Source organism: Dipodomys merriami, unplaced genomic scaffold (genome assembly GCF_024711535.1).
Source record: "Dipodomys merriami isolate MVZ:Mamm:240054 unplaced genomic scaffold, mDipMer1.0.p SCAF_5, whole genome shotgun sequence".
In the NCBI taxonomy this organism is placed as follows: domain Eukaryota; kingdom Metazoa; phylum Chordata; class Mammalia; order Rodentia; family Heteromyidae; genus Dipodomys; species Dipodomys merriami.
Window position 1 is genome coordinate 39,183,226 of NW_027206068.1, and position 70,593 is coordinate 39,253,818.

General features: G+C 38.3%; 1 protein-coding gene across 5 annotated transcripts; it reads left to right on the forward strand.

The window, feature by feature from the left end:
• Nucleotides 1-35,133: 35,133 nt before the first annotated feature.
• Nucleotides 35,134-47,080, forward strand: Steap1 (STEAP family member 1). Of its 5 annotated transcripts, XM_069997273.1 has the most exons (6): nucleotides 35,430-35,470; nucleotides 40,259-40,373; nucleotides 42,532-43,044; nucleotides 43,881-44,045; nucleotides 46,658-46,749; nucleotides 46,837-47,080. In XM_069997273.1, exons 1-6 carry the CDS (start codon nucleotides 35,457-35,459, stop codon nucleotides 46,913-46,915), a joined length of 978 nt encoding a protein of 325 aa, XP_069853374.1. In that variant the 5' UTR covers nucleotides 35,430-35,456; the 3' UTR covers nucleotides 46,916-47,080. The 5 variants fall into 5 exon arrangements, with proteins under 5 accessions (XP_069853372.1, XP_069853374.1, XP_069853370.1 ...); XM_069997271.1 differs by lacking the exon at nucleotides 35,430-35,470 and adding an exon at nucleotides 35,134-35,212 and having other exon boundaries at nucleotides 46,658-47,080; XM_069997269.1 differs by having other exon boundaries at nucleotides 46,658-47,080.
• Nucleotides 47,081-70,593: the final 23,513 nt, after the last annotated feature.

Here is a 70,593-nt window from a genome sequence, read left to right on the forward strand (position 1 = left end):
GTTTTGCTTACTATAATTTTTTCTAAGTCTTTCCATTTCCTTCTGAATGGTACAATATCATTCTTTCTGATGGATAAGTAGAATTCCATTATATATATATACATATATATATACATATATATATGTATATATATAATTGTCTTGATCCAATCATCCATTGAGGGACATCTGGGTTAATTCCATATCTTGACTATGGTAAATAATGCTGCAATGAACATGGTAGCTTTAGTGTGACCTGGTTTGTGGTCAACTGGCTAAATGTCCAGGAGTTGGATTGCTAGGTGATTGGGAAGCTCTACATTTAGTTTTTAAGGAACCTCCATATTGCCTTCCTTAGTGCTTGAACAAGTGTACATCCCCACTAAGTGTGATAGAGTTCCCTCTTGGCTGCATCCCTCCCAATATCTATTATTGTTAGCCTTCTTGATAATGGCCATTCTAACTGGAGTGAGGTAGAATATCAATGTTGTTTTGATTTGCATTTCTTTTATAGCCAGAGATGTTGAACACTCTGAATTTTAATACTAAATTCTCTACTAGAAACCTGAACTTACTGTTGTATGAGATAGAAATAATAGGTACGCATCCATAAAAATATCCAGCACAGTATCTAAACACTCAGTATATGATGACTATCATTATAAGAAAGGACAAAGGGAGGGAATTAAAATGACATTAATTCAAATTACTGAAGAATACATAAAAGTATGAATTGGTAAAGAGGAATAAAAGGTATGCCTCTAAAATTATTAACTACAGACACTAGAAGAAATTAAATGTAATTTCACTTCCACTTTCTTTTAAAAAATATTGTAATCTCTGGGTGGGGGGGGGGAAGCAAAATCCAAAGGAGAGCAAAAAGAAGTTAAGACATACAAATGAATAAAGGGATCTTATGGATAACCTCTACAAGAATTTTTTCATTCACATTTTTTGTTTTTAATTTCTACTTTTATTATCTGTATGTAGTTGTACAAAGAGTTATCATTAAACATGACAGTTTATAAATACCATGTATCTGGATCAATGTCACAATTTTCATCTTTCTACTCTGTCCGTCTCTATCCAACCCCTATTTTCCCTACACATCTCCATGTATAAAGATACATGTTAAGTTATTAAACATTATATGTATGTATGGTATATGGAAGACTTTTTTCAAATTACTCTCCCACATATTGATGCAATATGGGTCACTATTCTGTACCTGTTGTATAGTCCTATGAATATCCTAAATACATCCTAGTTATTCACATATATTCATATTTGTATTTGTCTATGTGTGTATTCATTTAACTGGGCCAGAAGCCATGTGTGCTTATCCATGTGAGCTCCGAATAATATCCTGAGATTAAGCAATAGAATAAAATGATTTTCAATAATTTTAAAGCAAGATACAAAATTTATATGATTGTTCCTTTGCATTTCCTCAAGTTACTATAAAATAATTATTCTGTTCTGCTTTCAAGAGATGAAACAATGGTATTGAGAAATAATAATCAATTCGACACTAAGCATCAAAGAGAAATTAATTATCTGATAATTAGATTAAAATGTTGGAATATTTTTCAAAGATATCATTTGTTAAAGAACAAAAATTCCCTGAGTAGAAGAAATTGATAATGTTTCAGGTGCTCTTGTTAATTACATTATTTACAACATTGCAAAATGTATGCACATAACTAAACATCTTGTACTTAATACAATTATGACATGGCAATAAAAATTGTTTTAAAAAATTAGTGACTTTTTTCTATACAAATTTTTTTTCAAAAATCTTTTTCACAACTACACTGCCTGACTGTTAAAACCTGCTTTGACATATCTAGAAAGATTTTTTTCTTTACTGAGTGAACATAATTTTATAATACAACCTGGACTGCACTTGAGTACAAATGTGTGTTACTTGTAAGTCAGAACTGGCATTGGCAGGTGTGTGCTGCTTAGGATGAGCAGAAGGACAAAGCGTTATGGTGTGGAGATTCCTCCATGACCTTTCTCCCTATACTTTCCAGTGACCATAATGTCTGGATGCATCTGAGAAGCTGTGTCAGCAGGGAGGCCCAGGAGGAGCAGCTGGGGTTGCCCAGCCTCTCACTTCTGCTTTCCTGGGAGGTTTTTGTTATGACTTGTATCACTGTGAGAGGGTAACTATTATTCTGTTCACAGTAGTAAGTGGCAACATCTTCAGGCTGCAGGCTGTTGATGGTGAGAGTGAACTCTGCCCCAGATTGACTCCCACTGAACCTTGATGGGAACCCAGATTGCAAACCAGTTGCAAAATAAATTAGGAGCTTAGGAACATTCCCTGGTTTCTGCTGGTACCAATGTAAATCATTGCTAGTGCCCTGACTGGCCCTGCAAGTGATGGAGACTCTCTCTCCAAGAGATGCGGACATGGATGGCATCTGGGTCAACTGAACATCACATTTGGCACCTGGGAGCCAGAGCATCAGGAGCCCCAGGAGTTGAGCAGGGTTCCTCATGTCCATGCTGTATGCCGACTGGAACATTCTACTGCACAGTGTGTAAGCAGCCTATCAAGTCCTTGGGCTGTGCTCTGGGGAAGATGCAAATCAGCAGGGACTGGGCCAACTGCAGGGTGTCAGATCTCAGTGACCAAATAGAGACCTAAGGACACCATGTGTCAAATTTGCCTCTATACAGGTTCCTCCCACCAGGAAGAACTGACAAGGAGCAGATATCGTCCTCCTGGTGATCGCAGAGCAGACACGGCCTAGAAATCAAGACTCTGGTGTGAGACATCCTCACTCTTTCTCAGGGAGCAGAGGAGGGAAGGCTACCTCCAACTGAGGCCTTGGAAGAAAACAAGAATTTTAAAGAAAGTGAGAAAAAATTGAAATGTTACTTTAGAACAACATTATATGCAAACTTCCTTCTGAGAAAAATAGGATAAGTAATGAGAAGTGTAGATCTGAACTAAGGACATAGAATGCAGAAGAAGACAATGAGGAGCCTGCAAGCAAAAGGAAGAAAACATAGAAAATTAAACTGACAGTTCTTATGTATGCATTATTCTGCCCATGTAATTGTAGCCCCTCTGTACAATATGTTCTCAAATAAAATAAAATACAATTTAAAAATAAATAAATAAATAAAAAAAAATAAAATAAAATAAAATAAAATAAAATAAAATGAGTAGCCAAGAGGAAATAGTGGTACATATCCTCAAGATTTCAAAGGAGTTTTCAAAATACAAATGAAAACTAAAGTATAAAATGTTAAAGCAGAGATTAATAAAAGGCTTAAATTAGGAAAAAAAAAAACTGACAGTTCTTGCATTTTCTTTAAAAGAGGGAATACGAATTATTAGATCAAATGCAATTTATCAAGACAGATTGAAAAAAGATTTATTGAGCTAGTCCAATCCATACTACCTGGTACACTTTCTGGAAAAAAAAACTGCTCAAGAAGGCATGCCAACCTTATATGGAAAGTAGATCAGCATGAAGTTATCAAGAGAGAACAAAATGAGGATATAAAAAATGGTGATGGATGCACTAAGCCTCCATGAAAGGATTAAACTATAAAATTTACGCATAATACAAAGCCAGAACCTGAACACTGGAGAATGAACAAAAAGCAGACAGAATTTGGTGAAGGGTCAGGTTAAAAGTAGGCAAAGGGAAGTTGTAGGAAGTATTCCTCAGATTAGGAGAGATCTTAGACTAAGTGCAGTTGATACAATACAAAAATCGGTAGCCAAAGCTAGCAAGTGCAGTTGAGACAATACAAAAATTGGTAGCCAACGCTAGCAGAGGAAAAACATACAACCTTTTCAGTTAAGAACACATGTTTTAAGCTAGGCACCAGTGCCTCATGCCTTTAATCCTAGCTACTCAAGAGGCTCAGATCTAGGTATATCAGTTCAAAGCCAGACCAGGAAGGAAAGTCCATGAGACTTTTTATCTCCAATTAACCACCAAAATACCAAAAGTGGAGCTCTGGCTCAAGTGAAACAGCACTAGTCTTGAGCAAAAAAGCTCAGGGACAATGCTCCGGCCCTGAATTCAAGCCCCAGGATTAGCACACACACACACACACACACACACACACACACACACACACACACACACACACACACACACACACACACACACGTTTTAAAAATCATTTCTAAATATATTAATAACTATAATATGTTGATAATTAGGCATATATTACTAAGTATACATAGGTAAATTTGTTTTTAACTTTTCTCAAAGAATATGATTACAATATTTGGGGAGGTAGCTCTACAAAAAAATAATTGAACTTATATCACTTTTTCTTTCTTTATTCTTTTTTTTCCTGTTTTTTTTATTGTGAAAATACTGTACAGAGGGGTTACAATTACATGGGCAAGATAATGAGTACATTTCTTATCAAGCATTGTAGCCTTTGTTTCCCCTTCCCATCCTCCCCCCCCCCCCCACCGCCCTGCACCAAAGTTGTAAAGTTCGTTTTCGGCATAACGACTTGTACATCTCATTCTTGCAATGGGTCCACCTGTATCCCTATTTAAACGATTTGTTTTTCCCCTTCCCCACCACAAATTATACCAACATCAAATACAGTGAAAGCAGGGGTTATACTATGGGGGAGGGACATACAAAGCAACAAAGAAATAATCTTATAAATGTGTTAGAAACAATCACATGAAAGAAAAAAAACATTTGAATACATATCTTAGGGTTCATTTCCCTAACATCACCTTATCTGACCTTTTCTGCTTGACTCAGACATATACTAGATATTGCAAATAAGGGAAATCATGGGACCTATGTTTCTTTGGGCCTGGCTTACTTCACTTAATATAATTTTTTCCAAGTCTTTCCATTTCCTAACAAATGGGGCAATGTCATTCTTTCTCATGGAGGCATAGAATTCCATTGTGTATATATACCACATTTTCTTGATCCATTCATCTACTGAGGGGCATCTGGGTTGGTTCCATATCTTAGCTATAGTAAATTAGGCTGCAATAAACATAGTCGTGCTGGTAGCTTTAGTGTAGTCTTGTTTGTAAGCATTTGGGTAAATGCCCAAAGGTGGGATTGCTGGGTCATAGGGGAGCTCTATGTGGAGTCTTTTGAGGAACCTCCATACTGCTTTCCAAAGTTGAACAAGTTTACACTCCCACCAACAATGAAGTAAGGTTCCCTTCTGTCCACATCCCCTCCAGCAACTGTTGTTATTAGAGTTCTTGATTTTAGCCATTCTAACTGGGGTGAGGTGGTGAAATGCAAATCTTTTTTTATTCTAAGGAAAAAAATTTTTAATTAAGAAATTGTCTCAGCTGGATGCCAGGTGGTTCATACTTGTAATCCTGACATCTCAGGAGGCTGAGGTCCGGGGATTATGGTTCAAAAAACAGCCAAAGAAGGAAAGTCCATGAGACTCTTATCTCCAATTAACCACCAAGAAGCTGGAAGTGGAGCTTTGGCTCAAGTGGTAGAGCACTAGCCTAGCACAAAAGCTCAGAGACAGTGCAAGGTACACAAGAGAAAGAAAGAAAGATGAAAGAAAGAGCAAGAAAGCAAGCAAGGAAGGAAGGAAGGAAGGAAGGAAGGAAGGAAGGAAGGAAGGAAGGAAGGAAAGAAGGAAGGAAGGAAGGAAGGAAGGAAGGAAGGAAGGAAGGAAGGAAGGAAGGAAGGAAAGAAGGAAGGAAGGAAGGAAGGAAGGGAAGGAGGGAGGGAGGGAGGGAGGGAGGGAGGGAGGGAGGAGAGAGAGAAAGAAAGGAAGGAAAGAGAAAGAAAAGAGAGAGAGAAAGAGAAGGAAAGGAAAGGAAGAAAGAAAGGAAGGAAGGAAGGAAGGAAGGAGAGAAAGAAAGAAAGAAAGAAAGAAAGAAAGAAAGAAAGAAGGAAGGAAGGAAGGAAGGAAGGAAGGAAGGAAGGAAGGAAGGAAGGAAAAGTGAAAGAAAATTTTCATGTTAAAGTTTTCTATAATTTTAATGATTTAATAGTCAAAAATATTATTAAATATCTAGTGACCATCCATGCTTAGAGACTCAAACACTGTGTTACAGTTTAAAAAATTGACAACAAAACATTGAATAACCTCCCTGTCCCAGAGAGATTTCTTCTGTATTTGTCATAATGTTTTAGTGTTATGAAGATGTTTTAAGGTACATTTCCTTACTGCTCAAGCAAATAAAAGGAAATGTTTAATATATGAGACATAATTAAATTTCCTAAGATGTTCTATCAGAACTAAGTCAGTGAAAACCTAATTGCTTTTTTAAAAGCATCATAGTACATCCGTTTTATCAGCAACACTTAAAGAAGTAAACCACTCTGTATTGTGACATGCAATAAGAAACATCCTTAAGACTTCATATAAAACCATTTATTTCCCACTTACAATGCTCCATCGCTTTGTATCACTAGATATAAACATTCATCATAAAAACCCACTCAAATTATTTTGTGAACTATTTATTCAAACCACAAAGTGGCATAATGATCTTTTAGGTATATTCACCAACAAAATGAATCTTCTTATGGTCTCCTAGAGATAAAAAGAAAATATTCACACTAGAACATTTTACTTGATTTATTAAAAATAGGAGACTATACAACTCAAAAACCTAGTTTGATAAATCACATATAATTATGAAATGTTGTAAAGGAAAATCACTCAAATTATTTCATGTGTTTGAAGAACTCCATTTTATTGCTTTTTTAACATTTTTATTAACATTACTTAGTTGTACAAGAGGGTTACATTTGAGATGTTCATATATGCATACTATGGGCCTTGACCAGAATCATCCCCTCTTCTTACCTTCTCCTTTTTCCAAACCAAGATCAGCAAGAGTATTGTTCATTTTTACAAATGCATATAAATTAGTTTTTTTTGTCTTTTCTTTTTTGGTACTGGGGATCGAACCCAGGATGTTGCACTTGTTAGGCAAGCGCTTTGCCACTGAGCTACATCCCAGCCCTAAATTAGTTTTTTATAGTCACCTTTCTTTAGCCATTCACACTCCCCACCCTCTCATACTAGCATCCTCATGGTCAGAACCTGTTTTGTTTTCCTGTCCTCCTTATTTTAGCATATATTAATTCTTCAAAGGGGATTCACCATGGTATTTCATACATGCATATACAGTAAATCACCTTGTTTACTTTCACTTCTTCCATCCCACTATTCCCTTTAATTCAATAGTTTTCAGCGCCTTTCATTTTGCTATCTTCATTGACAGATACAGTATATTTTCATATTCTTTGCCCTCTAACAATTTCCTCTTAGTCTCATCTCAAACAGTCCACAATTATAAATATGTTGTGTATGTGTATGTATGTGTGTATATGTGCATGTGTGTGTGTTTAAGTATGTATTTATATTTTGGGTCTAGCTTCTTCATATGAGAGAAAACATATAGCCTTTGTCCTTCTGAACCTGGCTTACCACTCTTAACAGTATGATCTCCAGTTCTACCCACTATTTCAGATGTGTTGGTTTAGTATCATAAGTTGTTTTAACAATTGATTATTATAGAATTTTTTATTTGACCCTCAGTCATAAGTGATAACTTTGCCAGGTAGATTAATCTAGGTTGGTATTCAATTGCTTTCATCCCTTCCAATTCATCATTCCAGGCTCTCCTTGCTTTTAAAGTTTCTAGTGGGAAATCTCCCTGTGTTCTGGTGTGCATACTTTGTGTGTGACAAAGCATCTCTGTTACAGCATTCAATATTCTTTCCTTGTTTTGCAAACTTAAGGTTTTAATTATAGCATGTCTTGAGGCAGTTTTCTCTGGTCTTGTCTGTTTTGATATCCTAACTCACTCCTGTACAATGAATGCCTGATTCTTTTATATAATCAAAACCATTTTTGACATTTTACAGAAGGCAAATATCACCAACATTTGTTATTTTGTCTAATAAACAGGAGATATCATTGATCAACATGGCCTTGGCATTGCCCTCAACTGGACTGAACTTGAAACAGGTTTTTTTTTTACTCTAAAACTCTTAGTGGGACTTTTGTTCAGCAACTAGAATTGTACATCTCTTCTGTGTCTTTGAGCTGCAAACCTTTTCTTTAAACCTGTTGGAACTACAGGACAGCTAAATCAAGGGAGCATCCAGTAAGGCAAACAAGAACATGTCCTGTGACAGGAGGGTTGCTACCCAACTCCATGGCGAAGAAGTTCCTGCATTTAGGAGCCCCAGCCTTCTCCCTATCTGTCTCTTCATGTGGTTATTTGTATACTTGAATATCAGATAGATAGATAGATAGATAGATAGATAGATAGATAGATAGATAGATAGATAGATAGATATCTTTTTTAATGTCATTCTATGTGTTTAATTTTGTCCAGTACAATATGTGCTTTGTCACTAAAAAATAATTAAGTTTTTCTGGTGTGTTCATATGTCTTAACTGGATTCAACACAGAAAAGGCTACATTTGAAGCACTGTCAAAAGATACACACATCCTTCCAAGTGTGAATAGATATAAAATGGTAATTGTACAATGTTGCAGTAATTTTAAGGAAGATCTTATAGATGTGTTAATATTCTCATGGTCCATGTCCTTTTATTTTTTTCTTACTGAATATTTCTGGCACAGGAAAAATATCAAAATCGAACATTTCAAATACAGTTTTCACAAATGTATTAGTCTTGAACTACCACAAAGTCAAAAAACCCTAAGTATACTTATTATTACATGGAGGCTGTCTTTATTACCAAACTCATATTTTATAGGAGGAAACATATTAGTTGCTCAAAAGTGACTGACATGTTAAAAATCTAGGATTCAGGCTAGGTACCATCAACCAATGAATGAATAAAGAAAATTTGACATACATACAGTGTAGACTATTATTCAGCCATAACTAAATGAAATTATGTCAACTGCTGGAAAACAGATGAAACTAGAGGTCATGTTGAGTGAGGACATAAGCCAAGCTCAAAAATCCAAATGCTACATTTTTCACTCATATATACTATCTATAGCTTAAATGATAATAATAATAGTAATAATAATAATAGGCCATGTGCATAAAAGGACAGTCTGGAAAGGATGATCAACAGAGGGGAAAGGCAGAGGGTTCTGGGAATGAATGTGATCAATTCATCACATATATATGAGAATAATAATGAAACCCGCTGAATATTGTTTGAGGAAGGCAAGGTTTCCGTAGAGTATAATAGAGTGAATCTCATCAAAGTATGTTATTATATGCACCTATGAAAATATACAATAAAACTACCTTGTACAGTTAATGTAGGCTAATTTAAAAAAGAAAACAAACCCTCATGATTCAAGTCCAAGTCTCAATGATATTTCACATTAGCAGTTCCTCCCAACCAACCTCTTAATCTGTCTGGATATCCATTTTCTACCCATTATCACATGGCAACCTTAAACAATCCCATTGTTCCTAGAAGCAATATTTTTCCTATGTACAAGCTGTAATTCACCAAGTGATTTCCTTCCCTGCATGTATTAACAAGTGAACTTTTAATTTAAGAAGTCAAGGCAAAAATAATGCAACATAAAACCAAATAAAATATTCAAAGAAAAATCTGCTAAAATAATTAATAGATTATCCAATTAAAACACTTATTTAGCACCCCACCGTGAATGAAGCTCATCTCAAACAGAGTCTTAATGTGAGCTGCCCCACAATAAAAGATATTAATGAGCTCTTTTTTACAAATGATAGGTTGAAGCTCAAGCAAGAGAGAAATTCAAATTAAATGTAGAGTTTATGAGTTAGAGTGCAAGGCTCTAGATTCAGGCACTAGAAAGAAAAGGAGGGAAGAAGGGAGGGAAGAGAAAGAAAGGAAAGAAGGGGGAAGAGGAAGGGAGGAAGGGAGAGTGGGAGGAAGAGAGAAAGAGAGAGAGAAAGAAAGAGAGAGGGGGGAGGGAGAGAGAGAGGGAGAGAGAGAGAAGAAGAATAAAGTTCCATCACTTTTCCTGCCAACAGCAGAAATCCCTTATGGGCAGCAAGGTTAGTTTTTACTAAGCAAAGGGGTTAGAGAGTCAGAGTGGAATATATTTCATTCTTGAAAAACCTTTCTAAAAAGTGTTAGGTCTTCCATTGCCTCCCAGAACCTATTTCCTTAGGCACCTCAGAAACTTGATCTATTCTAAAAGCTACATTGCCCAGAAGATGAATGAACTTTCTACTTGGATTTTAAGAGGGGGACCCTTGACCTTTACTATTTCATGACATTATGAAAAATTGAAGTTAAATAGCCTAATGGAGAAGAGAAATTATTTCATACTTAATAATTAAAGTCATCAAGATGATCAATTGAAACTGCAGTGTATTACATGACAAATGTGAAAATGAAATGTTCTTCCAATTAAAGTGTCATCTTTATTTTAAAGTAAGTATTTTTTTAAAAAAGAACTTTTACAATTCAAATAGAAGCTCTATCATCCCCTCATGGCTACAGAAATGAGAGACTTGTCCTTTTGTTGTGAATAATTTCCAAGTGAAATAGTCACAGTGGGGGAGAGGAAAGCACAGCTCCAAAAGATTTTAACAGAGAAGATTGATTCATCTTTTGACATTTGGTTTCTTGTGTATTTATTAAAAATTATAGCATTTTAGTGGAAGGGGTTTTAACAAATGTCAACAGCAACATTTTCACATTTTTTAAAAACCAATTCCACATGTCTGGTTCCTTATTCAGACTTCCAATCCATATTCAGCCTGAGGAGGGTGACTTACTAGTCACTGGTCCCCATTGAACGTGTGTCAAAGATGATTGAATGTTCCCAGGGCTCAAATTAAACATACCTCTCAGCATTATTCATTTCTATTTTAGATTAGCTTTTTATAATTAAGTTTCTACAATGTTTATTTCTAAAAACACATCATCTACATTTCATAAAGAACCAGAATTGACCACATTTCATTAAAGACCTAAATTAACCACAATTAAGTGAGCCCTTAAACTAACCACAAATGGTAACCAATGTACTCTTCTAATTTTTTTTGTAGGATAGAATAATCTGAAAAAAGGTTTTATTTAATCCAAATGTAAAACTGAACTGTCACGATGTTTCTATCTCTGTTCTTCATATGAACAATGCTTATATTACTATGGTATCCCAAAAGATGTTATATATGTTACAATATTGTAAATATATATTTTCCATTATACCAAGTATACCAAATATATACTCATGAAATAAAGAAGTTAACAATGGCAAAGAGCAGAGAAAGGAGATTTATTACACGGCATGGGCACTTCCATCCATTTTTAACATCCGGGGGGTACAAATATGAGCTTTGGGTTTAAGTAGACAAAGAACTGGGAAGCAGTGAAAGGAATGCATGATTACTAAACAGTCTTACTCACAGGTGTGTTCCCATGCCTTATTTTCTGAGGGACTCCAGAGAAGTTGTTATGGCTATCCTGTTCTGTTATTGCTTTGATGTTCTCTTCCTTTGGAGCAGATGCATTCCTTCTTTCTTCCTAATATTGTTATCAATATGTTCCGTTCTCCCTGGATCCCAAGGTGACAATGGTTAAGGCAAGCATGGATACAGCCTACCATTCTTCCTGTTAATACATAGGCCTAAATAAGGAGTAGATGCTCTTCAGCAAAGCAGTTTAAGTACCTGTTATATAATGATTATAGAATCAAAGATTCCTGGATTCTAAGGGTAACCCGACCTCTCACACAAGTTGAATGACAATCAGAAAAAAAATGCTTAATTTCCAACATATGCATATAGCAAGCCTACAAGCCACTAGAAACTAGTTTTATTATGGCTGGCTGACTGGCTGACTCATATCACCCAGTGACCTGTAGAGATATTCAGCTGACATTGGCAGATAGAAATGTTGTGTCACATTTATTTCCTGTCCATTATAGGTTAAAACTGAAATAAAATAATCTTAGGAGATAATCTCCCATTTAGAAAGAACCATTTTTACATAAGAAGTATTAGACTAACCATATTTCATATCTGAAGGAAAACAGTATAAGAACCAAGAAACAATTTCAATAGTGGTGAATATTTATTTTCATCAGTACCATAAGAATTAGCTTCTTAAAGAGGTGTGCTTCATTTTGAGATGAACATCAATTTGAGCATCATAAATTTCTTAAAATTACAACTTAGTTGAAAATTCCTTAGGCTTGAGAAATCAAAAAGAGAAAGGAATTACAAAAAGGTAAAGAACAAGGTAAGATTGGAGAGGAAAAGAAACAAGAAAAGAACAAAGAGATAAAGGCTGCTAATAAAATGAATGTAGTATTAAAACAAAACAATATTTTCAAAACATTTTCAAATTCTACAGTCAAAAATTCACATTAGAAAGTTAATTTGTTATTCCATCACTGTAAAGCCCTGAAAAATCCTACACTTAATAAATATGTTGGGCTGTGAGTGTGGCTAAAGTGGCATGTGAGAAGTCGTAGGTCCAATCCCCAGTACCAAAACAAAAATCAAAACAAACAAAACCATCTTGTTTTACCCTAAGAGTTCCAAAATCCCTTTAAAATATCGTGATCTTTTTTCTTGGAACACCTCTAGATACTTTGCCAAACTAACGTTCTCGATAAGGTAATTTGGAGATTGTTAAATTACAGTAATTTTGTATACCTGAAAAACCTAAGGGAAGTCTTCAAGCATCATAATTCCTACAAATTATCACACTGAGGCTTTATGGCCATTTTAGTATGGTGACTGCTCAAACAGATTTTATACCCCTGATTGATTACATTAGACATTTGCATACTTGTTTAGACAGTCCCTTCCCTATTAATCAAAATCCAAATCACCCTTAAGACTCAGCTAAAATGCCTTATCTGATCCACTTGAGTAGAATTAGTAATTTCATTTCCTAAGATCACACAGTACTAAAGGATTTTTCAACTATTTTTCATTTCAGAATTAGATATTAATATATGTACTAAATGAAATATTATAGTAATACTGCCTTGTGTCATAATTACATATAATTTGCCTCCAAAAATATGTATCCATTCCTCTCAAACTTTAGATCTTTCATTAAATTTTGTAGAATATCTTACATGGAGTAAACACTCAATTATATTCCCCCATTAAGTGATGATCCAGAATTGAGATATTATTTGAAGCTACTCTAGGAGAAAAAACTCTGTGTCCATTACTATATTCTCTTCATCCTCCATCTAGATCCATACTTACCGAACTAAACTTCTTAAAACAAGAAGCTAAAACAAAATATTGCCAGGTGCCAATGGCTCATGGCTATACTCAGCTACTCAGGAAGTTGAGATCTGAGGGTCACAGTTCAAAGCCAACCCAGGAAGGAAAATCCAAGAGATTCATACCTCCAAATAACCACCAGAAAACCAGAAGTGGCACTATAGCTCCAAGTGGTAGAGCACTAGCCTCTTGACTGACCAAAAAAAAAAAAAAGAAGAAGAAGAAATTATCCTTTGACATAAAGTATCATGAAGAATGATCCATTTGTAGTTTAATAGTTCCTGAGAACTGGGTCAAATGCACCTTATTACCATATAATTTGGATGTTCCTGTGTAGCCAGAGGCAGGACTGTAGCACAGCTAACAAGTGCATTCAAATAAATGCAAAAAAGTCAGTATGCATAAGTCAAACCCAAAATACTTCAAAAGTGGATTTTATTGGCCTGTATCATCAGGAGAATTTCCTCTCCACTTAGTTTATTTTCATTGCCACAGCTTTGGGGAAATTAACCTGCAGATAATGCTTTATTTTAAATTGAGCCATGGAGAGAATCCTACATTTCTTATTTATTACCTTTACTGTCTTAAGTCCTATTTCATAGAAAATATTTCCCAATAAACTGGAGTTAAAACTTTGGCGAGAAGGAATCCAAACAAAATCGTGTGAAATGCGATAGCCTCTGACATACACATAAATACCAGGAACTAGGAACGCTCTCCTAACTACTTAAAGAATATTAACATTTAAGTCCCTTCCATTGTAGACTGCACTGCCAGTCCTCAACAAGTTCTTCCGTCTGTGGGGACTCCCTGATTTCCCTCTCACAGCTTCTAAAATGGGCTTCTTCCAGCGTCCATTTGTCCACGCGATATTGTGGAATTAAGCTACATTTGCCCATCTTGTTGATGCCAATTTTATAGTCCACACTTAAGGTATAACATAAGCCTCTAAACAGCTATCTGTGAGATTTTATTCCTACTTCCTTAAGTTGTATATTGGATTCTTTGCACGGAATTTATTAAGAGTCAAAGGTAATATACATCGATATTGCTATTCTTGGTAATTCTTTCCTCAGTCTCAGGGAAAAGAACCTGCACAAGACACTTGTTGTTAAAGGTAATTAACATTTATCAGACATTGTTGTACACTCTTTAAATGAAGTAGTTCACTTGATAGCCACAACAATTTCATCTCAAAATAGCTAAGAATGATCTATATGATATTTGAATACAAGTAGCCTAGCTCCACAACACATGCTTCTGAGTGGCTGAAATGCTAACTTTGAGAAATGATTCAACTAACATTTTGCTAAATATTTTTCAACAGGTTTAGAAATACCTTCACTCTCAAGACAGCTTCTTCACTCACATATCTGCACTTTCACCTCTCTTCATTTAGTGTTTCACCCTCTAGAATCTTCTTTCAGTCTCTAAAAACAAGTATTTCAAAAGAAAACAGTAGAAGCCATCGTTTGCTTCAGGTTTCAAATTGGAAAATGATAATTATATTGATGTGTTCTGTTGATCACATAACATGGGCTTCACTTGGATCCAGTGTACATCTTCTACATGGCTACCTTTGATAGAAGAAATTTCAAGATGACTATCTTTTAAATATGCCATAGCACATTTAATATAATTGGAGGACCTATTCAATAGGAATTTATACAGCTCATGTATATACCTATTATTAATTTTGTGCAAATGGAAATATGCCAAATCATGCTTTTATGCACTTGTTTTTATCAAACATTTTTGGTTTTGTTTATATTTTGTTGTTGTTGTTGTTGTTGTTGTTTTGCCAGTCCTTAATGCCTGAGAGTGACCCTAATCTTCTTTGTGCACAAGGGTAGGGCTCTACCACTTGAGACATAGCACCATATCCAGCTTTTTCTAAGTATTTTATAAGAGATAAGAGTCTCATGAACTTTGCTGCCCCGTCTGCACAATCTTCATATCTCAGCCTCCTAAGCAGCTAGGATTACATATGCATGAGCCACTAGTGTCAGGCTTAAAAAGACAGTTTATTTTTATTATACATGCTTCCTCCCTCCATTTAATTCTTCTCCTCCCAAACATGCCTCTACCCAGGCAACAAATGTTAACTAACTAGATTTATATAACAATGCTTGGCATACTTACACACACACACACACACACACACACACGCACACACACACACACATGCACACACACACACCATTATCATCATCATCATCATCATCATCATTTTTATTTAGTCATTTGACAATTGACAAGCATTGTCTCCTTGAGCAAACTTCCGTTAGGTTCCTCTAAGTCTTATTTAACCTAGGGTTTATCCCTGGGATCTCAGTATCCAACTTTGTTTGGCCTACTCTAGCAATCCTATTAATTCCTTTTGGAAAAAGTCATCTTTGATATTGGATCCTCCTCGATATCCAATCAAATTCCCCCCTTCCCACATTCCATATCTGATTACCATATTCTGGCCTGCCTTCATTAAGAATCCTATCAAATCAAGTTAGCTGCAATGCTCCCTTAACACTAAGGTTTTCTCTTAGTCATTAACCATCCAATGGCTTACACTCTTCTTTTTATTTTCTTTTGTTGGTTGAAGGGCTTGGGCTCAGGGCTGAGGTACTGTCCCTGAGCTTTTTTGCACAAAGCTAGTGCTCTACCACCTAGAGCCACAATACCACTTCTAGTCTTTTGGTAGTTAATTGGAGATAAGATTCTCATGGACTTTCTTACTTGGGCTGGCTTCAAAGCACAATCCTCAGATCTCAGCCTCCTGAGTAGCTAGGATTACAGGTGTGGGCCATTGGCACTCAGCTTGGCTTACACTCTTCTTAGCTGTAAATCTTCATATGTCCATGTGGAATTAAGTCCAGTTCTATCCTGATGTCCTTTTCCCCTATTGTGGGAATTCCTATAAAGTCCATTTGTATTACTTAACTATGATCCAGGTTGGTTTTTCTTTAACACGGTACATTGGCAATCCCTCTAAATTGCATAATAAATAGCAAAACCTAATTTTTATACAATCATACCCATGTTATTAATATTTCAAAATGCATTTAGTCATACCTTCAAAAACTGCGAAGACAATTATCCAAGTGTTGAGGGGAAAGAGGAGAAGGTGGATAAAATACACGTAATTACTTTGCTCTTTTCTGGTTGCTTACAAAATTACTTATGCGGGACTTTTGTCTACATTACTATTAAAAATTAATTATTGGTGGCTAATTTTTTTTGGTGGCTAATTTTTAAAGCAAAATATCAGACCTGACCCTGAGTTCATCGTGGCAGCCATGAAGTTTGTACACCTGGAAGGTCCCTACACAAACCAAGTTGGCAAATAAGACACCATAAGGGAGCCAACTGGCAAACAGAAAGGTGGACCACAATAAAATGAGGACGTAAGTAAAACCAACACTGATGCCAGAAAAGTACGAACCCAGGAAAGTCTTCCTTCCACCTGAGAACAGAGCACAGTGGAGACAACCAAGGCTTGCTTCTAAAACTCAACCAACCCCAACAGGTTGGAATTACTCAATAGGAAATAATGAAACTGAAGCAACATCTAAAGAGAGTGTACACCCCATAGTACTCTGCCAATGAGGGAAGGGCTTGTGCAGTAGAAGTATAAAATGTTTGCTGTAACTGTTCTGAGTATGTCTTCCCACTATTACCCATCAAAGTCTCACTTTCAACTATACTTTGTGATTTCAAGTCCATTCTTTGATCTTGGGTAGGTGAGTATATCTCATAGGTACAAATTCACAATGACAGAACAAACAAAAGAATGTTCAATAACCACATTTTGAGAACTAGAAAGCAAATGACTATTTTATAAATCACATATCAGACTTGAGAAAGCTAAATCCTGGATCAACATCTAGGTAAAGCTATAACAAAGCCAGGTACACTGCAAAATTCCCATTGTAAAAAGGATCAGAAACATAATTCTGGAAGCACGGGTAGCCCAAGTAGAGAATATTGGTTGAAAATGTATTTAAGTAGCAAACAGATCCTAAATCTCTCCTTCTTTCAGTCCAGACAGAAAACTGTCCTTCTATGTTGGTAGAATCTGAGGTTTTAGTCTCTACAGACTCTAGAGTCTCTACAGAAGATAAAACAAAAGGCAGGCACCAGTACATGTTCACGATTTCAATTTCCTTCTGGGCACACAGCTAACTGACATTTACCAACCTCCCACGCAATGCGGTCAGGTCATGTAACTGAATTCCAGTTGTTGGAGTTCATCAGAGCCTTCTATCTGTCTGCAGATACCTCATTTTTTTTCCTCTTTTGGCCAACTAGATACAAAGGATCCAGCATAACTTCAGTTCATGCCGTTAAGACTGAAAAAACAAAAACAAAAACTGGCTCCCTTAATAACTATGTAGAAAGCTTTCTGTTAAAAGCTTACCCATTAGACTTTGGATAAGCAAGGTATAAACTAAATTGAATTGAGCCATTCTGATTTAAGAATTTGTTTGCTGCTTCTTAATTTACACAGAGCTTATTATTCCTAAGTGGGAATCTACTATAACAAAATGAAACTAAACAAACTATATGAGGTTAATTTGGTGTCCATATAAACATATATATATATATGTAGCGACCGTCTACTCAACCAGCGAGAAAGAACGACCACCACACCAGGAGTCTTCTCAGATCACGCTTTATTGGAGAGCCTTTTAGTTGATGGGAGAGCTTGGGCGCGAGAGAGCGTGCACCCGAAACATAGCCGCTTATATAGAGAAATAGGAACACGGGTCTTTCTATCATTGGTCGTCTGCCTTTCACCGTCACCAGGTGCCACGGGATTGGCTGGGGACCTTACGTGGCTTGTGCATGCACAAAGCCCAGGACCCACCGTCCCGCCAAGCACCGCCTGAAAGGGAGTGGTTACCTCAAAGCTGCAAGGGAGTGGGCGCCATCTTGTAATGGCGTTTACCCTGGCTCCCTACAGTTCCCCTTCTTTGTTTTTTGGCAACAGGTAAGAGTAGAGGTTGGGCCTCTGTCTAAAACATTAGGACCTTGCACTGGCCTCCGCCTGAGGGGCGCGCCTTCCCCAGTGATGACCAGGCCCGTCCGATGCCTTTTTTGCAGAGGTGGGATCTTGGGCATCAACCCACTTGCAACCCAGCATGCTCTTCTTGAGGAGATGGTTCTCCTCAAGTGCAGTGCACTTGCCTTGCACCCTGTCCCAAATTGCAAATTGCATACCTGTCCCGGTGCAATGGGATCCCCTGATCCCTCGGGGTGCTAAGGCTATGCAGAATGGTAAGGCTTAACTGCCTCTTAGGGCCGACAGCCAAATCTGGGGTGGGGATCCACTCTCCAAAGCGGCTAATGCTTGCAAGATAACAACCTTGTCCCTTCTGGTTTGGGCTCGAAGGCGACAGACCAACCATAGGCAGACCACGCATCCTCCCAAGCAGCAGGCTAAAAACATTCCGACTCCCACCCGCTCTTTGGAAAAGGACACCGCAGAGGCAATCCAGTCAGTAAATTGTAACAGCCCACAGCATCATCGGTTTAGCTATCACAGGGATTGCTATTAGCACTGTTGCTAACAGCAGGAAGATCAGTTGTATCAGGAGACGAGTGGATGGCATCTTCAAGATGGGGTTCTTCTGCAGTCTCCACCGGCCTGGTCAGTCTCGTTGGCACCCAGTGAGGTACTTCTTGACTCTGTGGAAAAACACAAACAGCTCCCCTGGATCTCGTTATTACCGGATCCGGTCCATACCATTTATTATTAATAACATCCTTCCACATAACCATGTCTTTAGTATCCATGGAGTCTCTTGTCATATGCCGATCTGCGGCAGACTGATCGTTGTCATTTAGAATTAAAAAATTAAGGGTAAAGAGCGCAAGAGAAAGTCTTTCCCTGGGGGACGCGGACTCAGCAATTCCCCCTTTTTGCTTTTGAAGCATTTCTTTTATGCTTCGATTAGCTCTTTCCACTATACCTTGTCCTTGAGGATTGTAGGGCAATCCGGTGGTGTGGGCAACCTGCATTTGTGCGCAAAAGGCCCGAAAACCATGGGAAGTATAAGCAGGGCCATTATCTGTCTTAAGTCTAAGGGGCTTTCCCCAAGCTGCCCAAGCTTCTAAGCAGTGTATTCTGACGTGAGACACCTTTTCTCCTGCCAGAGGTGTGGCATGAATGACACCAGAAAAGGTGTCCACAGACACATGTAAATATTTCAACTTACCAAATTCCATCAGATGAGTAACATCCATTTGCCATAGGGCATTTGGTCTCAACCCCCTGGGGTTTACCCCCACATGGGGAGGATGAAGAAAGGTAACACAGGATTTACAGGCTTTAACAATATCTCTTGCCACATGCCTGGACAAATTATATCTTTTCCTAAGGGTATTAGCAGGTACATGATACAATTTATGAAAGTCTTTTGCCAATTCTACAGGATCAGCAGCAACCAGAGCCATAGCCCGAGTTGCCTGGTCCACCAAATCATTACACTTTGCCATCGGGCCCGGCAACATAGAGTGGGCACGAATATGTCCAATATAAAAAGGATGTTTTCTGTTTAAGATAAGGGATTGAATCTGTAACAAAACATTAGAAATTGTACTGGCCTGCTTAACTGAAGCAGCAACTTCAAGAGAAGCAATGGCATTTACAACATATAATGAATCAGAAAATAAGTTAAAAGGTTGATCAAATCTTTTAAAAACTTCAAGCACAATTAAACATTCAACAGCCTGTGGGACATTCGGCCGAAAATTAAAGACTACCGGCTGTTTGTGTCCTAGAACAAAAAAGGCACTTTGTCCAGATTTTGATCCATCCGTAAAGATGGTGAGAGCATCAACCAAGGGCTCCTTTGAAGTGACAACAGGAAAATACACTAAATTTTTGTTAACTATGGCAAGCAGAGGATGCTTAGGATAATGATTATCAATTACATTTGGAAATGAGCAAACAAGAATTGCCCACATATCCACTGTGGCTGCTAAAATTTCAACTTGCTCACGGGTGTATGGAATAATTAATTTATCTGGAATTTTTGCAAAGTGCATCAAACAATACTTTATACCCAAAATTGCCTGTTTAGCCACTAATTCAGGAAAATATTGAACAGTTTTTGCTCCCACAGAATTGCCGTGGAGCCACAATAAGGGACCATTTTGCCAAAGAACCCCCGTGGGATAATTTTTTGTTTTTAATATACATAAATCAATAGGTAATTTTAAATCAACCCGTGAAAGTTAAGCCCTAGACAAAGCTGCCTCAACCTTTTGTAGGGAATTTAGTGCTAAAGGTGTCAGGGATCTAGAGGAGGTGACTTCAGGGTCGCCCTCCAAAATAGCAAATAAAGGTAACAACTCTGACCGAGGGAGATTAAGAAACCCCCTTATCCAATTAATATCTCCTGCCAATTGCTGAAAATCATTAAGTGTTTTAAGATGACCAGTTCGAATGGAAAGTTTTTGTGGTTTAATCTCAGTAGGAGAAACAATGGTTCCCAGAAATTGAACAACACTAGTCTGCTGAACCTTCTCAGGGGCAATAATCAGTCCTTTATCAGCTAAGGTCTCCGTTACCCGCCCAAACACCTTATGAAGAGTCTCTACCGAGGGAGCGGCCAACAAGATATCATCCATATAATGGACAATCCATACTTTTGGAAATTTTTCCCTAACAGGGGTTAATGCAGCCCCCATGAACAATTGACAAATTGTTGGGCTATTAGCCATCCCTTGGGGGAGAACTTTCCACTGATAGCGAGCATCCGGGGTTTCATGATTAACCGAGGGCAAAGTAAAGGCAAAGGGCTCCCTATCCTTTTCATAAAGAGGTATGGAAAAAAAGCAATCCTTAATGTCTAAAGCCAAAATAGGCCACTCTCTAGGTAATGCAGAGAGCAGTGGAAGTCCCCTTTGGATGGGTCCCATAATTTGCATCTGGGCATTTACTGCTCTAAGGTCATGTAATAATCTCCATTTTCCGGAGGCCTTTTTGATCACAAAAATTGGGGTATTCCAAGATGACACTGAAGGCTCAACATGCCCCAGCTGCAGCTGTTCCTGGACAAGAGTTTGAGCCGCTTCCAATTTTTCTCGAGAGAGGGGCCACTGAGGAACCCACACCGCCTTTTGCGTTAACCAAGGTATGGGTACCGCACCTTCAGTGGAAGCTTTGTTTTCAGAGGCCCCTAAGAAAAACCCAAACCCTTCCTGTCCTGTTTAGGAAGTGGTTCTATTGGCTCCTTGCGTCCTTGGAGACACCGACCAAGCCCCAAGGCTGGCACAAATCCTTGCTGTTTCATCATATTCTGACTGGCCTCAGAATAATCATTAGTTAAAGTTAGCTTTAGCTGTTGCTGCACATCTCTTCCCCAAAGATTGACAGGGACGTCTACCACAAATGGCTGCATTTTTCCAACTTGGCCTTTGTCTGTTCTCCAAGTCAATTCTTTTGCACTTAACTGTGGGGCATCGGCATAGCCCAGCCCTTGTAAGGTCTGGGAGGATTTCTGAGTTGGCCATTGCTTTGGCCACTCCCCTCTTTGGATGATGCTTCGATCTGCCCCTGTATCCACCAGTCCCTCAAATCTTCTCCCTTCCACTTGGAGAGTTAGCATGGGTCTTTGGTCTAAAGTTATGGATAGGCATGTAAGGTCGACTCCAGTGGAGCCTAGCCCTTTATCTCCTCTCTCTATCTCCTTAGCAGGGAAGTTGCCATGAAGAGAAGGCAAAAGCAGGAGCTGTGCAATTCTATCCCCGGGAGAAATGGACACCACTCCATGGGGGACATGACAGAGGACCTTGATAGTCCCCGTATAGTCAGGGTCAATCACTCCCGGGAAAATTATTAATCCTCTCATTGTGGAGGAGGAGCGTCCTAAAACTATTCCTACAGTGCCTTCATCTAGGGGTCCTGTCATGTCTGTCTCCACAATCTGGACTCCCATCTGCTGTGTTAATACCCGTCCGGAGGTGGCACAGAGGTCCAACCCTGAGGAGCCTGAGGTTGCTCTTTTTGGCTGGGGGGTTGTTGCGGGTGCTGTCCGGGAGCCAGAGTCTGAAATGCCCCATAAACTTTCGGGCCCTGGGGACGAGGGCCCTCCTTCCCGTTTTTTGGCTCTGGTTCCGAATCAGCGTTTGGAGTAATTTGGGGGATAAAATGTCCATTGATGTCTCTAACTGACCTGCACTCATTGACCCAATGCTTTCCCTTTTTACAACGAGGACACACTCCTGGAGTCCTTGGCGGCCTGGGTACGTTTTGCGCAGGACCACCATTTTTTGGGCACTGTTGTCTAAAATGTCCCAACTGACCACACCGGAAACACCCTTTCCTTTACTATCTTTTGCGGCCCCGGCAGCCGACAAGACAGCAGCCGCCAGCCCCGCATTGGTCAGGGGGCCACCTACTTCTCTGCAGGCTTTTAACCAAGCTTCTAGGCTTTGAGTTCTTACTGGGGTAATTGCCCTCTGACATTCCTTGGTGCTTTGTTCAAAAATGATTTGCTGTACAAATGGCATGGCTGTTTCCAGATTTCCTAACACCCGCTCGGCTGTCTCTAGCATACGGCAACAAAATCAGAAAATGGCTCATTAGGGGCCTGCATGATTTTTGTTAGATTGCCAGCCATCTCTCCCTTGTTTGGGAGGGCCCGCCAGGACTTGTAAAAGATCTCGTTTACCTGGCGGTATACTTCAAAGGGATATCCTGTCTGATCTACCATGTAGGGTCCCTGCCCGAGAAGCATGTCCACCGTCCATTCCGGGTACCCATCATGGACATTTTGTCTATATTGGGCTTGAGCTTTATCTTGTACAATTGACCAAAAATCAAGGAACTGCCCGTGATTAAGGCAAGTATGGGCCACTTCAAACCAATCCATAGGTGTCATAGCATTAATAGTTAGCCTTCGAAGCAAGGCAGTGGTATAATTGGCCGTCACCCCATAAGTCCTGACTGCCTCAACTAAATCTTTTAACTGGGAGTAGGAAACCGGCTCAAGAATTCTCTCATTGGTAATGGGATTCTCAAAGACTGGGAAAGCGGCTGCTAATCGCGACCAGGTGCTCCCTTTTATAAAGTGACTCCGCCCCGCCGGCGGGCACGCCCGGGGGGCCGACGGGTGAGGGCCAGCTCCATTTCCTCTTCCTGGCTGCTGCGGTACTCCTACCCCTAGGGGGCGCCACCCCCCATATCTGTCTGCCTCGTGCTCCGCCGCAGCCTCTTCTAAGTCTTCACTATCAGCTGGATCGAGCTGCTCTCCCTCCTCCTCTAACATTTCTTCCTCTGAGTCACTCACAAGATTACTATATTCTTGGTCCCGCCCTTCCACATGTAGGGCTGAGAACTGGTTTGCTTTTAAAGAAGGGCATGGGGGTCTCCTTGAGACCCCCTCCCTAAAACCCTTCTCGTTTTGTGAGGGCTGCAGTCCCTCCTGCTTTAATTCTTTAGGATCCTTTTGTCTTTTTTCCCTTTTTCTTTTAGGCCTATTTTCCTCCCCCTTACTGGATACTGACTCTGATAGACTATCCTGATGCTGCGTTAGTACTTTGCGTCCTTCCTGGATTAAATCAAACCCTCCCTCCTCGAGGCAAGTGCGCACCATCAAAAAGACAAGCCACAAAGGAAGAAGCAATGCAAGCAACCAATAAATATCTAAATCTACAGTGAACAGCATACCGGGGGATATTTACCGACGTCCCCTCTCCGCGTGTTGAGTTCTGGCTCCAGTTCGGCCTCTCGCGCGGGTCCCGTCCCTGGTTCGTTCCCGGGTCTCGGCACCACTTGTAGCGACCATCTACTCGACCAGCGAGAAAGAACGACCACCACACCAGGAGTCTTCTCAGATCACGCTTTATTGGAGAGCCTTTTAGTTGATGGGAGAGCTTGGGCGCGAGAGAGCGTGCACCCGAAACATAGCCGCTTATATAGGGAAATAGGAACACGGGTCTTTCTATCATTGGTCGTCTGCCTTTCACCGTCACCAGGTGCCACGGGATTGGCTGGGGACCTTACGTGGCTTGCGCATGCGCAAAGCCCAGGACCCACCGTCCCGCTAAGCACCGCCTGAAAGGGAGTGGTTACCTCAAAGCTGCAAGGGAGTGGGCGCCATCTTGTAATGGCGTTTACCCTGGCTCCCTACATATATATATGTATATATATATATGAGAGTCAGCAGAGATGTAGGCCTCTATAAATACAAGAAAATCATTTGAAGATAGTAGTTTGAAAAGTAAGCAATTGCTTACTGAGTCCGCAGTTCTAGGGCAGTGGCTGGAAAGAGAAAGATCATGCATTTTAGCTACGATTCCCTGCCTCCAGGAAGGTATTACATGAAAAACAGAGGCTCAGGTAAGGATTTTGACTGGTTTCAAAAGGAGAATGGGAAACATCCAAAATACAAAGGATTTTTCGGAGTTCAAAAATCTGGCACTTCTTTAACCAAACAGTAAAGGAGAACATTTTTTAACATCTTAAGCAACAAAATCCATTGAGATTTTTCAGCTAGGCTAAGTGACTCAGCCTTACAGTAGATATCAGCCTTGCAGCAAATACCACCTTCCCAACTAAGCCACTGTGCTAATTAGCCACTTGTAAATTGGGAGACATGACAGGGAAACGAACAAGGAAACCCGCAAAGTTACATCTAGAAAGACTTGAATGTGAGTTTTAACACATAATTTACTAAAAACAAGTCAAGATAGATAGTTGAGATGACAGGAAAATTTGAAATAATTAATACTGAAAGGGATAGATTCTGAAATTAAAACAGAACCAGTAAGTAAAAACTAAAAACTCAGAGAAGTAAACTCCTCTCTTTCAGATGATAAATTATAAAAATAGGGAGCCTGGAAAGGGCCTACCTGCATAAATCTTCTCCTTTGAGATGTTAAAAAGCTACAAAGTCTTTCAATAGATAGAAAAAGAAAAAATAAAGGGTCTAGTTTGGCAAATGCCAGGTTTTGAAAATCAAACTTATTTTCCCTATGTTTTGAGTAAGCCTAGACCAAAATAATAGTAACCAAGCCCACCAAGAATCCATTGTCTCTAATGTTTATAGGTTACTAACTGATGGGTAGATAAGAAGAAAGAGGAGGAGGAAGAGGAAAAGAAAAGCAATCTTGCATTTCCAATGCAAGCCTCAAAAACAGCAATCTCAGACTCAGATAACTATCACATAAAGATAAAAACCTTAACGAGTCCAAATATCAGGAAAATGATTATGGCAGCAATGACTGAAGTAAAAAATAAATCACTGAGGGATTTTTAATGATACCACCAACAAAAACAGCAATTTCAATCAGTTAAGCCACAAAAACTGAACCAACACACAAAGCTCAGTTTATACACTGTCCCTGGACTTAACAAGATAGGTTGTATTTTCTTTTCACTTTCTTTTGCGCATACCATCTCCTGATTGTACCCATGTCAAACACTTTCAAATCTCTTAACCCCATGTTAACAAAATCTTTGCCAAGCACGGGGGCAGTCACATGTCCAGAGCTTTACATTAGAAACAAACCACCCTTGATCTCTATGGATCCATTGTTTCCCCTTAGATCACACCTCTTTTACTAAGATATTGTTTTTGAGATTTCAGGAACCCAAGTAGTAATTATATGGCAAAAAAGGCAGTGATGTCTAGAATAATTCCAGTCACATATAACAAAATCTAACTGATTGCTTCATCTACCTGGTATTCCATGGCCTTCTATGGCCTTCTCTAAGCAAAAAAATTGGAAGATAGGAAACAATGGATCAATGCCTTCAAAATGTGGAAGTGACATCCAAAGTAAAGCTCAACATGTAGTCAAACTAACAATGAAGTATAAAGAGTAAAAGACTTCATCTCACAGGTGTTGATCTCTTTCTCATGCCCTCTTTCTCGGGAAAGTCATACCAAATTCTTAGGTTTACAACATTCAGTGGGTGGAATGACTATTCATCCTCAGTTCCTTCTTTTGGTTCTCTAATTCCCACATCTCATTCAAGAAACATATACTTTGGGAATTGGAAGCTTTTATAGATGTAATTTTAAAATAGTATACAGTGCTCAATTTCATGTACTACTGTACACAAACGGAGGGGGGAAGGGCGAGCAGATGCAGTCATTATATTCAATGTATACTGTGTAAGTATTGAACTATGTGACTTAAGGGTAGGGAAAGAAGTAAGCAAGATGCATTGTATTCATAACTGGGCTTATAGAATTAAAACATACTTGTACGATGACAGAAGAAGAGGAGAAGGAAGAAGGAAGAGAAGGGGAAGAGGACGAGGACGAGGAGAAAGAGGAGGCACAATATAAGATATAAATGGTATTATCATAGTTATAATTGTCTTCTTTACTCATCTTGATGTGTATACATAGTAGTGGAAATGAAGTTATAATCTTTTTATATATGTTTTTATTATTAAAAAAATACTGTACACTCGGGCGCTGGTGGCTCACGCCTGTAATCCTATCTACTCAGGAGGCTGAGATCTGAGGATCATGGTTCAAAGCCAACCTGGCCAGGAAAGTCCATGAGACTCTTAGCTCCAATAAACCACTAGAAAACCCGAAGTGGTGCTGTAGCTCAAGTGGTAGAGCACTAGCACTAGTGGTAGGAGCTGAGAGACAGTGCCCAGGCCTAGAGTGTTAGGTTTTTAAAAAGAGGTAGCCAAGTAAGAACAGCACCATGCACGTGGTATTCAGGTAAAGGGTAGGTTTATTTAGTAGACCTGCTGGGACCAAGCAAGGTTGGCACTCCACGCAGCTGGCAAAAGAGGGCGTCTGGCCCTGGGTTAGGCCTTATATAGGGGCAGGGAAAGGTGTGTCCAGGTAAAGGAAAGAGGCGGGACCAGGTGGGAGAAAGGTGTGACCACATCAGATTCAGATGTGACCTCAGCAGATGCAGATGTGTCCCAGTTGCCTAGGTAATACAGGTACTGGGCGGGGTCTGTTTGCCAGGCAGGAATGGACCTTACACAGAGATCAAGCCCCATGACCGACCAAAAAAAAAAAAAAAATACTGTACAGAAGGGTCACAGTTACATGAAGTAAGGTATTGAGTACATTGCCTATTGAGCATTGTTACCTCCTCCTTTGTTTTTCCCCTATAATCCCTTCCCTCCTCACATCCCCAGCTCCTCCCATTCCCCCCACAAGTTGTAAAGTTCATTTTGAACACAGTGTCTTGTAATCTCATTGCTACAATGGGTCAACCTGTATCCTTGTTTCAGTATTTTTTGTTATTTCCCTTCCCCTCCCCAAATTAGAAAAATATATACACAAGATGCAGGGCACTGGAAACAAATACAGTGAAAACAGGGGTTATACCATGTGGGAAGAACATACAAGAGAAACAAAAAAATCACATAGTACATTTTAAATATGTCAAAAATAATAGAAAGAAAAAAAACCACTTGTGTCCCTATCTTGGGGTTCATTTCACTTAACATCATCTTATATGGTCATAGGTACATAGCTTTTCACCTTTTCTGCTTGTCCTCGACTTATATTAGTTATTGCAAATAAGGGAAAACATGGGACCTATGTTTCTTTGGGCCTGGCTTACTTCACTTAATATAATTTTTTCCAAGTCTTTCCATTTCCTAACAAATGGAGCAATGTCATTCTTTCTGATGGAATCATAGAATTCCATTGTATAAATATATCACATTTTCTTGATCCATTCATCTACTGAGGGGCATCTGGGTTGGTTCCATATCTTAGCTATGGTAAATAATGCTATGATAAACATAGTTGTGCTCGTAGCCTTAGTATAGCCTTCTTTGTGATCATTTGGGTAAATGACCAAATGTGGGATTGCTGGGTCATAGGGGAGCTCTATGTGAAGTCTTTTGAGGAACCTTCCATACTGCTTTCCAAAGTGGTTGAAGTTGTATTCTTTTATAAAAGTAATTAATTTAGTATCAGAAAACTGAAACATGTTTAGAATGGAGGGTTGGAAACTAATGGGAGGAGCAGATAAATGAAAACAGGAGTGGTGGTAAATACAGTCATCATACCCAATGTACATATGGGAAAATACAAGTAAGAAACTCGATGGATGTAGTGGTGGAAGAGATATGTAGCATGAGGATGTATTAAATGGATAGTACTACAAAGCAATTGTAAATTTAAAAGTATTTTATGGAATTTTTTAAAAAGGGCCAAGAAAAATTGTAAAGCTATAGTATATCTGGAAGTATAAATGAAAATGTTTGTGATTTTTAGAGAAAATATACATTAGCCAGTCTCCAAAACTTGAAAAACCCACTCAATAGGCTGTTTCATGCTCACTTATCCAATAACCATGTATATACAAGACAGATGCTCATATACCTACTTAAGTACAATTTTTCCTCTGAGGAAACTTCTGAAAGCGTAAGTCCTTTGAAAATATATTAGCTCATAAAACCAAGTTACTGCTATTCTTATTCGGAAGCTTACTGAGAAATAAGTCTCTATACAGTTAGAACATAAGTAAAGATAATAGAAAGCATCTTGAAGAGATTGCACAGAAGAGAAGCCATATTTCTCTTATAATGGGGAAAATCACATTATATGTAGGTTTTCTAGGAAGAAAAACATTGAATGCACCATGAACTTGACAATACTATGTCAAGGAGAAATCAGTCACTATGTAAACTGTCCTTTTGATTTAAAGTTATAAAACACTGCCCTTCCTCTGGTCCATATGACATTATATTTCGGCACTCAAGGCTCTAATGTGAGCTCCTACAATACAGACAAAAACTATCTCCGTCTCAGCATTGCCAATACCCCGATGGACATAAACAATGTTGAAGAATAGTAAATAACAGCAAAATCAAAGCCAGAATTCTACACCTGGAGCTCTCACAGGCTGACCTTAGGTAAATCCCAGAAGCTGTTTTCTCTTGGGACTCAGTTATATTATTGTTAAATTGTAGAGCTTTGTGGCTGTTTGCACCTAGAACTGAGGATTTAACTGTGTTTTTCCCCCCAAGTTGGATGCAACTAAGGGATTCTTCCCTCTGCCTCCTCCATCTCAGTGTTCCATCCTTCATCATGGTCTGTTCCTTCTACTTTCTAACATCTCCTTCATTGTGCACTACTACCCACTATTCCCCAATAATAAAAATGGCACTCATAAAATTCCCTATGTAATAAACACTGTGATGACCAGTGTACATTATTTTATTTAATCCTGACCATCATCTATGAAATAGGTAAAAGTGCTTTCTCATTTTACCATCAGTGAGCCTGAGACACAGAAAGATAATATTTCCTTTGCTCTACCCATATGTCAGTACCCTGTTAGATATGAAAGAATAACCATTATATTCTTTCGATGAGGTTCAGGGCCATTGTGAAAACAATTAGAAGGATGAAAAGTGTATTTCTCGCAATGTCTCAGCCCCAGGCTGCTGTTCATGAGTCTTCATTTTTTACATTTTTATATTAATAATATAATATGGGGTTTTATTGTGATGTTCCCATATCTAAATATAATACACTGTGATCATATTCACCCCTTTAATATTTTTATTTAGCATATTTTAAAATGAGAGGATTTCATTATAATATTTCCATACATAACCACAGTGCACTTAGAACAAATTTATACATATTTCCATTCCTCCATCCCATCCTCTCTTTACTCCCTCTGTTATTCTTAAACATTTAAATAATGACTAGGGCTTACATAGAGCTCATAAAGCTACCTAGCAGATGACCGTGATTTTCTAACTGCCTCCCTACAATAGTCCTCAGAGATCCAGGTGCTTCAGTAATAATTGAAGCTTGGAGATGATCTGTGTGCTTTGATGTAAGGCAAGATTCCCAAACTATAGAAAACAAATAATGTTTTGGTCACAGTGACTTTCATTGTAAAGAATCTCAGCCACAAGAAACAGAGAAGCCACCACTTACGAGGCCAAATTATGAGCCTGTATTGGAGAGCCAGAGACTACTGGTAGATTTATGTCTCAAAGATCAGTACCCTAAATGCAGCTAGCACAAAGTTTATCTAGGCCAAAACCACACAAGGTGTGTAGAATTAAACCTAACAAAAGTGTTACACATACACAAAGCAAACCAGATGAAGACAGTTAAACCCAATAGAAAACAATCATCTAGGAAAACCATCGGGGAAATCAAGGGCCAGTTATCTAGAGGAAGAATAGACCCAGTCTCCTTACTTCACTTTTTTCTCTTGATAATTGATTGTAACTTGCTTTTGCCCAAATTTAAACTCATAGAAATTCTGAATTTTAAAAGAACTCAGACTTCCAGGCACTGGTGGCTCCTGCCTGTAATCCTAGCTACTCAGGAGTCTGAGATCTGAGGAGAGTGGTTTGAAGCCAGCTCAAGCAGAAAAGTCTATGAGAATTTTATTTCCAATTAACTATGAAAAGAACTGGAAGTAGGCTGTGGTGCAAGTGGAAGAGTTCTAGCCTTAAGCACAAAAAGCTTAGGGACAGCGCCCAGCCCCAGAGGTCAAGTCCCAGGACAAGAAGAGGAAAGAAAGAAAGAAAAAGAAAGAAAGAAAGAAAGAAAGAAAGAAAGAAAGAAAGAAAGAAAGAAAGAAAGAAAGAAAGAAAGAAAGAAAGAAAGAAAGAAAGAAAGAAAGGAAGGAAGGAAGGAGGGAGGGAGGGAGGGAGGGAGGGAGGGAAGGATGGAGGGAAGGATGGAGGGAAGGAAGGAAGGTAGGAAGGAAGGAAGGAAGGAAGGAAGGAAGGAAGGAAGGAAGGAAGGAAGGAAGGAAGGAAGGAAATGGAGGGCAGGGCAGGAGGACTCTGACAACCAAACTTTGGGTTTGGAAAGAGTAAGATAGCTTTGTATCCTTGATCAGGCTATTTACTCTAAGTCTCCATGTGTTCAATAGTAAAATGATGAAGGCAGCTATTTCCAGGAGTTTTTTTTTTCAAAATTAAATAAGACAACTTATTTCAAATGATAGGCCTTCAATTAAATATAGAAATGTAGATATGGATAACAATAGATAATTATTATGTAAGCATACATACATAATTATGCAAACATACACATATTATATAGGTAAAAGAAGACAGAGACAGACAGATAGACAAGTAGAAATAGCCTAATGCTTACTCTGAACTTGGATTATTCTTAAAGACCATAATAGCAACCCAACTACAAGGAATATCATCTTTACCTATTTCCAATAAATCTGAGAAACTGGTAAAGTGAAAGCAGCAGCAGCAGGGGCCAGACAACAGTGACTTTTACAGCAAAAGTCTTTGGAGCCACCTTGTGGCTACCTAGCAGCCCACCACCAAACCGCTCCACAGAAGGTGGAACATCTTAGATGGTTTCCTCCATAAGTAAGTAGAAGGACCCACTTCCATCTCAGACAAAAGTGCACAAATTTCACTCTTTTCCCATACATCTACCTCCAGGCTTTGTTTTTTAATTCATATAACGAATCATTCTCCCAGTGGATTCTTACGGCTTATGCAGCTGCCGATCCACAGGAGACAGGCATGTCGAGTGACTGATTAGAACAGAACCAGAAAAGAGCTCTAATAGAAATGTGTACACATGAGGTAGACAGAACACTGGCACTGAAGGCACCTAACAGGAATAAAGAAGCAAAGCCTGCAGAAAGGACTGAGTCAGAGAACTCAATTTAGTAAATATTTTGAGTCCTCACTACTGTATATCATGCTCTCTGCTGCCATCTAGAGATAGGAAGATAGCTAACCCACACGTGCTCACCTGGGAAGGTCTTTGAGATGTGTCAGAGAATCCCAACCACTGGGTAACACCATACATAGTAGAGATAGGGGCAGGGCTGTTTATAAAGCTAACTCCTGGATACAGACATGCTGTTAAAACAAAGGAAAATTTAATCTCTGTATAAAACTTTTGGTCTTGAAAACATAAAACCATTTCCTTTCCTTCTCCCCAATGAAAAATATCTCTCACTTTCCTAAGACTAAGTTCAAAACATTCAGTCCTCCATTATTCTATTCCTAACCAGATAAATTCCAAATTATTCCACCACCTTCATAGTTTTCATCCTATGAGCTAATGGTTGGTTCTAACTGACTGCACATTTCTTTCCAGTGAAGCCATGTATCCGCATGTCTCAGCTCCCCATTTCATCCAAATAAACACTGTAAACTTAAAAGTCAGGCAATACTGCCACCATTTTTGCAGTTTCCAAATACACACACCCATTTCTGTTAGCTGGACTTCACCCCCAGCAGTTGTGAACATACTTATCAGCCTTCAGCATGCCCTCAAAAAATTGTGCAAACCTCCATCTATGTTCTCCTTTCTTCTATGAGAAAGCAGTGTCTCTGCTCCTGTTCAAAGAGAACCTCTCTACCATGTTCTGTATTTCCTTTGTTCACTCTGCTCCAGTTCTTAGTTTTACCAGTTGTACTTCTTTCATCCACCTTAAATCTCTCTACATTATGTGTTTCTTGGTTTATAAGGAGGATGGAATCCTTCTCACCCTTAAACAGCTGCTTTTCTGTGGCTACCCCAACTGTCTTCTTCATTTCTTATCCCACTTTACTGGAAATCCATAGTTATCTTTAATCTTTCCTCCCATTTCTTCCATAGCGGACTACAATCTAACTTCCGCTCATAGTAATTGCTCTCTTCAGTGAGTAGAGTACTTAAATTTTAGACCCAACAGATTCTTTTGTATTTTCTATTTTACTCGATCTTTTAATACAGAATGATCCTATTGGCCACTGGCTCCTTCTTGAAATTCTCAAAGCACATTTATTCAGTATTACCAACTTCTTATGACATTGTATGTTCCTTATTTAGAGGAAAATGGAGAGAAATGGCCCCTGGCCCACCTCCTACAGACTACAGTCTATCAGAGAAGGCTGATAGAGGAAGGCAGGATAGAGGAAGCAATTCCTGTACTGAACCTTTCCACGTTCTCTTTCCCTACAACCAAAATCTTTCTAATTTTGGATCACATGTCCTAGAAATGAGACTTAAACGTGATATCTGAAAGTTTTGTTCATGGCTAGCACTGTGCCAGCTGAGCCACACCTCCAACCTCATCAATACATACATACATACATACATACATACATACATACATACATACATACATACATACATACATACATGAACCATCATCAGCTAATATCTCAAGATAATAAAGTAGGATTTTCTCACTATGCTTGATATAAAGCCACATTTCAAAGAGTTTTTGGAGAACTTCCCAAAAATTACTTTATAATAAAGCTAGCAAAGAGATTAAAATTTGATCAAAACAAATGCCCTGTCTCTCTTCCCTCCTCCCTATCCTCTTTCTCTCCTCTCTCCTCTTCCACCTTCTCTTCTTTTACTTTTTCTTCATTTTCCTCTGTCTCTACCTCTGTCTCTTCCTCTCTCTATCTCTCTCTCACTCACTTCCTCCCTCTCTCTCCCTCTCTCTTGCCTCCAGACCCAAAGGTAAACCTTCTCTCTACCCCAAACCATTTATACACAGAGTGGAAATAAACTGACAATATATTTTGAAGACAACTCTACCAGTATACTTATAGACCTTGAACTATTGAAGAGACTATATCATCTAAAGCTGTCAGGATTAGCAATTTTAGCCAGTGAGATTTTACGGTCTGTACGAAATAGATCATTTAACAAAATATTTCTCTTTCAACTTTTACTAACTTCCACCTCATCCTAAAATGAAAGCATGATTATTCTTACACAATAAAAGGCAGACTTAAAAATGTCAAACATGATTTGAATTGCTATCCCGAGAGGTGCTGGTATAATTTCCAAAGGAAAAAGCTATAATTTATATCATACACTTACAACTTAGTGCCTAATGCTTAGTTGTTTTTATTTATGTTACTTTTTTATGAAATGTATACCAATTGTTCATATTCACAGGGGTCAGCATGCTATTTCAACACATATGTATAACCTACACTCATCAAATCTACTCTCTCCTCCCTACTATAATTATCTTGAATACTGTGATCTTTTTATTTCACCATTCACACTACAATAATCCTTGTACTTCTAAAGTGATAGCCCCACAAGATTCTAAGATAGGTCTACTTAAATGTTCAGGTAAATACTCATTGATTCTAAAATATTCTATTTTCTCCACAAGTTATAAAGTAGTCTATAGAGATAGGAACTTCAAATACTACTGCAGGACAGTTTTGTTGATGTGCTATAATTTATTACAAAACACTCTGGAAGATCTAAATGGGTGTGTAACTCATAGTTCAATCCCTATTTAAGACTTCTGGTTCTTATGAGTCATAGTGAAACTAGCAATCAGCATCTCAACATTTGCAATGCCTAACATTGTTCTCCACAGGCAGCCTAGTTTTGAAAAGTATGTACCAAAGAATATGAAATGGAGAATTTTGAGATATATATATAGTATTTCATATATTATAATATATTCTCCATCCCATATGAAATTATGCAAAAGATTTACTATGCAAAAGCTTTCACACATAAAAGCTGCAGATGCTTCATCTGGGATGTTAACTCCTGACTGCTCATAGAAATCCTTTAATATGATTTCACTCTATCTAGAGAATACTATATTCACCAGAAGTGCAGGAATAAGATTACTAAAATCTAATTGAAAACTAAAAGGATTTGACTTAATTATAAACCTTTTAATTAGAAAAGGAAAAAGCGATTTAGCATTCCAAACGTAGTCAATCTCCATTACCACCATATGTTGTTTGTCCTGTGGCTATGGAAACAAGTATGAAGAAAGAGCAAATCATAACAATGGCCTATTGCTTTGGTCATTTGTCAAACTCACAGTGTGCATACACACTGGCCAACTGGCCTTGTTTCTTGATTATCCATGCTATAAACACAAGCACGGAGCTTGATTTTCCCCAAAAAACTTTGAAATGAATTCTTTTCTGGTTTTCACTCAAAAGGTGCAAGATTCTTCTTCCACCACCAGGTGTCAGTCGATGGTAAAATCAGTCTCCCACGGTCTGTAAGATTACCTGAGGAATGTCGATCTGCACAGCATTCCAAGCGGTGTTAAAAGGTGGTTAACCCCCGGGCCCCAGCCAGGAGTAACGGGTAAATACGGAAAAGGCTGTTGGTCTTGGCTTTTACTGACACACTAGCTCTGGGAATGGAGCATGCAAAATCCCCAGATGTTGCAACTCAGGTCCCTCCAGCCAGAGGCTCTTCCCATCCAGAGTGGGGGAAATCTTCCTCTGGCACTCCCTGCTTGATTGAGCCGGGATATGGAGAGGTGCACCTAGGGCCGAGGGGCCCTAGCTGGAATTACCAGCTCTGAAACGGTCCAGCGGCAGTATGAATGAGTCTGAAAAAGTGAGGACTTGAGGGAAACTGGGGGGGGAGGGGGGGCCGCTCCTGGAGCAGACAGTGGGTGCGTCCCCGTGTTGACGAAGGGTAGCGAGAAGGTGGCTGCGGAGGGCGTGGGGCGGCGCGGGGGGGGGGGGGCGCGCGGGGCCCGGGCCGGCGGCCGGGGCGCGGGCCCGCGGGGCGCCCGCAGGTGGCGCTGGGCGCGCAGCGCAGGCGGAGGCGGGGTCTGCGCGGCGCGCGCTGCCCGGGTTCTCGCAGTGAGGGGTTGGCAACTTCGGCAGAGGCACGACTCACCGGCCGGGCCCGAGACGGAGAAGGTGAGTCCTTCCCGTCGTCCCCGCGGTGGACTCGCTCCCCGGATCCGCGTGCGCCCGCGAAGTGGGTCCCCAGCCTCGGGAGGGGTGTGGCGAGGCCGCGCGCCCGGTCAGGAGCCCCTTGGGGGTGACGCTGGGCCAGCTGGGCTCCGCTCGACCGGTGTGCAGCGCGGGTCTCCCCGCCGACCTCCTCGCCGCTGCGGGCGTGGAGAAGCCAGGGACCCGCTGAGGCCTTCTCCCTGGGTGAGGGTGGGGAGAAGTGGGGAGGTTGAGCGTAGCGTAGCCTGGGATACTAAAGGTGTCCTCGGGTTGAGCTCTGGTGGGACTTTTCTAACTTGGCCAAGTCTCCTCCGTGTCACTGGAGAGCGTGTGGTTTCTTACAACCCTGCAAGTTGGTCTTTAGGTTCCCTAAGCAACAAGGACACTTTTCACTGTAAGTCCTTGGAAGGCCAGTCTCACTCTTTCTATAAGGAGAGAAGGTTCAAACTCCCTCCACCCCCTAAAATAAGCTATGAAGGCTTTAAAAAGAAATGCCAGAATGGCCAAATCCACTGGAAGGGATTTATGCTTCAAAATGTGCTAAGCTGTTCTTTTTGATGATAAATAAGTGTATTATTTTTACAGAAACCATAAATGATCACTTATTTAGCAAGGATGCTAAGTGCGAGATTGTAGGGAGAGCAATGCTGAACACACACACACACACACACACACACACATACACACACACACACACACACACACACACACACACACACACACACACACACACACACACACATCAATGAAAACTGCCCGTCCTTCACAGAGTTAAACATGCACTTGGAAATCTAGAAGGCTGGAAATGCAATGCTAGCCACAGTGTATTCCACTCACTGAGTTTCTTAAATTCTAAACTGTTGGCCATAAAATGAGTCAGTTGAGCTGTGTCAATATTTAGCAGGATCATCAGGCCAGCCATCCTGGTACAGCAAAACAGAAGTCGCATTGGGAATTAAGCTCCACCTTTTTTTTTTTTTAATATGGAGGCAAAATAGAGAATAATGAGTCAAGTTCTGGAGTTCCTACACATCTTCACACTCTGCTGTTTCCAGTTAGGTTTGTTTGTTTGTTCTATAAAAAGGAAAAGGAAATGATGTTAAAACTTGAACTGTATATTTGGTTAATATCTGATGAAAACCAACATGTTTTATTTGAGTGACATTTTGTTTACCTGGTAGACTGCAATACCCAGGATATCTGACTTCTCACTGCTATGGGCTTTTTCTTGGCCTTGCTCTTCAGCAGACTGCCCTGCCGATGAACGGCTGGCTGGGTACCTCTCTAAGGCCATTCTGGTTTTCTATCCAGAAACCTACAAGTGGCTCTCTGTTAGCAGATTTTACCAACTTACTGGATGTCGCAGAATGGTGTCTAGAAAAGAGATCACACCCTTTTCCTCCCTTCCAGAGCTACCATCTGTTTATAGAAGATTATCTTCCTTTAGGAAACATTGCACTATTTTGTGACTTAATGTGCCTTCTCTCCTAGACCTCAAGGTTTGTAAGACCTCATAACTGTGTATTTCTATTCTCTGATACCACTGTTCACAGTACAGTTAATGAATTAATACTGAATACAGATTTATGTGTTCATTGCTTTCCATACTGAGAATTAGAGCATCCTCTAAATATGGCATATTACCTCTTGTATTTGATCACCCTCCCAAAGACTCAATTTGTAATGTTGGTTAAGGTACCAAATGACATGGAATAATGTTTCCTAAGGACAGGCCCTAAACTCCACCAGAGAAGGCACCAACAGAACTGGGTTCATGAATGCCTAGTGATACGTATATGCCTTACCCAGAATTCTTCAAATGCCAGTGGTCAATACTCAAGCAAACTCAAAAAAGGAAGATGGTGACTTGTACTTAAGAAAAAAGGAGGGGAGGGGTAGGAAGGGGAAGAGAGGGGAAGGAAGAGAAGAGAGGGGAGGAGAAAAGAGGGAAAAGAGGAAAGGAGAGGGATCCGGCCCCTGGGAGTCTACTCAAAATGTGTCACCAGGATTTTTCTTTATCTTTCTACATCTCTTGTTCTGCTTCTTTGGGTTGACATTCTTCTGTTGAAGTAAAAAAATCTTCCTCCTTATAGCATTGGAGGAAGTGGGGAGAAAAGCATGATAGATTTTTACCATCTCAACTTAACAAAAAGTTAAAAAGTCTATTCCTCTTTGACTGTTTCTCTACCACTTCCAGATAAGAATATCAGAACACTATAATTGGTCAACTGGAATAGCTTGTCGTTCCAAAACCATCTGACTAAAGTTGAGTCATAGGCTCATTTTTATGGCCAAAGTGTTTTTTATACTTAACTGACAACCTTACACCATACTGGATGGAAGAGGGATATTTCTCCAAATGAAGAAAGCATTGTAAATCAGAAAGAAAAAAAAGTGGGAAAAGAATATGAGAAAACCAGAAGTGGTGCTGTAGCTCAAGCGGTAGAGAGCTCACCTTGAGCTGAAGAGCTGAGGGATAGCACCCAGGCCCAGAGTTCAAGCCCCATGACCGACAAAAAATATAAATAAATAAATAAATGAATATGAAAAAACCAGTAAAAATATAGTTCACATATCCCTCACCCAAAATGTTTAGAACCAGAAGTGTTTCGGATGTAGAGTTTATTTTGAATAATTTGCATATGCATACCTGTCTTGGAAATGGGACCCAAGTCTAAACATGAAATTCACTCAGCTTTCATATACATCTTACACACATGGCTTGAGATAATTTTATAGAATATAAAGGACAAGATAGATAGATAGATAGATAGATAGATAGATAGATAGACAGACAGACAGACAGACAGACAGAAAGACTGCAACCTATCTCATGTCGTCCTGTGTGGAAATTTCTACTTATAGCATCAGATCAGTACTCAAAGTTTGGGATTTTGGAGCATTTCAGATTTTTGATATTCAGGTTAGGGATGCTTGTTCTGTATCCTCATTGTAAATGTTGTGAATTTCTAAGATAATATCTGGAAATTGTTCCAAGAACTACTGAACAAAGAAACACTGACAGTATATAAAGGTGACTTTTAAAACTTGAAGAATGGGTTACATATTCTAAACTCTTCCTGTAAACAATTTTTCATCTTATAAGGTATTATAGGTAGTATAAAATTCATAGATACTTGGTGTGTTTTCTGCCAATCTGTTGTCTGATCTATTTTTCTCATTCAGTTCCATAAAGTACAAATTGCAGATGCATTCCTCTGGAAATAAACTTACAACAAATAAAAACAATTAATAATATCATGACATCATCTTTCCTTAAAAAAGATTACACCAAGCCTGGATTAAAATTTTTGAAATTTATTAAGGGAAAACTGCTCTATCTCGGGGGGGGGGGGGATGACAGAATTGTTTTCTACAGGATTGGCTAGAAGATTGGGCATGTCAATGGTTGAGCATGACAATTTATATCTTACTAACAAAGACCAGCCCATTGTTCTCATTTAAAAATTGCATCCCAAAATGCCATTATCAGGGCTTACCTGTCTAATTGTGTCTGTTTTGTTCATTGTCTGAAACTCAGGAATATCTCCCCATAAAAAGCAACTAATTGGGCTGGGAAGGTTGCTCAGTAGTAGAGTGCTTGAGGCCATTGGTTCGATTCTTCAGCACCACGTAAGTTGAAAAAGCCATAAGTGATGCTGTGGCTCAAGTGGTAGAGCACTAGCTGTGAGCTGAAGAACTGAGGGCCAGTGCTCAGGCCTAGATTACGGCCCCCTGACAAAAAAAAAAAAAAAGGCAACTAATTATTGTTTCAGATTCCAGTGCCAAACCCCAAACGTCTATTAAACATGGAACTTCTGCCATGCATGGAGCCTCAGACCTAAAATCCTAGCCACTCAGGAAGTTCAGATCTGAAGATTGCAAGTTCAAACCCAGCCCAGGCAGGAAAGTCCATGAAACTCATCTCCAATAAACTACTGGGGAAAAAAAAATCCTGGAAATGAGTCTGTGGCTCAATTGGTAGAGCCAAAGTTTGTGTGGCTTATGTGCTTATAAGTACATAACCTCAGGGTCAGCACCCAGTCCCTGAATTCATACCCCAGGATATGCCCATAAAAAATATGTGTATATTAGCTACCTCCAACCTCTACTGATAGCATTGCTACTTTCAAAAACACTCCATATTTCTAAATATTCCAAGTTCTATTTACCTTTGGGGGGAAGTTAACTTTCCCTAAATGAGAACCTAAAGTTATAGATATGTGCCATTTCTTATAGAAATAGCTGGACAGAGAAGATAAGATTACTATTAACATGAGTGCACTTGTCTTAGACTATTTAAATGTGAAAGGTAAGCATATTTCTATTTAAGTGTTCTTTATCTGCCCCCTCTAGTCTTCAGATGAATAAATCTCTCACTGTCCCATCAAATACTGATTCATAAAATAGATATGAAAATAATAGTTTTGGGTTTTTTTAGGTGGCTGAAACTATTCTATTCTAAAGACTCAATGGAGTGCGGAAAAGACATTACTAATCAAGAAGAACTTTGGGAAATGAAGCCTAGCAGAGACCTAGAGGATGATCATTATTTGGTAAAAATAATAGTTACTCATCTAAATTTTAAATATAATCTGAATGGTATTCTTAATCTACAAGCGTTGTAAACCCTGATAGTGTTCACTCTAGTCTTCCCATCTTTGCTCCAGTATTCCTGTAAATATGGTATAGAAATAGTGCCTTGACTGTCAGTGACTTAGCGTAATAATCTGTGTAAGTCAGTGAAAATCCCATGTCTTGCATTGTCTAGTATGTGAAAGAGCTGGTCCAGATTGTCTCCAAGGTCTTCCAATCCTACTGTCTAGGTTCGAAGTTTAAAAACAAAACAGGGAGCAGGGTCAAGGGAAAGGAGTAGACAAATGAAGAGAGGAAAGGAGGGAGAATGCAGTCATAAAATTTAACGTGTGTCCCACAAAAGTAAGACATTGAAGAAGGGGTAGGGTTGGAGGGGATGGGAAGAATGATGAAAGGGGTGATATTAATCAAGATGTATTGTATTCATGAGCTGCTATGTTGAATGGCAATTCCTTTGACAACTACTTATTATATAATATATATAATAAAAATAAGTTGTGAATGCCCATAGAGCAGTTGTTTTATAAGCAAAGCTTTATTCTTTTTCATAGACACTGTGGCAGCCTACTGAGAGATCACCAAGTAAAAGGACGACTCATTATTTAACCAAATAAATTCACTTTGGGATAAGAATCACCACCCCTCTTTTCAGTCAGCCCCACAAAATTAAATGGTTCTTACTACTTACTAAAAAGGAAGAAAAACTTTTTTCCCTAAATTCTTACCTTTCTAAATGATTTCAAATGCAATTTTTAACAGAAATTACCTTTATCATTGTCAAAGAAAAATGACTATTATAATAATAATACAAAATCGCTTTTATTTTTTTCAAGTGAATTGTCTATCTTGTAACTTGGTAATTCTTTACTCCTGACCAGAAAATTGACCCCAGCTGATTACACTTAAGATTGTCTTCATATGCTTCAGAAATGACCAAAGCCATATCTTTTCTAGATGGAGTAATTGCCAAAAAGAGCATTGGATATAAGAGTGGCTTATTACTGGGGGTAAAATTAAAAGGCAAAAGAGGTCATTTTACAACATCAGAAATTATATGTGAATCAAGTTATTCTGCACAATATGAGATGAACAAGATAATCACTAAAATCATGTCAAGCACTAAAATGTTCTGACTCCAAATCCAGAACTATAAAATGAAAAAGCCCATATTGGATGAGAAGTAAATTATTCATAAAGCAGCACAATATGAAACACTATAATAGAAGATCTTACTATTTTCTTCTTTTTTTATTTTCAACATACCAGTGAGTTGAGAAAATGACAAATTGTTCAATGAAAACTTCTTTTGGATTGCTGACTGCCCACAAATGCAAATGAATAAAGAAATGTAACTTTCTCAGGAAACAGATCATCTCTGTGGAATTTAACTAGTTATATACACTTTCTTACCTCCTGATAGTATATTTGTCTATGGTGCTTAGACAAAGGAGTTATTTAAAATATAAAATCAAAGCACAAGATTACATGATGAAATTCCATATTTTGTCTACTAGTAATGACCACATTATTCCTGATCCTTTGTATTTGAGCCAATGACAGATTATCCATGGATTCTGCAAAATTCTCTGTTAATTCTGCAGATTTGGATAAGAAAAATTATTTTGTGGTATTATTTATAATAGTTATTGTTCCAGGGTATGTCTTTTAAAACTCTTATTTTCCTTAGAATCAGACAATTCTGCGTATTTGTCAAGAAACCAGCGGAAACACTGGAAAACACACAACTACAATGTACAAGTTTATTATTTTTACCAAAGATTATAGGCATTTTTCAATGCTTTTTAAATTTCAGTTTCCTTGTTTCCTTACTTATTATTTCACATCATCAAACACACTCTTGGCCTAAGCTTTAGCAGAAATATCATAAACCTGTATGTCTTTTGTCTTAAAAACAAATCAATAGCAGAAGTACACCTTTTGGTCAGTACTATATATTTGATGCTATTTTTAGCTAACCACTTTCCAAAAGCAAGATTCCAACTGCCCTTGTTCATTGAGAATTGCCCTCATTAATGATTTCATTTATAAATAATTAGAAAAGGAGAAATTGCATTGTTTCATTTACCTTGAAGATGCTTTTTTCCTTTCCTTTTGTAGAATAAGAACCTGGGAGAGACCAGCATGCTGAAAAGACCTGTGCTTTCGCATTTGCAACAAACAGCCCATGTGGATGAATTTGATTGCCCCTCAGATCTTCAGCACAAGCAGGAACTCTTTCCCAACTGGCGCTTGCCAATCAAAATATCTGCTATTGTAGCATCTCTGACTTTTTTGTACACTCTCCTGAGGGAAATAATTCACCCTTTAGTAACTTTACATCAACAATATTTTTATAAAATTCCAATCCTGGTCATCAACAAAGTCTTACCGATGGTTTCCATTACCCTCTTAGCATTGGTTTATCTGCCTGGTGTCATAGCCTCACTGGTGCAACTTCGTAATGGAACCAAGTATAAGATGTTTCCACCATGGTTAGCTAGGTGGATGTCAACCAGGAAGCAGTTTGGGCTTCTCAGTTTCTTTTTTGCTGTACTGCATGCAATTTATAGTCTATCTTATCCAATGAGGCGGTCCTACAGATACAGGTTGTTAAACTGGGCATATCAACAGGTAGGATGCTGACAGTGTTAGGAAACTAAAAAAATCTAAGTCATTAAATGAACTAATCCTTTCTCATTGTGATAGTAATACCCCAATTCCCTGTTGAAACCTTATGGTGATAAAGTAACCTGCGTGGTGTGTGTGTGTCTGGGTGTCTGGGTGTCTGGGTGCCTGTATGTGTTAACCTCAGTAAGACTTGGTTTTCTGGTTTTATATTGAGGAAAGCTTTTTAGGCTGACATGGTATAATTTTAGCAACATGAAAAAATATTTTGTTTATGTACAGTGCCACATTTAGATTTCCTACTACCCCCCACAATATTACTTTTTTTAATATTGATCATTTTATCTTTCACTTATTGGCCATAAATTACATGTACATTCCAATTCTATCCAAGTAAATTATTAAATTATTGTTATTTAGTTTATAACTATTTGTAAGTGTTGCATTCAGGTAATGAAATAACAAGTCCTTTGTTATTCCTGTTAGAGGACTTCAAAAGAAATGTCATTTTTTTAAAAAAAAATTATTATTTGAGGAGTTGTACAAAGAGGTTTCAATTCAACATGTCAGCATATTAGTACAATGCATCTTGATCAGGATCACCTCTTCTATCATAATATTCATTGTACATATGTGAAAATGGTAACTTGTACAGATAAGTAGGGATGAGACAGATGGGAGAGATGATGGAAAGAGGTCATAATAATTTTTGCAAAAAGATCATTAATTTATGTAGGCCCCTAGTTATCAAGACTACCATAGAGACTAGGGGAAAACAGAGATATTAACATGTGGGAAATAAGTGGTTTGCATTCCTTCTTTCTTTCTTTACTTTCTGGTAGGTCCAGCAAAATAAAGAAGATGCCTGGATTGAGCATGATGTTTGGAGAATGGAGATTTATGTGTCTTTGGGAATTGTGGGACTTGCAATCCTGGCTGTCTTGGCTGTGACATCTATCCCATCTGTGAGCGACTCTTTGACATGGAGAGAATTTCACTATGTTCAGGTAAATGAGATCGAAAATAATTCTAGTCCCTCAGAGAAGGCAGTCTTTGTGTGTTTGTAACATCAAGTACATTGACTGTACTCCATAAAAAATAAGTGTTTTCCAATAGTCAATATCTCACACTTGTTCCCAATAGTAATGTGTCTTCTTATTGTTGTTCTTATTGCTTCTGAATAGGATACATCTTGTAGGCATAAATAAAAGTCATTACTATAAGAAAAATAGTCTTTCTAACATTTGAAGTATATTAAGGCAATTTATTTCAATCTAATAAGAATAGTTTTAACTAATGTGATATTTTATGAAGCTCTGCCTCAGAATATGGAGTTTATCTACCAGAGACGTTCTATTATATTAAGACCTGCTTTTTCCAAGTAACCTTTAGTTTGCTCATTTGAATCTTCTAAATATTTCTATAATTCAAAACTATCACACATTTACTGAAGTTTATCACCTAGTGGAGTTTATACTTAAAAATACAATGGTGACTCATGCCTATAATCCTAAACTATTCAGGAGACTAAGAACTGAGGATTATGGTTCAATCAGGACAGACAAATCAAGGCGATTCTTATTGCCAACTAATCACCAAAAAGCTGGACGTGAGGGTGCAGCTTCTGTGGTAGAATAACACAAACAAACACTTGAGGCCTTGATTTAAAGCCCTACTAGTGGCACACACACACATGCATACACATACATACACACACACACACACACACACACACACACACACACACAAAGACAATGCCTCAGAATTCAGAAAAGGATTATGTTTAACATTGCTGGTCATTTTTTTTAATTTCATAATTTTAACTTCAATAGGGTGGCCTTTGTGAAATGCCTACAAAGTAAAACTTTCTCATTATCTTTCTACATGTCCACACATATTTCCAACAGATATTTTACCAGGGCATCTGGTTAGGCTGGAAAGTATCTCTCCATCCAAATAATTCCAATGTGGTTTAAAGATGGTTCCACATCCTTCCAGCAAAGTATTTATTCATCTTCTTCCTGGTGGCCATCCGGTTCTCTGTTCCTCATGAAACTTGGCTTCCTTCTTGCATTGCCCTACCTGTCACACATATGCTGAGTCCCACTTTTTAGGTGGAAATACTACACTTTTTATGTTCAAGTACATCATGTGTGTGTGAGTGTGTGTCTGTGTGTCTGTGTGTCAGTACTAAGGCTTGAACTCAGTGCCTGGGCTCTGTCCCTTAACTTTTTTGCCCAAGGTTAGTGCACTACTGCTTAACACACAGAGCCACCTCTAGCTTTTTTGTAGCCTTTTAAATTGTTATTATATAAGTGATGTACAGAGGGGTTACAGTTACATAACTAAAGTGAAAAGTACATTTATTTTTGGACAATGTCACCCCATCCCTCACTCTTTTCCAATTTTTCTCTCCCATCCTCACCCCACTTCCAGCTTTTTGCTGGTTAACTGGAGATAAGAGTCTCATGGCCTTTCCTGCCTAAGCTGGCTTTGAACTGGGATCCCCAGATCTCAACCTCCCAAGTAACTAAGATAACTGACATAAATTATCCGCACAACAGTTTGACCATATATTCCATCATATGTGTAATGCATAGCCCATGACAAGTATATAATACATATTTTATAAGATTCATCTACAATTAATCATACACATGTATTTTCTAATTACTTAGAAACTTTTCAGTTAGAATCTGAGAACTAGTTTTATCATGATTTACTTGTAGTGTCTTATCTAAAAACATAAACTATGCTACTTAATTGTCTTCATTAGGGCTTAAGAGTCCAATTGAATGATTCTGAGTTGGATTTGTACTGACAGGCTAATGACCATTTCCAGGAAAATGAACAAAAGTCAAAAGTCATCTTGTCAGAATGCCATAAAATTACTTAGGTGAACAACTATTTGTAAGGAGCTTTCTCTGGATGATGCCAAAACATTCCATTGAAAATTGAAATATTTGTTTCATATCTTGAAGTTGACTTTGTTTAAACACTGAAATAATTGCTAGCATGCTTCCATTTTATGAGAATATCCAGTGTTTTGAGAACATAGACCAACTCCACTCATTTTTATATTCATTTAGCAAAATCCATGTGAATTACATTAGTTGGCTTCACAATTGATAACAATATTTGAAGTCAAATTGATTTTTGTGGTAACTTTCAGTCATCCTGCCAGTATTTATTGAACACCTAATATGAGCAAACCATTCTGCAGGGATCCTGTGACAAGCAAGACATAACTCCTGGTTTTAGAAGACTCTTGATTGGCAATATTGAGGGAAATGAACAAGAAGTAAAGTGCCATGATAGAAATCTCATAAAATGAACAAAATGGTGAGAAAGGAAAGATAAGACGGATCATTTAATACTAAAAGAAACATTGTAAATTTTCTCAGCTTATGTTAGAGACACAAAGACTACACAAAAGTGATATAGTAAGAAGGAACATAAAAAAGAATGTGAAGATGTGAATGAAAATTGTTGAGAAATGTGTTAGGAAAATAGATGGATAAAAAGTTTTCCAAGCAAAGAACAGATCCAGGTGAGATTGAATGAAATAATTATTACTGAGCCAATCTTCACTAAGGTAATCTTGTTTTTTCTTTTTCAGAGCAAACTAGGAATTGTTTCCCTTCTACTGGGTACAATACATGCATTGATTTTTGCCTGGAATAAATGGGTAGATATAAAGCAATTTATATGGTATACACCTCCAACTTTTATGATAGCTATTTTCCTCCCAACTGTGGTCCTGGTGTGTAAAACCATACTCTTCTTGCCATGCTTCAGGAAGAAGATACTGAAGATTAGACGTGGTTGGGAAGATGTCACTAAAATTAACAAAGCAGAGATATCCTCCCAGTTGTAGAATTCCTGTTCATCAAATTTTATTTAATATTGATATATTTTACTATCAACATTCTCAACTTTGTGTTTATAAATAAAATGCCAAGCTCAGGATCTTAATGTATCTCTTTGTATATAGGTGATGAGTTTGAAATGCAGTAGAATCTTTGTTCTAAAACCTGTCTTCAAAGTAAACTTGCTAGAAATTTTCCAGTGTGGTCTGACTCTTGTTTTATTCAGCTAATTAAAAGTTCTCTTTCTTCATGCCAACTTTTCCAGAGCCTTTTTAAGAGCCTTTTGAAAAAGCAAGTAATTATTCACTCTTACATGTTGAAAATAAGTCTATGCTTGAGTACATTAATAAATCACTCACTTGTGACCATTACACATGACCTGAAGCTACAGTCCAGTACCTTCCAAGTCTCCATGCTTCATACACCTTCAGCTCAAGATTTCTCTCCCTTATTGCTAGTGAGTATGTCACGTTACCAGAATTATTCATTCTTGGCTGTGCCAAGAGCAAGTTGCCAAATCCTGAAGCTACAAAATCTACTGAACTGGAAGAGAGTGGGAAGGTCACGTGAGTCCTCTCATCCCTTGCCTGGAGGCATGACCCCAGTGAAATGAGGCTTCCCTCAGCAAAACTTTTATGTTTCTGAACAACATTGGAGGGAAAAAAATAGGCAAGAAACATCAAAGTCATAGCAATAGGAATCTGTTAATCTTAAAACCAACATTCACTAGGCACCAGTGTCTCTCGCCTGTAATCCTAGCTACTCAGGAAGCTGAGATCTGAGGGTCATGGTTCAAAGCCAGCCAGGGCAGAAAAGTCTGTGAGACTCTTATCTCCAATTAACTACCAGTAAACCAGAAGTGGTGCTGTGGCTCAAGTGGTAGCACTTGCCTTGAACTGAAGAGTTCAGGAACAGCACTCAGGCCCATAGTTCAAGCCCCATGACCGATCAAAAAACAACAACAACAAACAAAAACAGACCAGGAGTCGCTCGATGAAGCACATAACCCAGAGAAAGGCTCTAAAATCTAGCTTCATCTTGAAGTAAAATTCTATCACAGAAGACAAAGCTTAATAGACCAACACCATCTCTTAATAAGAGCCTGAGAAGGATGTGTGGATTTTGTTGTCTTGTTTTTCAATAGTAAAACAATCTTCTTGAGCAAAAATGTGTAACAAAATCCCAGTGTGTAATAGAATTGTGCTAATGTCATCAGCAGGAGCTCTGTCTTCTCTTACTTCCTCCATCCTTCTTACAGACCCTGTTACAATGTGGGTTCCACCATCCCCCATTTAAATAACCCTCATTCTCAGAGAATAGCTCATTGTGCGGAGAGAAGGTTTGCTGAGAGAAAGCTCTTCAGCTAACCACCATCTCTCTACCATCATCTGCCAAGAACAGAGAGACAGGGAAGTTCTTTGATTTGAGAATGTAATATTGATATACAGAAACTAAGGCGCTAGTCTAACCTGGCTTTACCTGGATTTGACTGGATTTATGTGTATTTACTCTGTTAACTGTGGGCTCCTTCCTACATCTCCATGCTTCAACCTGTGCTATTACCCCATTACCTGTAAAAAGAAAAAAATCAGAAACACACAACCTTAGTACTGGTTTTCTGGTGCATAATAACTGCATGTGGAGAAAATACTTGTTCTGAAACCATCTTTATTTCATCTTCACTCTTGATGTTTACATTTTTGGAAAGTTGGCAGTTGTTTTCTTCAAAGGCATAAAAAGTTCTTGTGTGGTGGGGCTGGGAAGGTGGCTCAGTGGTAGAGTGCTTGCCTTGCATGCCTGAGGCCCTGGGTTCAATTCCTCAGCACCACATTAAGCAAAAAGAAAAAAGCTGGAAGTGGCGCTGTGGCTCAAGTGGTAGAGCGCTAGCCTTGAGCTGAAGAGCTGAGGGACAGCGCCCAGGCCCAGAGTTCAGGCCCCACGACCGGACCCAAAAAAAAAAAAAAAAGTTCTTGTGTGGTATATATGTGGGGGGGGAGGTGCACAGGGGTTTGAACTCTGGGCCTCATGCTTGCTAGGCAAAGTTCCATTGTTTTATATGAAAGAAAAGTACCTGTTCTGAATAGGTTATCCTCCACTATTTCTTTTTTTTTATTGTGAAGATACCATACAGAGGGGTTACAATTACATGAGTAAGGTAATGAGTACATTTTCTATAGAGCATTGTTACCCCCTCCTTTGTTTTTCCCCTACTATCCCTCCCTACTTCCTCAACGCCTCCCTCCCCACCCCCCAAGTTATAAAGTTCATTTTCAACATAGTGTCTTGTATGTCTCATTGTCACAATGGGTCAACCTGTATCCTTCTTTCAGCATTTTATTTCCCTTCACCTCCCCAAATTAGAAAAATGCATATACAAGATGCAGGGAACACCGGGCACCTGTGGCTCAAGCCTGTAATGCTAGCTGAGATCCAAGGATCACTGTTCAAAACCAGCCTGGGCAGGAAACTCCATGAGACTCTTATCTCTAATAAACCACTAGAAAACCAGAAGTGGCACTGTGGCTCCAGCTGTAGAGTGCTCACCTTGAGCTGAAGAGCTGAGGGACAGCACACAGGCCCAGACTTTAAGCCCCACGACCAACAACAACAAAGATGCAGGGAACCAGAATCAAATACAGTGACAACAGGGGTCATACCATGGGGGAAGAACATACAAAAGAAACAAAAAAATCACATAGTATATTAAAAACAACAGCGACAAAAAAACCACTTGTGTCCCTATCTTGGGGTTCATTTCACTTAGCATCATCTTATATAGTTATAAGTACATAGCCTTTGACCTTTTCTGTTTGTCTGGTAAGATTAGTCTAGACATATACTAGTTATTGCAAATAAGGGAAACCATGAGACCTACATTCCTTTGGATCTGACTTACTTCACTTAATTTTTCCAAGTCTTTCCATTTCCTAACAAATGGTACAATGTCATTCTTTCTGATGGAGGCATAGAATTCTATATATATACTACATTGTCTTGATCCATTCATCTCTGAGGGGCATCTGGGTTGGTTCCATGGTTCCATATCTTCGCTATGGTAAATAATGCTGCAATAAACATAGTTGTGCTGGTAGCTTTAGTATGGCCTTGTTTGTGGTCATTTGGGTAAATGTCCAAAAGCCGGATTGCTGGGTCATAGGAGAGCTGTATGTGGAGTCTTTTAAGGAACCTCCATACTGCTTTCCAAAGTGGTTGAACAAGTTTACATTCCCACCAACAATGCAGTAGGGATCCCTTTTGGCCACATCCCCTTCAGCATCTGCTGTTATTGGATTTCTTGATTAAATTCATTCTAACTGGGGTGAGGTAGAATCTCAATGTTGATTTGATTTGCAATTATTTTATGGCTAGAGAAGTTGAGCATTTCTTCATGTGTCTATTGGCCATTCTTATTTCCTCTTCAGAGAAGTCTCTCTTTAATCCTCCACTATTTCACTGCACTACTTCTGTCAAGATTGCCAAGGAGATCTAGTCTTGGTTCTCATCTTACTTGTCCACCCAGGAACACTGAGCAAGCATTAGGACTAATGACTCTGTCTTTCTTAAAGCATTTTGTTTACTTGGCTTCAAGAAATCTTACTTCTTCTATGTCTTCTCTGCTGCCTTTGCTGCCTCCTCTTCCAGCGCCTTGACACCCATGATAGCAAGGTAATACTCTGACATCCTTCTCTTCAACATAGGTAATCTTGAGTTCTACAGCCTCAGAATAAAATACATCCAAAGTATATGAACAAGTCAATCTGTAACCCTACCCTTTACCCAACCTTCAGCCTATTGCATTTTACTTCTAGACAACTTCTCTTGAATATCAGAACAGCATCCCAACATAACATTCTAAAGTTTAAAAAAAAAAAACTTAATTTCCTTTCTGTTCCCACCCAGTTACTGTCTTCACAGTGACCTCTCCTGGTTACCCTAGTAAAATATCCATGTATTTTGTTATTGTTGTTTTGCTTTGTTTTCGATTGGGCACTGAACCTAGAGTTTCACACTTGCTGGGACAGTGCTCTACTAAGTGACCTCACTCCCAGCTCATTATCTTTTCTTTGTTGAGATATAGTACCTCTGTATTGCAGAGGCTAACTTTGATTTCACTACATAAGCCTAGGCTGGCTTCAAACTCAATCTGCCTGCCATTGATTCCTAAGTGCTGCAATTATAGACAGACATTACCATACCTAGATCTGTGGCACTTTTTTTTGAGGTTAAGATTTTAAAAGGAGCTGGGCACTAGTGGCTCAAGCCTGTAATCCTACCTACTCAGGAGGCTGAGATCTGAGTATCACAGTTCAAAGCCAGCCTGGGCAGGAAAGTCCGTGAAACTCTTACCTCCAACAAACCACTAGAAAACCAGAAGTGACACTGTGGCTCAAGTGGTAGAGCGCTAGCCTTGAGTTGAAGAGCTGAGGGACAGCGCCCAGGCCCAGAGCAAGTTCCATGACTGACCTAATCAAAAAAAAAAAAGATTTTAAAAGGATATGTAACACTGAAAAACAGAAAAGGATATCAGTGAATGAGAAAGTCTGAGGAAAAGCCTGCAACAAAAAGTATTGGGGGAAAGGAAAGTAGATGGGATCAGATGAACCGAGAAACAGATGCAGGCAATCACATTGCCAAGAGAAGCAATAGTTCCTAAGAAAATGTTAGATATGTTTTGTGATCCAAGTTAACCAAATCAACCCTGGAGAAATCATTAAGTGAGTCATTGAAGAGCCAGAGTCAGAAGAGCTGGCTTAATGATGCCTCTACCCAAAGGTCAGAACAGCTGGCTACAAACTCATTCATAAACAAAGTCGAAGACTTCTTGTAGGGTTTCTGGCTTTGGTGCTAGCAAACACCACCAACACTTCCACAGTGACATCAGATTCTTACCAGAGCATTCACCACAGAACAAAATGTCATGTTCTGGTCTCTATGATGAGAATTCTGGAAAAGAGACAGAGTAATTTCTGAGCCTGAAGAAGCAGGCCAGTATGCAAGGAAAGGAAGGAAGCCAATTGGCCTTCCCAATCCTATGGGTTAAATAGTGCATGCTGGTGCTTCTGAATGTGACCTATTTTTGAAAGAGGTCATTTTAAAGTAATTCCTTAACATAAAGTAATAATGGTTCCTTAATCCAGTATGACCCATGTTTTTCTAAGTGGTGGGAGACACAGAAAGAAGAAAGCCATGTTAAGACACAGAGACAGAGTCTGGAATTCTATTTCAAGCCAGAGAACAGCTAGGGCTACCAGAAACAGAGAGAAGCAAAGAAGTCTTCTCTCCGGGAGGTTATAAAGGTCGTACAGTCCAGCCAACTCCTTGATTTGAAACTCTTAGCCTTGAGGACTGCAAACATGACAAATGGAAAGAGGATTGGTAACAAATGCAGTCACAAGAAAGTTCATGGCCCATGCCAGCTTGAGCAAAAATACAAGACAAAACTTGAAAATGATAAAGGCAAAAACAGCAGGGAACATAGAACAAATGATAGAGTACCGACTAAAAGAATATGGCCCTGGGTTCAAACTCCAGTACTGTTAGACAAACAAAAACTTCTGGTGAGCAATATATCTTCAAGTAAGGAATTCAATGAATGTTCGTGTCTAGCAATTCTTAGACTCAGGTTAATTCTTCCCAATAAAGACTTTTAAAGTTTGGTCTCATGGGGCTAATAGTGGGTGTATAAGGAAAGCGCTAGACAAAGTTTCTAGATAGCCTGGAGAGACTAAATCTGGCTGACATAGATAGTCACCTCTTGATATAGATGTTTATCAGAGTGAAAATTCCAGGTTTCTAGGTCAGGTTAGCCAATTAGTAGTAGTAGTCTATCACAGCTTTTTCAGACAGAAAAAAACAACAATGAAGATGAATCAGCAATTCATAAAACCAAGAAATCAACTGGGCAAAGTCCCCCGTTGGTTAAAAAAAAAAAAAAAAAAAAAAAGTTTTGTTTATGGAGTTATCAAGGTCAGGATGGGATAAGATGTTCATCATGTGATTTCAGGGTCTCAAGGAATTATTGCTAAGTATACTAAATTCAGGCTCATTTAGGTGCCACTGATTGGCACCTATTACACAGGACTAATTTTCTCTATTGTTTTATTACTTTTATAAAAAAGAAAAGGTCATAAAAACCAGACACATCTTGCATGTCCATGCTTTCATACAGAGTATCATGTGACAAACTCAATTTGGAGGAATGATTATCAAGGATATTTGAAAGGTTACATTCAACAAAGCCAAGAATTCCTAATGGACCATCATAGGGTTTAAAATGTTGCAAGTATCCCAAACTGAATCTTCCTCTTTGCCTTGACTCATATCTTGAACTTTATGAATTTGGGAGGGTGTGTGGGGGAGACACATTTCATAGACAAAATACATCATAGCATCTTTATCTGAACAGAGCACAAAGGGACTTCCGGGACTGAATGATAAGTGCCTGGTCGCTCGTTAAGATGACTCATTTACTAATGAAACCAAACATAATTCTCAGTCCAAAAAAAATGCCCTGAAAAATTTTAAGTTTTTAAAGTTCATCTGACTTCCTGAATTAATTAACTGAATCAAAAATGAATGTTTATATTGATTCTTGGTTTACTCAACAAAGTATAACTTAAGGCATTCAACAGAAAGAGAGATTTCTCCTGCATACACAGGGAAAGGTTTCTTGGAGCCCATAGTAAATTAGAAGGCCCTGAAAAATTCTTAAGAGGACAACAGAAATTTAGATCAAGTCTTTCTCATTGGTTTATTTGAACTTGATGGTGGAAAGTCAACCCAGAGCTGTAATACTAGGCAAGTGTTCTAACACTGAACTGCCTACAGTTTAGATTTGCTAGAGTGGCACTCATGCAAAGTGCTAGAACCTGTAAGAGGTAGAGACAGGGTGAGGGAGGTCTTTATGTCATTGGCAGAAAGTTCTTGAAGGGGAGAGTAAGTTCATGACCCCATTTTCTCCTTCCCTCTTGCTTCCTGGTGGTGGATTGGGGATATTTACATGGCCATCATTTTCCTTCCATCATGTTCTATCTCAACACAGCCAACTGCCAGTAGAAAGAACATTCAAACCATTGAGCCAAACAACTCTTCTATTTTTAAGCCTTGAATGTCATTTGTGAGAGTAATGACATTCAGTACACAGGCATTCTGTGTACTGAAATCCTGTTCACTCTCATAGGCACACCTGGCATAGTGAAAGCTGCCTCTTCCCTGAAGCTTTGCAGCCACGTGGTGCCTTTTTACCCTACCTAATTTATTATTTTTTTCTTTTTCACATTTACCTTCAGTAAAAATTATATGAATATTCATTGAGAATCTGCAGCATGTCAAACATCATACAATTTAAAAGCAAATAGAAACTAAGCTATTTTTTTTCCGGTGCCTAGGTTTGAGTTTGAGGACCCACTCTTATTTAGCTGGTACTCTATCACTTGATCTTTGCCTATACATGGGGTTTCTGCTAGTTACTTGGAAATGGTGTCTCCTGGGCTTTTCTGTCCAGCCTGGAAATGCACCTTGGTCCTCTACCTCTCAAAGGCTACTGCAGAGTGAGGATTACAGGAGTGAGATGTTTGGCCACCCACTTATTTTTAAATTGTTTTTATTTCCATCACGCATGAGCTTCCCCATTTTTACTATAGTTGAACACGAAATTCTGCAGTTGGACAAGACAGTTTTACATTCATAAATTTATGTCGGATAAGCATGTGAGCAAAGTATCTGAGGATAATATAAAGATTCAGTTAGAATTTCTGGCCTTTATGCCTCCCCAGTGAAGAATGTTGTTCTTTTTCTATGTAACTCTTAAGGGTGATTCTTCCCAAATCTTCAAGACTTTTTCCTCAATGTACAATATAACCAGCTGTTTATTAGAACACCTGTCTAGAGAAAATATGTATTCTGTTAACATGAAAAAAAACAACACAAGTAATTTACTTCATTTACAACTACATCTTCATCAAGCATCTATCTGTTTCAGGTCTATCTTGAATAAATCTTAATTTACATGCAGCAGGATTTTATAAGCCAGCTGCCATAAGGAGATGAAAGACAGAACAACTTGTGAGATTTCCTGTGGAGTGATCTCCTTGGCCATTGTCCCAAATCTCATCAAGGAGTAATTTGCTTATGCCCAAGAATGTATCTTTACTTGTCTTTCTTCCTTACATTTCCTGAAGGTGGATATAGAGAGGTACCTGCTCTTCACTGATAGATAGCAAATGTTGGTTCTGTCTTAGGAATTTTCTTGGAAATTAAACCCAAAATTGTCTCCTCCTTGTTGATTTAACAACTAGCTCAAAATTTATAAATGGCTTTTTCTATGTCCAGATGGAAACATGTATATATACATGCATGCTTCTATCCACACAAATACATATATATATTTATATACACATGCATATATGTGCTATTTCAAATAGATAGATGATATATGCATAGGTAGATTTTCCTCTCCTCTCACTTCAATTCTCATGATTCTCTTTTCTAGATGAGTAATTTCTTTCTTTTTTCAAAAATACGTTTTATTTATTTTTTATTAATTTACTTATTTACTCTTTTTCTGGAACAGCCATCATGTCTCAGGCTTTGGCCTACCAGCCTCCATCTGCACACGTAGGAAGCCATCTCACAGAATTGATGGACTGAACCGACAGACAGACAGAACCGGGACTCCACGAATCACAGATGATGACAAAGATAATGACTGAGACAGCAACGATGACGACGAGGACAAAGGACAATGACCACCATATCGGACAGGACCAGCCCTGGAGCCTGGATTTGAGCTGGAATGAACCGGATTGAGCTGGATTGAGCCAGACTGAGTCAGATGGAGCAGGGTTGAGCTGGATGGAGCCAGATTGAGCTGGAATGAGCTGAATTCAGCCAGACTAAGCCGGATTAAACTGGATTGAGCCAGGCTGAGCTGGATTGAGCTGGATTCAGCCAAGCTGAGACCGGTGGAGCCAGATGGAGCTGGATCGGGGCGAATTGAGCTGGATTGAGCCGGATGGAGCTAGATCTAGCCAGAATGAGCAGGATCGAGCTGGATTGGTATTGAGCTAGAGCGAACTGGATTGAATGGAATTGAGCAGGATTGAACCGGATTAAGCCAGATCGAGCTGGATGGAATTAGATTGAATCGGATCAAACGTGATTGAGCCTGATCGAGGTGGATCAAGGTGATTGAGCCAGATCAAGCTGGATTGAGCCGGATTGAACCGGATCAACCTGGATTGAGCTAGATAGAGCTGGATTGAACCAGATCTAGCCGGATTGAGCCCGATTAAACTGGATAGAACTGGATTGAGACGGATTCAACTAGATAGAGCCATATCAAACTGGACTGAGCCAGACTGAATCGGATTGAGCCAGGCTGAACCAGATTGAACTAGATTAGGAAACAGGGAGATATATCTTTCTTAAATTCCAGACTATCAATTAAAGTGGGGGGGGGGGGAAGGTATATATGTTTGTATATGTTTCCATACATACTATATATATATGTATATATGCATATGTGTTTGCACATACACATGTGTATATACACATGAATAGTTTTTTTCTTACAATTTTTCTTGTTTGCATATGCAGGTTCATTTCAGTGGAAAAAATGTTTATTATTAAGCCTTTACAGCATTTAAGGTAACATCTGTCCACATATACGCAATAGCTATGAGATTTCCTTTCAGTATGAATGGCAACTTGCTGTTGAATTTAACACAGGGGTTACCTATGCTATGTTCCTTGGTCTTGGAATCCTTAGAACATTTTGTGAGTGGGGACACATGAATGAATTTTCAGGAACATGATTGTCATGATCTCACTCACCTCTATCCATTCTTCTACTGTCATTCTGGCCCTTCCTCAGGCTAGTCCCTTCTTCTTTTCTGCTTCTGATTTTCATAATCTGTTCTATTTTATCAGATCCTATTGGTAATTTCCTCTAATCAGAAAGTATCTTTCCAGGACTATGCAGGCCTTACCTCTGACACTGTGCAAGTTCACCTGGTAAATTCACCTTTGAAATAATCCCTGCATAACCACATCTATAATGTTCTTCCATGGTTTCTATTTTATCCACATCAACAATTAAGTTGTAACACACATTATAATTTTCTTATTCTGTCTATTGCCTTAGTGGAATGTAGAATATGCTGGTCACAGTACACAGGCAAGTGTTAAATCAATGTCATCTTTGCTAAATAATATGGAAACCATCATTAGCCAACCTCCCATCAAATAAGTATCATATGTATAAATGTGTCCGTTTGTTCCTAATATTATGAGTTGATATAATTTTCTTGAGTTTTAAGAATAAAACCAAATATTTGAATTATAAAATTACCCACAAGGCAAGGAAACCCTTTCCTTATTTGTTTTTGGTATCAGTTTAAAATTCACATTCTAAAAGACTAAATAAACCCTGGGGCTGCGATTCTCTGACTTCAGTAAAATGATGTAATGTTACTGCAATTCTATCTAAGTAGGAGGGAAAATGAATAAGGAGAGGAATATAGTGTCTTGATATCTTTCCACCTAAAGACATATCAAACAAATTGCAACAATGTTTAAAGGAGCTGAAAGCCATGAACATTTCTAATTTCCAGCAGTGTGGAGAAACTTATGGAAAAAAGGACACATTCCCTCAAAATCTCGCTCTGTATACCATGTCCAGCATGCTAATGTAAGTTTCCATGTTTTAGAACTTGGAAGGGAAATCCCTATAAAAATAAAAGTGATCCACTCTAAGCTCACTGCGGCTGGAGCCTCTAAGTTATGGTCTTGTCTCTAAGCCAGATCAGGGTGGCAATGAAATATTTGGAGCTAATCCTGCCACACAGCTTTTGATATTTAGGTAAAATTCACTGGGATAAAAAAGTTGTTTTGGGTTAACCTGAATCATTATATTAGAGACATAAGTATTTGCTTTGTAAACTCCACATTTGGTCTTCAAGCCAAATGTAGATGTGACTCTGGTCCTCACCTCAGAGAAGCAAGGAATATGACAGGAGAGAAAGGGAGATCTTTCTTGTTATAATCATTATGTTTGAAATAATGGTCAGCTTTTGCTGTTTTAAATCCATTTTTAAAAGAAAAAAAAATATAGGTAGATGATAGCTAGATCGATCCTCTACCCTACTTAGTTCACATATATTATTTTTTTCATTAAAGGTCTCTCATGTTACTTTAAAAATGGTAGATTGCATACATATTTATGGATGTTCGTTTTCTTAAGGTATACATTTGTTGTTCACACTTCCAAACTGGGTATGTCTTTCTCCAGGCTGCAAGCAGGGCAAAGGTAGCAATGGTTGGCTCTTCTTGCTGCCTAAGGCCTAATTTAGCATACACTGATGTCAACCACTGAAAGCATTGGCACATTTGGTGACCTCAAGTTGCAGGATCACAGAGAGATTACTTCCAGAGTCTACAATGTTATTACAATCTCCAAAACAAAGTGTGAGACCCCAAGTTTAATCCCTATTGGCAAGAATAGTCTATCCACTGGTAATGGGGTCAGGAGCAACTAGGCAAGCTGGCAAGTGGCTTGGGCTGGGGGTCTAGGGATGAGATTTAAATAAATAATCTTTCACACATATCCTGATACCCATTGTAATTTGCTTGCCTATGCCTTTACCTGGACCTGTTTCTCCCAGGTACCTGCCAGTAGGTGAAGACTGTGAAATATCCTTATAATAAAATTCTTATCCATCTGATCAGATCTGATTTGTCTTTGTAAACAAATATCAGATCAGTACATCAAAATGCCAAATGTGTCTTATTCTGATTTTAAAAAGAATGAAACTGCTCATTTGGCTTATGATATGGGGAAAATGGGGTGTTCTGTCCTCCATTTTTCTCCTTCCAAACAGCTTTCTTATGTTAATATCCTGAATTGTCACGACATCTGTACAGTAAGTTAGAAGTTTCCTTGTACATCTTCACTGATTCTTTTTAAAACCATTCTTCTCAATAATTGCTTAACCTTCTGAGTAGCTGGGATTTGGGGCTCCAAATCAAATAGTTAAATAAGTACCTAGAGAAAACAGCTAATTATATAAAAGAGATTTTAACAATACATGTATAAACAAATGAAATAGTGCACAGAAGCCAATGCAAGACATGACAAAACATCTTAATAAAGGGCTAGAAATTCTGAAAAGAAATCAACCTGAAATCCTAGAGACAAAAAAGGAAAAAAATGTCTCAAGCAGAATAGGGGAAATGGAAGACAAAATGTCATGGGTTGAAGATGTAGTAGACATAGTGACAAAATGTAGAAGAAATAGGATTTTTTAAAAGATAAAAGAAATAAAGAAGAATTTGTAACTTCAGAACTTTATTTAAAAGACCAAATCTATAAATGATAGGACTAGATGAAGGTAAGGCTAAACACATAAAAAACGTTCAGCAGAAAATGTTCCAAATTTTTGAAAAACAGAAGCCCATCCATGCACAGCAATAATTTGGAATACTCAATAGAACATACCAGGAGGGGGGAAAAGATCTTTACAATGTACTAGTTCAGGAAACAATAATTACAGAAAATAAGGAAACAATACTGAAAGCCAAGTCACTTACTAAAACCAATGTCATTTCAGAATACTGAAAACAAAGACAAGTCAATTCACAATGAGAAATCTAACAGCATAGAGGAAATTTGTTGACAGAAACATTAAAAGTAAAGAGAATTAAGAATGATTCCTTTCAAGCCCTGAAAGTTAACCACTGCCAACCTAGAACACTCTACCAATTAAAGACCAATAAAAACACATTCCAAAATTGGACAGGGATAAAATAGGAAAACTATAGACTAATAACTTTTATGAACATAGACACAAATTTTTGAATTAGATATCTGTTAACTGAATTCAACAATTAATCAAAAAAATCAGATGCCTTTGGTTTTAAAGCAATAGTTTGAATATAGTGAAATCGTTGGCATTCATACTTAATCTTTAAATATCTTTGTCATTTGTTTCATTATCCCCCCAAATTTAGTTCAGTAAGAAAATATTTTCTGTTATCTTACTTTTTGCTCTCTTTAGTTGGTAATTATTCTTTTTAATTCTCCCTCCTTGAAAATTATATGATGCCCCAACTACAACATCTACCTTTTAAATAGTTCAAGGATTTTTTTCCTCTTCTTTGGTTTTCAATTTTTATTTTCTAGTGCCCATTCTTGGGTTTGAACTCTGGGCCTCATCTTCTTGTTCAGTCTTTTAGCTCATGGGTGGTGTGGGAACCATGCTTCCACTTCTGACTTGTAGATGGTTGGAGTCTTGTGATTTTTTTTTAACCCAGGTTAATAGACCTTAGCTTCCTGAGTATCTAGGATTGTAGGCATGAGCAGCTGGTACCAGACTTTAAGGGTTTTTTTTTTTGCTTTTTTGTTTGTTTTTCTTTCTATTGATTTTATTATTATATACTTAAAATGGTTTCAACAGCTTACTATGAAGAATCACATTTATTTTTTGAGGTTCAGACTTTTATTGCGTGTACATTTTGCATTGCTAATTCTGCATATCACTTTCTTTGGTGTTTAGTGCATGTTACTTTGATTCTCATATCTCTTCTCCTTGTCTCTGACTCTTATCTTCATTACTTCTCATTTTCTTTCACATCAAATAGGAAGGAAGATATTAGCCTCTCTTTTTTTCATTTCTCTGCAGAATATACAGGATAATTACTGACATCGTCATATTTTAATTGAACTCTCTCTTTCCAGAAGCCATCTTCCTTCCCAATATTTTCATACTAGAAGAGGTAGTATGAAAAGATGGACTATCATCTTAAATCTTTGTGCAATGATGGATTCACCATTCTCTGAACTTTGTTCTTGTTCCTCAAATCAGTCCTTTTCCCCTAAACTGTTATCTATTTTCTCTGTTCCATATTAACTATTCAATATAAGGGCATGAGACAATATCAGAATCACTTTGTACTTTGGTATCAATTTGTATCTAAATATTTGACCCAGAAAACAAACAAACAAACAAAACAGGGAAGAAGCCAGGCACTGGTGGCTCACATCTGCAATTCTGGCTACTGAGGAGCCTGAGATCTGATGATTGTGGTCAAAGCCAGCCTGTGCAGAAAAGTCCATGTGACTCTTATCTCTAATTATCTACTAAAAAGCTAGAAATGGAGCTGTAGCCAGAGCACACTAGCTTCAAGAGGAAAAAACAAAACAAAACAGAACAGGATCTGCATTACAAAAAGAATAACAATAAACAAAAAGGCAAGGAATTATTAGTATTTGTCCTAAGTTCATTTTCCTAAACTATTATTTTAATAGCCAGGAGGAATCTGAAATGATCAGAGAAAGATTCAGAGAAGATCTGCTTTCATTATTTTTCATTATTATTATTATTATTTTTAGGCAACACGAAGAGAATTTTGGCACACAACCTGTCTTTAGATTAAACTCTTTCTTATACACAGATATCATAGACACTTGAAGTTACTTACTGTCATATTCATAGGGTCAGAGAGTTTGGAGAACCTAGGAACCTAGAAGTGGAAATTTCTAACATGAATGACAGAGTTCAGAATTAAACATAAAATAAAGAAAATCATACAGATTTAACTTGCAGGGTTTAATGCAGAAATCTAGAATAATTTATCCATGTCAAAAAAAATCTTTGTTTCCTTTCTACCTATGTGCCATCTGAAATAGTCTCATCATGTGATAGCATTTCCAATTTGTTTTCATTATTGTTCTGTTTCCCCATGGCCCTGATCTATCTGTTAGTCAGTAAATCTAACCTGAGCAATAGTAGTCCAGCTCATGAGATACAATAGAATCCACACAAATGGCAGGAAGAACAGACTAATGATGACAGAGCAAGTACACCAGTGCCACAATATCAGGGGTAATTCTGTTTCCACATTCTTAAGTGTGTGTGTGCGCGCACACACACACACCAGTACTAGGGTCTGACCTCAAGGCTGGTTTTGAACCATGATCCTCAGACCTCATCCCCTTGAGTAACTAGGCATGAGCCACTGGAACCCAGTTGTGTGATCCAGTTTTAAGTTCACAAGTTACTCTGATACAAGTTCAGTGAAGAAGAGGCTGCTTAGCAGGTCTGATCCCCTCAAATCCCAAAGAAGGGGGAAAAAATCATCTAGTTTAGAAGTTGCCTCTATCTATGTAGCATTTTTGCATCCTTACAACTACATCTGTGTGGTCTGTATCAAGTGGAGGATTCAGATGTTGATCAGTTTCTTACTGAACCATAAAGAATGGAAGATGGATGAGTGTCATTTCCATTTTTATTTTCCTCCAAAGAAATTCCAAAGAAAGAAAGAATTCCAGCATTCTGAAACCTGGTCTCAGTAACAGGACAAAAAAAAAAAAAACTACCAGAAAATCAGGGTACATGATAAGCTTGACTCCATACTGTACTTTGGGTTTGCCATTGTTTAATTTTTTTAGTCAAAGCCTTTCATCTTCCATTGGGATCAAATAACCTGGGTAGTAAAACAACAGATGAAGGTAGGGGGAACAAAGTATCCAGGACAGAGGTTGGAAGAAGGAAGTGCATCTGAGAATCCAGGCTTTTGAGATTCTAGGCTGCTTCCTTCGAATGAGGCTCCAGGGGGAAGCATTGTTGCTGCTCTTGGATTTGTTTTTTTTTCCCCCATTCAAAGTGAAAAAGAGAATGTGTGCTTTCCCCTTCTCCAGTGCTATGCAGGAAGATCACCCACAAGAAAATCAGCTCCCTCCCCCTTCTCTCAAAGACCCTGCTCAGTTTCCAAGCCAGATGACCAATGGCATAGGTGTGTGAACGATCAATACTTGCTTCTACAAGCATAATTCACAGCTACCACTGGAAGGGCATGTCACCAGGGGAATAAGAACTAGTAAAGTGCAGTAAAGGTTAGTGAGGGAATGTCCTCACATGCTTCTGGGTATTATTGAAATGGCTGTCAGAACTCAGTATTCTTACCCATGCAAATTCGCATCTAAGACTAAGCATGACTTCATTACTGTATGAAAACCTTTGGGTTGTCAGCCTACCATACCAGAAATGATGAAGGGTTTTCAACAAATGTATATTATTTCATTAGCTGTTCCCCCAAATGTCAGCAATATTACCCAAAAAAAGATACTTTTGAGGGGGTGGATATTATTAACTGGTATCTTTAAGTCAGTTCTTGGATTTCCTACCTTAATTTGTACCTCCAGACACAAGAAGTATATACCGAGCAGAGAAATATGGAATCTATTTTTATTTGCCTGAAATAAACCAATTTATATAAAAAGATACTACATTGAGCCCAAAAGGGCTAAGATACTATTAACTAGAAAGTCATTTTAAAACACCAGACAGTCTGAATTGGCTCCTGTATTCAGTCCTGTTGTTTACAATGAGCTGATATTGTATCAATTTTATTTTAATGAAGTCTACATAGTATTCACTTGGAATATATTTAATGTTTGTATCTATTTTTAAAGATAAGCTTGTCTTTATGAATGGGAAAAAATGAAAAAATTGCTTGTTTATTGCTGTTATTGTTACAAGTTAAGACATTGTAGTTATTCAAAGGAACTGTCTCCCTTTTGTTTTTAAAAACAAAACCAAATGACGTCTTCAGTACAAAAAACAGAAATATACTCATTACCTTGTTCATGTGATTGTAAGCCCTCTATACAGTATTTTCACAATAAAAAAGTTATTTAAAGAAAAAACAGAAAAGGAAACTGAATTACAGACAAATAAATATGAATTCTCAAAATAAGCAAAGAAGATCCCAATAACAATAGAACAAATAATCACCAAATAACAGCAAGTAAAATCTATAAACAATTAATGGAGACAGCAAAGTAAGACCTAACATTATTTACTTGGAGAGATTTGAGAAAATCTCAATTCATTAGCAAACTATGATTCTACCAAAAAAAGAGAAATTATCTGATTTCTTGAAGATCAAAATATTATTTTCTATTTAAAAAAATTTTTCACCAGGTAATGGTAGCTCATGTCTATAATCCTAGTGCAGTTGGAAGCCAGCCTGGGCAGGAAAGTTCATGAAATTGTTATCTCCAATTAATCAAAAGAAGCCAGAGGTGGAGCTGTGATTCAAGTAGTAGAGTACTACCCTTGAGCACAGAAAGCTTAGGAACAACATTTTCAGACCATGAGTCAAGCCAAAGGTTCAGCACACATGTGCATGCTCTCTCTCTCTCTCTCTCTCTCTCTCTCTCTCTCTCTCTCTCTCTCTCTCTCTCTCTCTCTCTCTCTCTCTCTCTCACACACACACACACACACACACACACACACACAATTTCTAGAACTAGATATGGTGGTTCATACCTGTAATTTCTGCTACATGGGAGGCAGAGATAAGAGGTTTAAGGTTTGAAGTCAATTTAGGCAAAAATGCAAGCTATATCTCAATGCACAATCTCATCATGGTGGCAAACAGCTATAATCCCAGTAACAGAAGTAAAGAAAGTAAGTTAAAATAAACTATATATGTGCACTATAACACCATATTATTTGTTAATAAAAAGTACTCACAGAAAATGATAAAGAGCCTTGTGAAATCCCAGGCATTGTTCAATGACAGGTAATAACTACTCTGTGGCAGATTCTCCCTTCCAGTGGCATAGAAGGGCACATGCATCTTTTAAGAGCATATCTCAAACACCTTAAATAGAAATAAACAATTGTGAGAATATGAATGAAACATGTAGATTTTTAAAGTGATGGAACAAGACTCTTGCACTGGTAAATTAGATTTTGCTATGAATTAAGGTGTTATAATGATGTCAACTATTTTCACCCATGGATTTAAAGGGGAAGGACTTTACTAGTAAACAAACTGAATTGTAAAATACATGTAGCTGGAGAACAACTTACAGCACTGAAGATGAAAGAAACTGAAGGATTCTCCTGGAATAGAGCACAAAAGAAAAACCTCGTAAGATGGAAAATGCAAAGGAAAAGCTAAGAGACATGAAAAGAAAGACAGAGGATATCAAACATCAATTATGTAAATTGCAGAAGAATGGGATAAAGTAGTATAATGAAAAAATACATAAATGATTAAATAAATTAACACTAGACTTGGCAAACAAATGAATTTGTGAAATGAACACTAGACTTCAAATCAAAAGTTCTGTAAAATTAAGATGGAGAAAGTCTGGGGCATTACTTCAGCTTCAAACGTAAAATAAGGAGAAAAAACAAAGATAGGGGGAAAAATCCCCAACAACTTCCCTAAGGGGAAAAAAAAAGACAATTTGCTTTGGAGAAAATAACTAAATTTCAAGTAATTGAGAAGAGAAAGTGGGTGACTATGCATCTTGCTAAAATCTAGAAAAAGCTGGGAAGTAGAAGGCAGTGCTAGAAGAAATGACACTCATGAGCTAAGAATACAGTTCTCACTTTCCTCGTGAAAGGAATAAAGCAATTACAACTCTGATCCCAGTTACAACTGGACTGCTGCCAAGGCATCATCACCCAACTATTCATCATTATTCAGCCTAATCCAATTCCCAGGAGAACCAGCGTTCATAAAATAACACATCTAAAATTATTTCTGTATATTCCACCTAGCAAGTTATTAACCCTTGAAAAATCTCTATTCATAAATGACACGAAGCTAGGGAGACAAAGTATCCTCAGAGTCACACACTTATCAGTGACAAAAGAACCTAGAGCTCTTGACTTTGTAGCTAGCGTTGGTGTGGTGCTGAGCCCTGGTTCTTTGTCTTCTTGCATATGTGTAGCTTAGTCTTGAAGGATGTGCATTTATCCCCTTGAAGTAGGTGGAAAGAGGGCAGATCTCCCCGGACTTCTGCAAAAACCCTGGGTTCTGGCTTCATGAGCTCACCAGAGGGATTGAATTACAAGATTGCTTCAGGTTACCAAAGGGATGGGATGTGTACCAGTACTGGGAAAGGAGCCTTGTGAAATCCCAAGCATTGTTCAATGACAGGTAATAACTATCCTGTGGCGGATTTTCCCTTCTAGTGGCACAGAAGGCCACAGTCTGATGCCTCCATTATTCACGTGGCCCATCTCTGGGTATTGCTTCAGGGCTTAAGTCCCCATGCTTAAAGTTTTAAATAAGTCAATCCAGCAATGGCTCCTCTCCAAAAGCAAACACAGAATAATCACTGAAATGTTATAGATTAGTCCAAACACTGAGACATTTTTTCGAACAGTTAATCCTTTTTAAGTGTTAGGGTGTGTTTTTTATTTTGGTAGTAGCAGGGTTTGAACACATGGCCTTCTGTTTGGTAGGCAAGCACTCTGTCACTGAGCTACCAAATTTTGTTTTTTAAATATATTGAAAAATATATCAAATATGAAATTTACTGGACAAAGTTTTAAAAACTTGATGATCAAACACAAAATATAGCTTATTAACAACTATTTTTTTTTATTTGGTGGTCATGGGGGTTGAATTCAGGGCCTGGGCACTGTCCCTGAGCTTCTTTTGCTCAAGGCTAGTGCTCTACCACTTGAGCCACAATGCCATTTCCAGCTTTTCTACTGATGTAGTACTGAGGAATGGAAGAGCTTCCTACACACTAGGCAAGAACTCTATCACTAAGCCACATTCCCAGCCCCTGATTAACAAAAATTAATGCCTGAATTTTTATACGAGTTCCCTAAATATATATGACATGGGCTAGAGAATTAACATATTGTCTTTAGGTATACAATGCAAATCTAGTCATATTAGCCTTGAGTTTTTAAAGTTAATTATTTCAAAATAGGTGAGTCTTACTCTCTATTCATCAGTCAAAAAATCACATTTCTTACTTTATATTAGTCCTGACAAAATTCAGTCTTGTTTTTGTGGTGTTTTTTTTCAGAGGCCAAGCCTAATTCACTAGCTGAAAATGAGAAATGATTGAAATTCTCTTAGGTTCTCATTACATTTGTACAATATTACTAGTAGATGAAGAATGGTTTTGGGGAATGAAAATATGAGCTGGAAATACGCCAAGCCTATATGGTTAAACAATTCCAGGATAGAATTCTTTCCTCCTTGCAAATCAAATGTTTGATTTTCATAACTCAACATATAATTTTAAACTACGTTAACCAGTTCACATCATGAAAACTGGGGTTTTATTATTAAATTACACTCAAGTATGAAGCAAGTCAAACCCAAGTAGAAACAAAATGTTTTTTTTTAAGTATCAGTCTTACATGAAAAATGCTCAGGAATCATTTCCCTCAAGAAACTGTAGGGGAAACAAATCACATTTTGTCAGGTAAAAATTTGTTCTATTAAAGTTTAGTGAGATTTGTTTTACACTTCTTAAGGAACAAAGATAGAAGCATACTGGCTTTAAGAAAATCTAAATTATGGCCAAAATTTTGCCACACACTTTGGCATTCTGTCTATGTCCTGAAAGATAATACCCTCTCTACTCTAAAAAGACTATCTTAAGATGAACCAGCAATGGAAAGTGCTAGGGAAGGCTGGAATGAGAAACAGAGGGAAGGGAAAGCACCACTATAAAGCAAGTTGTCCCTGATGCTCACTTGGTTTACATTTATTAATGCAAGCAGAATTTAAAAGTCACATAGTTACTACTGGCTGACCAACTAGGAATTCCCCTCCTTCATTGATGAGTAACAATTACATCAACTTAGTCAATTTTTATATTCCTAGATGGCAGAATAAAAAAAAACTTTTTAAAAAGTATATTTCCAATGATGAAAGGTTTTGAAATTTAATTAAAATTATTTATGCTTCTTCTAGGTCTTTTTATAGGTAAGTTACCAGAATAAAAGTTTGGGGGTAAAACAAGTTCTATTTTTCACTAACAGTGTTTAATTGGATGCAGGAGAAGTAACTGGTAAATTCCTAAGGCAGGCTCTAGCAAATAATGCAAGCAGAAGATAGTTCCTCTAGATTTGAAAAAGGAAGTACTTAGTGAATGTAATCCAAGGTGTGCACGGAAGAAGACAGGCAGGCTCTGCAAGAATCTGATGGGTCCATTTTCCTTGAATAGTCTTACTTCCTTGTTTATTGTGTTACAGAAACCTGCTGATTATCAAGATTTGGCCTTTTATGAATAAAACCCTTAATATAGAAAGATGTTACCTTCAGCCTTTAAGTGCTTGCAAAAATTTTACAACAATATGATGGAAAAGCATCAAAAACAGATTTTGTGTGACTATATCAGTGAAGATATGTTTAACAATTCATCAAGAATTCAATCATCTGAAAGGAGTTCCCTAATGCAGAAACAAAATACTTAGGATTTGTTAATTAAGTTTGTGAGCTAAAAATAATCTTAGATTTTTGAAATAAAAAATTTAAAGAAAACAGAGGTGTGTACTGGGCCATACAGGGGACACATTTACACATAGTCATTTCTTTTGGGGGGGAGGGGGGGAGGTCCGGTCGTGGGGCCTGAACTCTGGGCCTGGGCACTGTCCCTCAGCTCTTCAGCTCAAGGCTAGCACTCTACCACTTGAGCCACAGCACCACTTCCGGCTTTTTTTCTTTTTGCTTATGTGGTGCTGAGGAATCGAACCCAGGGCCTCAGGCATGCCAGGCAAGTGCTCTACCACTGAGCCACCTTCCCAGCCCCACATAAAGTCATTTCTAATGGAAATTAGCTGTCAATTTGACAAAGTACTTTTTGTTTTTCTGAGCATTTTCTGAGTTAGCCAATTTGTTACTCAGCCTGAAATAAAATTGTGAAACTGAAGTAATTGATACAGTTGAGAGATAAGAATGACTACAGCTCTCCTAGTCCTGGTTCTATGCTCTGTCTCTGTCTCTGTCTCTGTCTCTGTCTCTGTCACTGTCTCTGTCTTTCTCTCTCTCTCTCTCTCTCTCTCTCTCTCTCTCTCTCTCTCTCTCTATATATATATATATATATATATATATATATATCTGTATGTGTATTAGTGGTATGTGTATATATATACATAAACTAGTAGATATAGAATAAACCAAATATCTTAATAGTTATTAGAATCCAGATACTATATTACAAAATGCCCAGTCTCCTACATCCTACTAGATAATTCATATTGTCTCTTGTATTGCTATTTAGAGGCTCAATCAAAAATAAATTATTTCATCCTATCTCTCACAACAGCAATAAGTTTTCTTTCCAGACATTAATTGTTTTAGAGATTATGGTCCAAGTCTACCCCAAGTCTGTGGCTCTTTTTTATTATAGTTATTATAGAAGTGATGTACACAGGGATTACAGTTACACGAAAGTATTTAATGTATTTTCTTTCATGCAGTTCTTCTGTTCCCTCTTCTGTTCTCTCCCAGTCCTCCTTCTTTCTCTACCCACAAGTTGTATAGTTCACTTTGATCAGTGTCCAGTGAGCTCCACTACTGAACTTTCTCACCCTTTTTCCTCAAATTCTGTACCCTCCCCTCAACCCTTATGAAGATGTACTCTTGAATACACCATACATAAGGTAAAGAAGACAGACTTAACAAAAACTAAAAACTAAAAAATGACAGAAAGAAAGAAAGAAAGAAAGAAAGAAAGAAAGAAAGAAAGAAAGAAAGAAAGAAAGAAAGAAAGAAGGAAGGAAGGAAGGAAGGAAGGAAGGAAGGAAGGAAAGAGCAAAGAAAAGAAAGGAAAGGAAAGAAAGGAAAAAAGAAGAGAGAAAAAAATAATTCCCTTGTTTCTATACCTTGGAATCCATTTTAGTATGTATATTATTTTATATAAATATGAAGAGGCAGGCATAGTGCCTTTGTATTTCTCTCCTAAGAGTATCTTCTTTCAGTCTCACTGTGTGTATCTAGAATCCTGGAGAATTTATCATATACCAGTGTATTCTTAGATCTAATTTCCACATGTCAAGGAGAATATGCACCATTTGTCTCTCTGAGCTTTGTCTTGCCTCACTTAACATTTATTTGTTCTAGTTCTGGCTATTCCCCTGCTGTTAGTTTATTCTTCCTAATGGCTGAGTAAAATTCCATTGTGCATAGGTACCACATTTTCAGGATCCACTCATCTATCATGGGGCATCTGGGCTGTTTCCATGTCTTGGCTATTGTGAATAGCGTGGCAATGAACATGGATGTGCAGGTGACTTATCAGGTTCATGATGTTCAGGGTAGATGCCCAGAAATGTTATGTCTGAGTTGTAGGAAGGATCTATGCTTAGTTTTTTGAGGAACCTCCAGACTGCTGTTCAGGGTGGTTATACTAGTTTGCATTCCCACCAACAGTGCAACAGGGTTCCATTTTCCCTACATTCCCCACCAATATTTGTTCTTGTTCAAATGTTGTCCAGTCTAACTGGGGTGAGATGGAATCTCAGAGTTATTTTGATTTGCATTGCCTTTATGGCTAGGGATGATGAACATTTCCTCATGTGTTTCTTTGCCATTCTTACCTCTTCTTCTGAGAAGTCTCTCCTTGGCTCTCTTTGCTCACTTCATAATTGCATTGTTAGGTTTGGGAGGGGGTAGTTTCATGAGCTCCTTATATATGTTGGATATTAGGCCTTTGCTGGTAAAGTTCTTCTCCTAGTTTGTTGGCTATCTTTTTAGGTTAGTAACTGTGTCTTTAGCTGTGTGGAAACTTTTATTTTGATGTAGTCCCATTTGTCCAGTCTCTCTCCTATTTGTTGTGCCTCCTGGGACTCTACTCAAGAAGTTTTCTCTAAACCTATATGTTCTAATGTTTCTCCTACTCTCTCTTACAGTT

Excerpts from the sequence above, each read along its gene's own strand:
- Steap1 (XM_069997269.1), top strand. Across the intron at positions 40,374-42,531 it reads TAGAGGATGATCATTATTTG|AATAAGAACCTGGGAGAGAC; the intron begins GTAAAAATAATA and ends TTCCTTTTGTAG. Across the intron at positions 44,046-46,657 it reads GAGAATTTCACTATGTTCAG|AGCAAACTAGGAATTGTTTC; the intron begins GTAAATGAGATC and ends TTTCTTTTTCAG.